This window comes from Symphodus melops (genome assembly GCF_947650265.1).
Source record: "Symphodus melops genome assembly, chromosome: 6".
Classification (NCBI taxonomy): Eukaryota; Metazoa; Chordata; class Actinopteri; order Labriformes; family Labridae; genus Symphodus; species Symphodus melops.
In genome coordinates, this window is record NC_136696.1 from 22,751,634 (window position 1) to 22,823,722 (window position 72,089).

General features: G+C 40.6%; 4 protein-coding genes and 1 long non-coding RNA gene across 7 annotated transcripts in view; 1 reads left to right on the forward strand and 4 right to left on the reverse strand.

Annotated features, from left to right (window-relative positions):
• Positions 1 to 955, forward strand: part of kcnq1.2 (potassium voltage-gated channel, KQT-like subfamily, member 1.2) — a 164,543-nt gene extending 163,588 nt beyond the window's left edge. Inside the window, exon 19 of the mRNA XM_079346805.1 lies at positions 1 to 955. This exon is cut by the window's left edge and continues 1,004 nt beyond it. The gene's annotated coding sequence lies outside the window, so the exon portion shown is untranslated.
• Positions 956 to 9,611: 8,656 nt separating this feature from the next.
• On the reverse strand, positions 9,612 to 13,869 carry cdkn1bb (cyclin dependent kinase inhibitor 1Bb). The gene is made up of 3 exons (XM_079345480.1): positions 12,918 to 13,869; positions 12,576 to 12,678; positions 9,612 to 11,203 (listed from the first exon to the last, which is right to left on the reverse strand). The coding sequence occupies exons 1-2, from the start codon at positions 13,366 to 13,368 to the stop codon at positions 12,587 to 12,589; spliced, it is 543 nt and encodes a 180-aa protein (XP_079201606.1). The 5' UTR covers positions 13,369 to 13,869; the 3' UTR covers positions 9,612 to 11,203; positions 12,576 to 12,586.
• A 1,061-nt stretch (positions 13,870 to 14,930) lies between these two features.
• On the reverse strand, positions 14,931 to 18,996 carry yars2 (tyrosyl-tRNA synthetase 2, mitochondrial). 2 transcript variants are annotated; one of them, XR_013779206.1, is made up of 6 exons: positions 18,120 to 18,996; positions 17,415 to 17,582; positions 17,156 to 17,311; positions 16,794 to 16,964; positions 15,479 to 15,688; positions 14,931 to 15,241 (listed from the first exon to the last, which is right to left on the reverse strand). XR_013779206.1 is itself a non-coding variant. In XM_079345479.1 (5 exons), the coding sequence occupies exons 1-5, from the start codon at positions 18,905 to 18,907 to the stop codon at positions 15,529 to 15,531; spliced, it is 1,443 nt and encodes a 480-aa protein (XP_079201605.1). In that variant the 5' UTR covers positions 18,908 to 18,996; the 3' UTR covers positions 15,294 to 15,528. The 2 variants fall into 2 exon arrangements, 1 of the variants encoding a protein (XP_079201605.1); XM_079345479.1 differs by lacking the exon at positions 14,931 to 15,241 and having other exon boundaries at positions 15,294 to 15,688.
• A 4,496-nt stretch (positions 18,997 to 23,492) lies between these two features.
• Positions 23,493 to 55,344, reverse strand: pparab (peroxisome proliferator-activated receptor alpha b). The gene is made up of 7 exons (XM_079345793.1): positions 55,004 to 55,344; positions 38,695 to 38,946; positions 36,284 to 36,444; positions 33,099 to 33,237; positions 27,713 to 27,912; positions 24,232 to 24,685; positions 23,493 to 23,857 (listed from the first exon to the last, which is right to left on the reverse strand). The coding sequence occupies exons 2-7, from the start codon at positions 38,900 to 38,902 to the stop codon at positions 23,613 to 23,615; spliced, it is 1,407 nt and encodes a 468-aa protein (XP_079201919.1). The 5' UTR covers positions 38,903 to 38,946; positions 55,004 to 55,344; the 3' UTR covers positions 23,493 to 23,612.
• A 7,214-nt stretch (positions 55,345 to 62,558) lies between these two features.
• Positions 62,559 to 72,089, reverse strand: part of LOC306826041 — a 39,859-nt gene continuing 30,328 nt past the window's right edge. For both annotated transcript variants that reach the window (XR_013779346.1, XR_013779347.1), the window contains exon 4: positions 62,559 to 64,057. This is a non-coding gene — a long non-coding RNA (uncharacterized lncRNA). The remainder of the gene's footprint in view (positions 64,058 to 72,089) is intronic.

The following is a 72,089-nucleotide window of genomic DNA, read 5'->3' on the forward strand; positions in this document are numbered from 1 at the left end:
CTAATAATAATAGCAAAACTACTTTGACAAGGCTGCTACAGTATGTTACATGAGCATAGGCCTAAGTTATGGCATGGTCTCGGAGCTGGCCCCAAGATTTCATGCATTAAACATTTATTTATTTTTTTGCACCACCAGCAGGACTCTGCTTAAGATCTCCCGTTCCCCTCTTCAGTGGAGCTCTCACTTCTGTGTGCAATTTGAAATAATTTTGCCCCATTAAAAGTCTGATTATTTTCTCTCTCCTAAGCACATTAAGTGCTGAATTCCTGGTAAGGGGGAATTACTCACGGTGCATGACTAATGAAATGAAACACTGGAAAATGTGCAGAATTTCAACAAAGAGGGGCAGTGGCAGTAATTCTGTGTGAGAGGTTCTGTTAGCATCTGGGCTACCGTTGAGAGCGCACGTTCGAAATCAACAAAAAGACAATGCTCTGACTTTGTTCCCATTCAGACAGGACGCTCAGGCACGTAGGATGTAGAAAATAGAAAATAACTCTGCTGTGTAGCAACTGTATGAAAGGTTTCCCATAATTATGGCATGCACATTCCTGAAAAGACGGATGCACACACAAACGAGGGGTGAAAAAGGGAAGGGGGGAAGAGGAGAGGCTTTCTCTCGGCACTGTGTTTCCATATTTTTGCTGTGGTTTAAAAATAGCTTGTATTTATCTTAAGTTAAATAAAGTGGTTGTCTTTTCTTTGAAATGCACTTGATATATGTATCTGCCTGTACGTTCTCCTGTACAGTTTTATAAGAGTTGTAAATAGAAACATTGCCTTATTGAACTGTACTTCTTTTTCATGTGGAAAGATCAACCTGGGACATGCCGGATTGTTGGAGTGAGGGGAGGCTCCTGTTGGACAGATGGATGGAAATGATTGTAAATGATATTCATGCACAACCTCTGCACTGTAGCTCTGCTGTAAATAATAAAACTCCATTTCATTACACCATGGCCTGTTCTCCTGGTTTGGGAGGAATCGGATTACAAGGTCATCTATTCCATAATTTGCTTTTGTTGGACTGTGGAACCATTTTTTTTTTTTCCCAGGACCTTTTTATTCATAACTCCACAGCCGAGCTGGGTCAAGGTAAGCCCCTCCAAGGCCGGAGTTTCCATTGAGATCAAATCTTCTCAACTCCACATTTCACTCAGAGCTTTTCAGGTTGCAATCACCATCAATGGTGGGGGGGTGGCGGGGGGAGAGGAAGATGAAATAACATGTTCATGGCAACTACTTTGGATGACAAAAATTCACAACCAGCTGTACGAGGCGAGCAGAGGAAAAGGAGATTATGCCTCATATTACCACACGATTATGTTTGCCTTCAAAGGCCAAAAAATACTGGGGATGTCCCAAGATCAGCATGGTCCAGAGAGAGAGCGAGAGAGAGAGAGAGAGAGAGAGAGAATTGAGATAGGAGGGAGGGACATCCCGTAGGAGGGGAGAGGGAGGGGAGTCAGAAAGAGCACAGCAGGAGTATAAGTGAAGAGAGCAAAGCCATTTTCAATTAGCCAGAGAGACAACATGGGCAAGAGGTGCACAGTGCTCCGCTGCCTTTTGTCCTCCTCTGGTTTCTATCACTGCTTGGGGATTTTGGCAGAGAGAGAGAGAGAGAGATGGAAGAAAGAGAGAGAAAAAAAGAAAGAAGAGTGGGAGGAGAGAGAGAGACCCCATGGCTACCTCCGTCTGTAGAGGCCGCTCTGTGTCACCCCCGTGCTCCTCTTTCATCTCAAGACGAGACGGAGAGAAGAGAGAGGGAGACTCGCACTTCAAAAGACAGTTTGATCTCAGAAGTACACAGGAGCACAACTTTAAAGGAGGATCAGAGGAAGCAGTTAAAAAGAGAATATAAGAGACACTCTGTCACACATGCAGGACAGTGAAAAATTGCCAATCCCAGAGTCTGTGTAAGGGACACACACTCCTGCTATAAGGTCATGAGACGTTACACTCTCTAAAATGTCGTCAAAAGATTGTATTCTGCCATCAATGAAAACGCTTACATTCTGCTGCTAAAGCTTCTTTTTTTAAACAAATGTCTCTGTCCTTAGCTGTCTCTCTTGAGCTAGTTTATGTGAAGTGTAATGATGAAGGTCCAAAGTTGAATCTGGTTTGACTTATTGTTGCTTTAGTTTGTTAAGCAAAGCTTCCCATTTATTACCTGTTTATCTTGATGAGCCTACAGTATTGGCATTAATATAAAAGCAGCGGATGTCTTTTAAATACATATATTTTTTTAATTTAAATTAAACATCACGAGAACAAAGTCAACCATGTGATAAGAGGTGCAGGATGGTGTTCCTCACAGGAGCTTTCATACATGTTTAAATATCAGCGAGCCAAGGATAGTCTTTTTTTTTTTTTACCATTAGGAACGTTTTTAATACAAGCAAATGTGAAGACTAGAAATCCAGCTGAACCTGCCTGTAGATCTTCTGGGCTATCAAACATTCAAGTTTTATTTCTTTAAGATAATCCTGAAAGAGAAACCGATTAGCAGCAGCGCCAAGAAAAACTTACAGAATTACGATGACTGTGATCGTTTTTAGCGCCATAAAACTTACTTAAATAGGATGGAAATCCTGAACAATCCCTTTATATTTACTCTTCAGAAATTGTTACAGTTTAAATGAAACACTTCTTTCTTTTTTTGGGGAATCAATAAAGTATTTTTTATCTTATTTACATTACATAATAGTCTTTAATTATATGTTTATATTTTTTAATTAATTTAGTTTAATGTTTACATTTTAGAGCACAGCCTACCAAACTTAAATTCCTTGTGTGTTAAACATACCTGGCCAGTAAAACTGATTCTGATTTTGTTCAGTCAGTCTATTTGTCTCAAATTATGTACTGTATCATGATGGCCTGATGGGTAAATTGTTTTGCTCCCCACAAAAAAAAAGAAAAAAAAAAGAAGTCACATTTAAAAATAAAAACAGACAAACGGGTTCAGCTGGTGAGCGGGTGGTGGTCGTCCGGCTGTGCCTGCCCACCGTAGTGTAGCCTGGAGGCCACCTGTCTGCAGGGGCCCCACTATGCAGAGGCCCAGCAGTGCTATATGAAAGCAGATATGAGTCAACAGGTGTGTGTGCATATGCGTGTGTATGTGTGTTTGTACTGTGTCAAGCAAGGTTGTGACAAACAATGTGAGCAGCAGCTGATGCCAGCCTCTCTTTCAGGAGTCATCCCTAAATAGCCGAGGCCAGCAGTTGCCTGAAGAACAGTTGTTTGTGCTCCTTGCCCTCTCCCAGCATGCACCTCTTTACCATTAGAATATTTGACATTCCCATTTTTGGTCTTCAAGAATAAAATACATTGGCCCAGTTTATTCTGATTGGCTTACTCTGGCTCAAACCCATCATAAAACACTCAATAAACACACACCTGTGATCCCATTAGAGTTGAGCAATAACATGCTTCAAAAAGCAGAAATACAGCTCGAAAAAATGAACTTTAAGGGAGTTTCTTGGAATAAAAACAGTGAGTTTGTGTTGTAGAGTTATTATTGGCTTTTGAAAAAAGGATTTAAGTCCTTTTTACGGTCATGGTGAGTAGACAGTTTGGTATGAAAGCAGGTCTACCAAGGTTAAGCTAAGACATAGCTATTCAGGTTACACCTAGCAGCACTAAGATGTCCAAATCACTGTTAAGCCCTCTTATTACTTTAATATTGACTTGGTTTCCATGTAGGAAAAGCAGCAGTTTTAAAGTTCCCCACTTCATTCTGCTCTTTGGTGCTTGTGTCACCTCTTCTCAGAAAATACGTTTTTTTAATGGCTTTACAATTGCAACAGATACAGTATGCCCTTTGACTCCTTCTCTGTTCAGTCTTAGCGGGGCAAGATCACCCCATGGGATTATAAAGCAACCAAAGGCCAGGAGATTAGACTGACCCCTGGTGACATTTGCCCTTACGATATTCCCCTTAGCCATATGTCTGTGGCTCACCCTGCTTCCCTCCACCCTCCCTCCTCAGTACTAGAGGAGGAAAGCTCACCGGCCAAAAACAACAGCCCAAACCGGGACTGTTCAGATCCACGAATCTGTCTGAGCCACTCAGTTTCACATCCTGGGTCCAGACCAGAGCAGGCTACGTTAAGTGGGACTGCTGATAATGTGTTGTTACGGCTGCTGTGGATTTGATCATCGGGGTACTGTGCTTTGAGGTGGGTCCAGTGCAGGAGGGGCAAGAGGAAAGCTGGCTATATAGGTCATATTATTGGGGACTTTTCCCCCCAGACAGAGAGAGAATTCCAGGCCAGAAACTGGAAGGACTTCAGTGGTGCGCTGGGGTTTGGCCCGCCGAGGCAGAATGTCAGGCATGGTGGACAGCTGCAGCAAGGAGCTACTGTAAGGGAGGAAGGCGAGGGGGCAGCTGTAATGTTAAACAACACAGAAGTGATATGCTGGGCAAGCTTTGAACGTCACTGTTATGTTTATAGCTGCAAAAAGTATTTTTAATGAGAAAAGGGAAGTAAGAAAAGAGCGAGAATAGAAAGCCTTGGGGTTACTTGGAAAAAAAAAATGTGGTTTCACTGTTGCACACTTTTACAAAGAATAGACATTCTTATAAATGACATGTTCAGAATGAGTTTGGGTTTATGATGATAAGATAGTGCTGACGCACCTTTCTATTCAAACATGAACCACTGTCAAAGTGTAACTACACCTCTCCCCAGTCTTCTGTAGAAAACTGGAGTTACTGGTGCTATGTTTGAGGAAAATCACATCTATATGTTTCTACCTGCCTCCTCTCTCTTACATTTTACACAGCAAAGTGACTCCAAATCCCCAAAACATCACCTCCTTATTCTGCAGAGAGCGACAATTGAAAACCAAGTGAAAAATTGAATATTAGGAAAGCCAATGAACCGCATTCAGGGCTTTCCAAAAAGCAGAGGTAGGTTTCATAATGCTCGGAGAGTCTGCTTTTCTCATCAAACCCTGTGTTGGAGAACATGTTCACTCATTCTTATGGCAGGAATCTTTTCAACACCAGAATCGAGAACTGTGCACCGAGCGGAGGCCCCACGAGTCTCCTGATGAGGGCAGCAGACGCAGGACTGAAAAAAGAGAGATATATATATAAATATAAAAAGAGGTATATTCATATGAAATGTGGGCTGCTTCATTGCTCATGAAAAGTGGAAAGTTGATGCATTTCTGGTACCGATTCAAAACAACCCCGAAGACAATTTTTCCATCTCGTGTCATTTTAAGTGGCAGTGTTCCCCCCCCCCCCCTGTCATTGGTTTGGACATAGAGCGCAGGCCGGCTCACTGGATGGGATGTTGTATACTGTGGTCAGAGTTGTAAGATGTATTTTGACTGACTGGAATTATTGCAACATTCACTTCTGCAAAGGTTTAGAAAGTTGCATCATTTACATCACGTCGAAAATTCACGTCACATCCTCACACACCCAGACTGTCATCATGTCGTGTGTTGTAAGCTGCTAATTACATCACACACACACACACACACACACACACACACACACACACACACACACACACACACACACACTACTGCTGGCCACAGAGAGGATTTGGATCCACTTCTCCTACAATTTTCTATTGGAGCCTGGCCCAAGTAGGTCCAATCATCCAGACTGTGTAATTACTAATTATGAATACATTTTTTTTTAAATGTAGACAGTTCACAAAAAAAAAAGCAGGAAAAATGTGTATTGAGAATGTCTTCATTCTTGATTAAACTGATGGAAACTGATATTAGCAACAACAGACACACAGTCTTTACAAGTAGTGCTCAATGGTTCTGCAAAATGTTTTTAATAATCAAAAGTCTCGAGACGTTTTTTAAATTATTTTGTACGTTTTTTAACTCTACAAATGTATCTAGTTACATATCAAGTTAAAATGTACTTTGGCCTAACACGACATTGACTGCATTGAGTTGTCACCAAAGTGCAGGGATGTGTGGGAGTTTCTTACAGAATAGCTTTACAGATAATAGTGACCAGGGAAACTCGACTGAATATAATGATTTATTCTTATAATCACAGTGACATTAACAACCTTCTACAGGGGAAAAAAGGAATTTGTGTATCTTCTCTGCACAGATGTTGTAGTTGAAAGTACTGCCCTGTTTTCTCGGCCAAATGCATTTGAACGCATCTTTGGACATTCCTGATGGGATTACTGGGCCAGGTACCATCCACTGGTTAGAAGAGAAAGAGAGAGAGAGAGAGAGACAGAGAGAGAGAGAGAGAGAGAGTGAGTCAGAGTGAGCGTGCAGATCAGCCGGCCTGCTTTCACGTCTCACACTGCGTGCTTGAGCAGATTTGCTTGATAAAAGATAAAGGCTCTTTGATAGGCTGCAGGTGCGCTGCTTTAATGAGCATTACCACCGCCCAACCCCCCCCTCCACTTTTCTTCCCTGCAAAAACACACCACATACGCACATCTGCACATCTGTCATTCGATGCGCTGCAGCATCTCCCTAACATGCCCCCCCCCCCCCCCCCTGTCTGCCAGTCACTCATCTCCAGACTCTCACGCTTTTCACTCGTACTGCAGTGTTTGAGGAACCTAAAGTGACATCATAGCTTTTCAATGAAATAGTGTTTCCTGTATTGATTCCTGGCACACTGGATTCATTTGAAAAAAACAAAAAAAACAAAAACAACAACATCCAAACGCCACCCACATTTCAGGCAGACTAAAGCATTAAGGGAAAGAGGAAAAAAAGATACAGTAATTCAGATGAAGTTTGTTCCGTTCGCAGTCTGTATGAGGGATGCTGGACAAAAAAAAAGAGGGATAAGAGAAAGAGAGAGAGGTTAGGTGTTTGTTTGTGGGCACTTGCTTTCCTCTCATTCTGAGCCCGAGGTGCCAGGGGAATAGCTCGATGACGTGGGTTGTGGTCTGGGCAGGAAACACGGGGAGGAACTTGTGACTTTATATTAAGTGGCGGGCGGTTAACAGGAAAAGATAACCTGTTTCTGTTGATATAGCGAGGAAGTGTGAATTCTTGGCACATGCGAGACGTTGCAGGCAGCCGAGGCCTTCCACGTCTCTGATTGAGCGGCTCACTGGAATTTCCTCGAGTTTCTCCGTGGTTTTGTTTGGGTGGCTGTGATGGAGTGTGGCAGGAATGCTCTCAGGGACATTCCTGCAGTAAGCGAAAAGGTGTTTGTCACAGAAGTAACAGATACTGTTGCGTCACATTGGCCAATACAGAGTTGTCTCATCAGTGACCTCTTGAAACTCTAAAGTTGTAGCTGTGGTAATTTTTTGTTTTTTCAAATGAACAGTTTAATTCAGACATGACTTTAACCCCCCCCCCCACCCCCCCAAAAAAACTAAAAAAACCCCAACTGTGTTAAGAGATGTTCAGCAGTTATTCAGAGCTGATGTGCTACTCACACTTTATATTATAAAAGAATAACATGCAATTATCAGGTTATTCTCATGTGACATATAACAAAAAAAAGAAGAGAAAATGCACAACAGACAAGCCAGTAAAAGCTAAAAATAATACAATGGGATTCATGAAGAAATGTGTGTGCCTTTTACTCCCCACTTCACATCTTTGTCACTGTGTGTAATTATTTCACCAGTGTGGTGTGATTAAAACTCCCACTGCATGGAGAGAAATTAAAATGTCCATGATGCAACTGGTAATAACAGGCTGTTATGTTACACCATTCACTCGACAGTCGAGTGCTTATTTGTGACGAAAAATAATCCCGAAAACATCAGAGTATACTGCAGTGATTTCAACAAACGCGCGCACACACACACATACACACACACATACACTGGCATCAACATTTGCAGCTGGAATTATTTGTGCCGAGTTTTAATTAAATATGTTTTAGTTTATACAGTGTAAATACATTTCAGTTTTTTTTATTTCTTAAAAAAATCCTAGATGCATATTTAATTGTTAAAAAATATAAATGTGATATTTATAATTATGCAAAAAAAAAAGTCAGATGTGTAAGAAAGTCTCCAGCGCCTGCTTTTATAAAAATTGTCAAATTAAGGAGTAGTGAAGACTTTTTTCTTTTTTTTCAGCATCGAGTTTTGCTGATTAGCTGTAATGCACACTTTCTGTTTCTCTCCATCCAATTAATAAGTCAAGTCACCCAGTCAGTGAGACAGCGAGCCACCAAGTCAGTCGGTCAGTCAGTCAGTCAGTCAGTCAGTGTTTTGTTTGGACTGGGTGGAGGCTTGTAGACAGGCTCTTTGTCTAAGCAGAGAAGCCCCAGACACAACAGTGACCGGCCCTGGCCCCTCACAATGGCCCTCCACACAAAGGCCCACACACTGGGACAATGGGCCGAGCTCAGAGTGGGGGTGTACGGCTGAGCTGAGGTTACCCACCTGCAAACCCCCCCCCCCACCCATCTTTCTCACTCTCTCTCTCTCACTCTCACACAGACAGCCACTACATCCAGCTGTAGAGAGCTGTCGCAGGTGTCTTCCTGTGTCTGTGGCACTGTAGATGGAAACAGAGATGCTGCAGTGGAATCTTAAATGTGTGTTTTACTGCAGAAGAAGTTCCATGACAGAGACTGAGACACATGTGTAGTAAAGTTACCACAGGTCAAAAGGGCGTCTGGCCTCCGATTAGGGTGTTGCTGCTGGCGCACATCACTCACAGTGACATGACGTTTTTATGTGACATATATTATTATAATTTTTTACAAGTTCAATAAGAGCATACTTGTATCTGTTGTATGCAATTAATTTTTCAGATTGTTTTTTTTTTTCTTCCTTTGCATTATATTTTTTTACTGCATCTCATCGCCACATTAATAAAACTGAATTTATTTTAAATATGAGATAAATAAGTAGAAATTAAAATCTAAAACTGATAAAACATTTCAGTCTAACTCTTAGAAAAAAAGTATATTGAACGTCAGATTCAAAACCACCATGACAAGAAGAAAAAATTACATTTCCACCAAAAAATAGAATAAATGTAAAAAAAGAAATTGTAGCTGGAATAATTCAAGATTTGAAAAAAAAAAAAAAATGTTTTTAAACACACAACACAATACTGGCAAGTCAAACACACCCTCTCATGCTCTCACTCACTTACACACAAACTCATATTTACACACACTCTCAATACATGCATGCTGCAGAAGCCAGTGAAAGAGTAAAGACTTACTCATGTTGCAGTGATTTCGTTTGATCCTGCAGTTGTGGATCGTATCCTGAGCTCACAGCTCGGACATTTTTTCCTCAGTGAGAGTCATGATGAGTTACTGAATGTTACTGGCTGCAACAAGTGGTCTGCTTTCCCCATCCTTCTTTTCATTGGATGACCCAAGTGTCAATCATCAGCCCGCTCAAAATGCTGAAGGATTCATAATGGGAGTGTCACTATATTGTACCAGGATGCCTTCATGCAGCAAAAGGCTACAGACAAGGCTGCTGCACAGCTCTCTGCAGGTCCACAAATGTGGTCAATAAATATAAATTCTTATTCTAATTTTTTTCCTGCATTTTTCCTTTTAAAAGGAATCGCTTGGAAAATGTGAAGTTTAAAAACACAGCAAAGACGAATGTATGATTGTGAACTTACACTCGGGTGTAAAAAGTAACAAGTCAGTCAGATTTCAATTTTTCTCTTTTAATTGATTGCAACACATTTCATAACCACACATTACAAAATGCACAACAAATATTTTTTCAGGCTCAGTTTGCAGCCTCATTCGAAAGAGAAAAAAAAAAAAAAAAAAAAAACTAACAAAAAATATGCTTTTACAAAATAAGACAATTATAATAAAGTAAATGCCACTTTGGATAACCGTAATCAAAAACCCATTTTTTTATTCTACATAAAAAAAAGCTTGCCATAAATAAGTTAGTATAATTTCTCAGTGTTTTTACAAAATTATGTACATAGGTACATTGCAAAGATATACACAAATACACAGGCATGGTGACTGCATTTTCTGAGACAAGCTGTTTTTTCTTTTCCTCCTTTCTGTCCAGGTGTACACTGGTCTCTTTGAAAACAACCCACATTCTAGGCAAATAAAGGGACGCTTTTGGATGCTCACATTTGCATCCTCAGCAGGCTCACAACATAAAGTGAAAAAAAAAAATAAAAAAAAAATAGGTCGAGGTTATCACAAAGTAACACGATGTGAAGTCAATTAAAGGTGAACAGGCGGTGCTGCTGGCACTGAAGCAACCATGTATTTGGTATTGTAGGACATTCAACCCTTTTAACCCTGGAATATAGGTGTAAAGAGTTTACAAAACAGCCTGTGCAGTTTGTAATGTCTTTGTCCTTCGATTACTAAGTACCTCAAAACTCCAGAGGAAAGAAAACACACCATGACAATGTGGCTGAGGTGTGCAGGAGGAAAAAAAAAAAAAAAAAAAAAAAAACAGGTCATATTCCAGGATTCAAAGGATGCTAAAAGCACCTATCACAAAATAAATACCAGGAAATTTAAAATAAGTCCCAACCGAAGTCTAACTTTTTCACCCTTGTTGATTTCTCTGGGAAATTGATCCTTAAGGAGAACCTTCACTTTGTGACACAGAGGAAGGGGGGGAAAAAACAACAAAAAAACAACAACAGATGAGCTACATTTGTACCGTTCTTCACTGCACAGTTTGGAAGATGACATCGTGAAGACACACTGTTAAGAAACTGTAAGAAGCCATGATATTTGTTTTAAATGTAACAATTAGGGACTGAATTAGAGTCACACTGCCTTTCAGGGAAGAGAAAAAAAAAACGGAACAGCATTTTGGAAACATGTAATCAAACTACACTGCAATTCTTCAAGTCAAATAAAAAAAAAATTCACACTTTTTTTACATAAAAGATTTGTGTTCAAATCATAATGCTTTTTTATGTGCTCGTTTGGAGAGAAATATAATATTATAATATGTATATTTATTTACACACAGGTAGTAAAAAAGGAGCAAAAAAGGAAATCCAACCTAATTGCACACTGCTACATAGACTGCTTTTAGAGGCAGTAACTTTTTTTTTTAATTGAGTGCCACAACTTTAGTGTTTCTATTCAGTGCTTCAACAGCGTCCTCCCCCGTCTTCAGGAGAGTTGATATGTTTCTGATGCTGTGTAGTTCTTCTTCCAAGCAAAAAAAAAACAAAAAAAAAACCAAACAAACAACGGCCAACACTGAGGTTTCCCCACGTTGAAAAGAGGAATACATCTTCAGCTCTGTGGGACAAATCAGAGGAGAGAAACATTTATTAAAAAGGCTGTGAGGTTAATGTTAAGATACAATACTGGGTTTCCTGCAACTTGTAGAACACCGATGCAAATATTTGAAACTTCAAGTAAAAGGATTGGTTTTGTTTCGCCACATGCCCTCTTGCACTTTGACAAAAGAGGTAGAAGGGTTTACTTTGCAAGTGTTGGAAAAAATGATGTGCACATGAGACATGTGAATTATGCAGAAAGTGTTGTTTCTTTACAGTGTCAGCCTGGGAACTAGCTGCAGGAAGTGTTTGCTCTCATAAATGTGACAGTACAAAACTATTAGATGAGCATTTTTTTTTTTTGCAGAAGCTTTAAAGAAATTGCTCTGCTGTGACAATGATGCAAATAATCCAACTATGTTATATATATATATCAAATAAGGAACACAGAAACGTGCATGCATGTAAACTTTCCTAGGGACCAAATATTTTTTTCCTACTCATCAAATACACCCATGTTTTAATATCTTCCAGTTTGCATAATACTTTTAGTCCTACTTAAAAAACACTGTTTCTCCCATTGTAACCCCCCCCCCCCCCAAAAAAAAACCATCAATTAAAAAGAAGAAAATGAGTTTCTCTATTTATCTGACTGACAGCTCCCAACCTGCTGCTACAAAGCACATTTCATGCTCGTTTCTCTCCACCGTGGCCCACAAGCACACTTGATCTCAGACTTGCGAGACTCTTTCGCACACTCTGTCCCGATGCAGACAGATGTGTGTGTGTGTGTGTGTGTGTGTAGCACTCACGTACACACACACACACACACACACACACACACACACACACACACACACAGTTACACAGACCATCCCCTTCCCGTCCCTGCTCTGCCGTGCTGAGGGCAGTGGCTGCTGACGTGTTACTACTACACTGTTGTTCTGCACTTGTTGTTTACAGTTCAGTCGGAAACTCGAGCTCTGCGTGGCGTAGAGTTTAAAAAAGGTGCACAATGAGCAGCCACTTCTTTCTGCTCCGACTCGTAAAGAGTGTGCAAGAGAAACCGGTTTGAGAGCCAAAACACGACTGAAACGTTACGTAAACTCACAGCTTTTACTCCTACTACAACTACTGCTACTATTATATGAATGACAGACACCACAGAGAATTAGACCGTCAAAGCTGCAAATTAAAAAAAAACAAAAAAACATGACTTCGACAAAACTGCAGAGGGAATTTTAAGTACGTCAACTTTAAACAAAATACATATTTTTTTAAACAGAGTTTTATGAACTAATTGCTGCATTAACTTTAGTTAGACGAAAAAGACCATTTGAAAAAAAGGCATTACTTTTTTAAAAAGTGCACTAAATTCAAATCCTCCTTACCGTCTTGGTCCTCACGTTTGCCTCTTGGGACTGATCTTTCTGGGTGTGTGTTCTGCAGAATGGCTCAAGCTTTGAAAGCTAACCTCGTCGGACACTGAGGGGTCTGCAAAGCCAAAGATTACAGTCAGTAAAAAAAATAAAAAAATAAAAAAAAACTACCACATAAAATGTAGTACCTTTCAGCCATTAACACTGTAGTGCTGCCCGTCTCACCCACCCTCTTAAACTACTACATTTGTCATAATGTTCCAACTTTAAAGTGTTTTTGAAGTCAGTCTATTGTTATGTGATGCAACAAGCTCCCGTTTTAAATGAGGTGATTATATAGTGCAAACGTAGTACCTTGACATGCAGGTCGTTTCCTCCGCCCGGTGCACTGCTCCGTGCACTCCATCTGCGCTTCGGACCTGTCGCTGTCTTCACCCGGAGCTCCCACAACACAGCTATGATTCCCGTTTAGATCCACATTGTTATTCCCAGCAGAGCAGACGCCCTTCTCCCTGCGCTGCTGCTGCTGCCTGTAGTAAAAACTCGGCACGTCTTTACAATCCACTAATTCCCACTCGAACCTGCCCGTGTTGGCCAGCGGAGTGTGATTGGCGAAGTCGAAGCCCCACCTGGCGGAGTCACCATCTTCCATCTCCCGCAAATGTCTCTTTAAATCCCTCTTTAACTCTTGGTGATCCACGGGGCCGAACAGGCTTCTGCACAGCGACGGTTGTGGGGGATCCGACACCCGGGGCTCCGTCCGCTCCAGCGTCGGGCTCCCGTTAGATAGTCGAACATCTGACATTTTTCACCCCGAAGACAGGCGACTTTTTCTCAAAACAGCCGGGAGCGTCCAGTTTCAACAAGAAAAAACACACAATTGGAAAAACAACGGGTATGTCCTTGTCGCTGAGCGGTATCCAAAACAAGCGTAAACCCACTTATGCCATGCAGACGTCGAGCGGCGAACGGTGACGGCCGCGTTGTTTTGAAGCCGATAAGCCTCTCCGTAGACCATCAAAACAAAGTGCACAAGACCCGGAGCCGCTCTGTCAAGACGTCCGTAGTGAGAGACACGGCACACAAACCTTCTCAGGACCCAATATGGCGATTGAGAGATGTACTAGGGATTGAGCGGACCTTGACTGGGGAGGGGGGGAGGTTAAAAAAAATTGCTGAAACACAGAGCTATTTAAATGCGAAACAGCACGCTGATTGGCTCAGAGCTGTAAGCCCCGCCTTTTAAGGTGGATCACGTAGTTCGAGCAATCTCGAAAAATCGAGCACGATTGAAGTACGCCTCAAAAATTAAAGGGTTTCTTCAAACTTCAAGCTTCCTTGGCAACTAAAATAACACTTTTAATAAAAACTACAATTGTTAGCATACGTTAGCATATATACACATTAAACAGAAAATAACTTAATTTTGTTTGGCAAAGCATCCTTTAAATTCAAAATATGAATTTTTTAATACATCAAGAGTTTATTTTTTATTTACCAATATGAAAACATGATTTTTAAAGTCATCAAAGCTGCTTAAATTTGTGTCTAAAGAGTTCGTCTGATGGCATAGTAAAATCTGTATTTCATACACGAATGCCAGAAATGTATATGTCGATATATATAAAGTTTGAGATATTACTGTGCTTAGTTTAAAATTGTAATTGTCCGACTTCTTATCTTTTATCTGGGGGCCTGTTCAATTTTGTGTGATGATCAAATTTTAGAAATTCATGCACTCAAACTATACATCTGTCTAAGCTATTAAAATTCAACAACTGCAAAACCAGCAAGATTAGCAAAAATAAAAAGTTAAAAGTGTTTTCCACACTTGAAACTGAAATAGTATGATAGTAAAATTCCACCTTAAAAGAGACATTAACATTGACATTTCTGAAACTAAATAGGCTAAAAGCTTCAAGGTGTCGACCCCTCTGTATATACTTTACAGTATCAAAATGATGAACTTCCAATAAGAACATTTAAATAATTGGCTAATTGGACAAATGTGTATCTGTATGAAACGCTATATCCACCAATTCCCTGGAGCTGAGAGGGGTAAGTCAAGGTTAGCACGAGACCCTGTCCTTATAGCCAGTGGCCCCAGGAGAGAGAAAAAAGAGCAGATGTACAAGGGGTTGAAAGCCATATGTGTTCAGTCAAAAGTCTGTAGATACACGTAAATAAAATCCAAGCAAAAAAAAAACAAAAAAAAACTGAATGAAAGCTGAAGGCCCGCACACTGGTTAGAAAATGAAGTGAATATTTACACCACAGTGCAAAGTTAGCATTGAAGGGTCAAAATAATGCCAATCCTGGAAAAATGAATACTACAAGTGAAAGTATTAAATTCATGGAATCTATAAATGATTTAAAAGCATGATATCTTTATTATGAAATATAACTAAAACCTTTTTTCTTTTTGTCTGCACTAGATCTCACCTTCCACCTCTCAGACAGAGAGAAGCAGCAACATTAGGGCATCTGTTAGCCTCATGCTCGTGTCAAATTGAATGAAAAACTACATTCTTAAAATAGAACCATAACCTGTTTGTGAGAAATGATGCAATTTAGATTGACTATATGAGTAATTATTTACCTACAGGGTCACAGCAGGGTACGTGATGCAGCTGTAGAAGCGTACTGCACCACAGTGATGTGTTGAATAATGCTGCCCCCTAGTGTTCATACAACAAGAGTAATAGAAATAAGAGTCAGCAGACAAAGATCTTCAAATCACATTATTTTCAATAAAATAACTTTTGATATATTTCACATCTGTACATATAAATATTTATTTGACAACTACAGGAAATCCTAGAGGGCGAAGGCTATGCCAAAAACCCAGCAGTTTCCAAAGTTAGTCCATCACTGCCTCCTTACTGACCCTGCAAAGGTGTAGTCCCCTCCCTTACCTGTAAGTCCATCAAAGGCTAAATTGGTCCATGACAAAAGGTAGACAGCCTCATAGACTGAGCCACTTGATGATGTAGAAGTTCTTCTTGCCCACTCGGAGCAAAGTGAGTCCATTTGACAGGATGTGGAGTTTTGGGATCAGTATCTGCTCTGGTTTGTCTGCCCGTTGGTGGTTGATCCATACTGCTCCTTCTAAAACCATTCGATACCTGCACACAAACATTTCAACAGACAGTAAGGTCAGAGTGCATCAAACGTCAGATGGATCAGGTAAACAACGATTTCCACTCCAATCACTAAACTAAGCTTACATATCATTAAATAAAGCGACAATCTGTGTTTAAAAGGGTAATAGTTGAAAAAATTATTAATACATTTCCTTAAATTCCTTAAATTGTGTGATAAATTGATTTTCAGGAGATTAACTGGCAGCAGTTAGCAACTTAAATCATTGAAATTATAAATCACATGTAAGAGAAAAAGAGATTTTAAAATAGATGTCCGTTTCAAGAGTAGAGCTCTGACATCGGAAATAGAAAGTCAGGATTTAAACACATTTGATTGTCATTTTAGTCGAAACATTCGGCTCAGAATGACTCAACTCGTGTCTTCCATTTTAATCCCGAAACTTGAAAAAGTTGAACTGACAGATGAGACGTGTAAAAACGGGGGACTTAGGGTGCCCTCTGCTGGATGACAGGCAAAACACCTCAGCCATAGAGCTGCACTTACACTGTAGTTTGAAGGGTGAAACTAATAACTGTTTAAATAAATACGATTAAACACTATTTCAATGTTAAAATTAAGATTACGTTTATGAGCCATATATACATGTTTTGAACCAATTCCCTGAAGTATGCAGATGACATGTGGTCAACCTTTTCTGTCTATCTCTGAGTTAACAGCCACAGTTTGTGCGTGTGGTTTAGAGGTGAAGGAGAAAATAATTATGCTTTTACTTTTTAGGATGACTGAGCCCTAAATGTTCATTAGGGCATTGAAGTGTATTTATTATGCACTTTTATTTCAATACTTTCTTTCACGATATACTCTACATTGCTTCATAGGGAAACAGGATTTCCTAAGAATGTATTGATCAGAAAGGCTTCAAGACATTCAACACTTTGTTTAATGACCTTTCGTGTTTTATTGAAGAATATGTATGTGATGAGCTTGTGCTGACTTTTCACAATTTCTTTATTGATTTGAAGCATGAACAAAAATCTAATTGAACACATTAACAATATACAACAAACATAAACAACCCAGCTTGTGCTGCCTTACAGAATAGAAAGAGCAGATTTGGGTACTCACCCTTTGGGTCCGGCTGGGATGGCGTTGACTCCGCGGCAGGCGTCTATCACCGTGGTGCCTGGCTCCAACAGCAGCTCGTGGAAGGGAGCTTCTCTGAAGAGCTCGTGCAGCTCCTCATCACTCATTTCCTCCAAAGCCTCCACACTGCTGTTGTACAGGGCTTTTGTACACCTGCAAGGTTGATGAAATGAATTATTTTCTTCCTATTTGGGTCATTTGAACTGAGGGGAGTGAAGGATTTTATGTCTTCCTCGGTCACACAAATATATTACCCAACACTATTGATCTCCGCTGCCTTTAATAACATTTCTTAAACTGTGAGAACCCATGCTGAAGACATTATTATGGCAGTATTTTCTGACCTCTTTGCGCTCTCAAGGCCTTCCTTTCCATGCACCAGTTTGGTCACCTCTGCAGCCAGGCGTTTATGTGCCAGGCGTTTCCCTGGATCCGCTCGCTGCTGCTCCATCAGCCTCTCGATCTCCGCCAGCGGCAGGAAGGTGAACAGCTTTAAGTACCTGCAAAAAAGAACAAACGATAATCCCCAGCCTCCTTTCACAGGTAACATGAACACCCGCAGTTATCCCTCTTTCAAACATTTTAGGCTCCATCCTCACCCACCTTTCCACGCTGGCATCGGGCTGCCGGAGGAAGAACTGGTAAAGCTCAAAAGGAGACGTCTTGTCTCTATTGAGCCACACTGCGTTTCCCGCCGTTTTGCCCAACTTGTCCCCTGCAGAGCTGGTCACCAGCGGGATGGTCAGGCCATACACCTCCTCACCGCTCACTCTGCAAAGAAACACAGACACAACACAGTTTTAAACATCAGTATAAATATGGAATCGTCAATTTTGTGGACACTTGCTCAAACATTATTCATAGACGGGGCTTTTTCTGGAGCTTTAACTAATAGATGGACGCCAAATTGCCCGTCTAGTCACTGAACCGAACTGAACTGCTGGGTGGAAACGGGGTTATGTCACTACTCTTGTAGCTCTATATTTGCTTTTGGTGGGGTGTCATAATCCAATCCACCAGGGCCCAAGGTAGCTTGAATTTGTCAGATGTCACCAAACAAGAATTTGAAGTGAAATCAGAAGTGAAATATGTTTAGATTATTAAAATTGAAAATACTTTATTTGTCCCCGTTGGGCAATTCAAAGGTAAATGAAGGACAGTGCAGCTATACAGTGCATGCACTTTTTTTCTAATGTGTATAAAGCTGCCAAAAATCACGTGTATTAAATCAACAGAGAATTGAAACATAAAACAGCTGCAGCTGCTGTCATCTGTGCCCTTTGTTTTGTTTTCTGGATGAACTTTTACTTGTGAATGAAGTCATGGCCAGACATCAAATTGCCCAACTGGTCGGTGCCGCCCAGCTGGATCCTGCAGCCGTAGACTTGGTTCAGGTGGTGAAAGTCATAAGCTTGGAACACCTGGTAGGTGAACTCGGTCAGGCTCATGCCGTCCGCGCTCTTCAGCCTGGACTGCACGCTGTGCCGGCTCAGCATGGTGCCCATCCTGAAATGCTTCCCGTTCTCCGACAGAAAGCCCACCGCGTTCCAGTCCTTGTACCAGCTCAGGTTATTCAGAACAGCATACGTCCCTAGCTGCTTGGAGCTGTCGTGAAAGAGCGCTTCGTGGTTGGCGAAAATCCTCTGCAGGCTGTCCCGGATGCCGCGGGTGTTCGCCTCCACCGCGTCCGGGGAAAGCGGCTCCCTCTCGCTCGTCTTCCCGCTCGGGTCTCCGATCTGAGCCGTGGCCCCTCCGAGCAGCGCGAGGACGTTGTGCCCGGCGTTACGGAAGTGCAGAAGGGCGATTATAGCGAGCAAGTTACCCACATGAAGGCTGTCGGCAGTGGGGTCAAAGCCACAGTATACAGTCTGAGCAGCTGCCTGGAGCAAGCGGGGGAGCTCGTCCTGCGCTGCCTTGTTTGGGAAGGACTCCTTCAGAATACCGCGTTTATTTAGAGATAAGAGCAGACTGCTGTATGCAGAAGAGGAGCAGTGAAACTCAGACCTGGGCGTGATGCGAAGACTCGTTAACCGAGACATAAAGCAAGGTCCATGCCTCCAAACAGAACGGCAGGTCCGTGCTATGGAGGCCGCCATGTTGGACAATGTGACGACAAGAAGGAGGAGGCGGAGATTGAGAGCTTCATAGAGAGTGTGTTAGGAGCAGAGCGCCCCCTGCTGGACGGCTCCAAATAATGTTAACGTTAATGGAGTATGCAAAACAAATAAACAAACAAACGATGAAATCATGATTAAAGAAGCCAACACACTACCTAACGTGTTTTTTTTATGCAGTATTTATTTATTATTGTGAGCTTAACAAATGTGATTACATCAAAACTCCCAAAACATTGAACACATTGAAAAAACTCAAACAACTCCATACCTGCTGTATTAAGTATAATTGTTGCAGTTGCATTTATTCAATACACAATAATCAAGTGAGGACAAAATTGAATAAAGAATGTTCTGTTAAGTCAAGTAGGGTGTAATTAGGGAATGTTTCAGATGTTATTACATTTTGGGAAATAATTTAGAACCCATGCTAAAGAGAATCAACCTTGACCATCTGCAAACATTTTTATTATAGCTACCAAAATGTGAACTTACAGTTCTCATCAATTCCCACATTTGAATTGTAATTTGCGGTTAACCTTTTGTTTCTTAATCATGTGATGTTTATTATGACGTGTGCTGCTGCCTTCTCAGCTAAATGAAAGAAATCTTGATCTCAAATGGTTAATTACATTTATATGTAAAAAGCCGTTGTGTCTTCTATAAATACCTTCAAATGTTCATCGAAAATGGATTTAAATCCAGAGTGCACTCATTAATTTCTGCAATTGCACATAAGCAATACACTTTTTTTTTTTACAGGCCTGACTTTAGAACAAAAGATGGCCAACTTCCAAAGAGTATCAATCTTAAGATAATAATTCTTTAATGTCTGGAGGTATTTTGTTTGCAGACTTTAATACTATGGCAAACAAACCTGAAGTAGGAGCTGAAAAAACCCCGCAAATGTCATCAAAAATACAAATGAGCAATGTGAACTCCAGCATTGTCTTTTTTTTATTTCAACAAACAAATGAGAAAGGTGGAGGATTTCAAAATACTTTTATTTCAAATCCATTCAATGTCAACTGGTTCCATTGTTTAAATGTCTAGATATACATTCATCAAACATTTACAGTATTGTTACCACGCCACAGTACACTTAAACACATCCGAAGACACACTCTGATGTCTCTTCACACGTCACGACAGCCACAAAAACAAACTCCATTAAATTCAAGAAGGAAAAAAAAAAAGAAGTAATACCTAAATTCTATGACTGCTGCCCTCTGTTTAAAATTTTCGGCCAGTTTTGGGAAATAAAAAAATTACTAATGAAATAATATGTATTTCTGTTGGTGTTTGTGTGCAGTAAGGCAGGGCCCTATAAACTCATTCAAGAGAGACAAAAAAAGACAGAGTGAGAGCGTGAGAGAGGAACAACATATTTCTATGTCCTGAGCTAGTTCAACAAAGGAAGACTACATTTCCCTGATACAAGTTCAAAAGTCCCTTGTTAACACAAAACAGATACTCCTAGGGGAAAACAGACATCACACATTTACAAGGTTTCTCCTCGAGGGCCTGGCACTAATTGTGTTTCATCCTTTATGTGTTTGTCAGTCCTTTATCTAAAAAAATCCTTCATAGCTTCAGTTATGTACAGCAAACAAAGGCTTCAATAACAAGCCAATGTCTTGCTGTACATAGTATAGTTTCCGAAATCATCATCACAGCATGGCCCTGTTCTGTCACCAACATCTACTTCCAGCTGACGACACCATCAGTTCAACATTTCTAAAAGTGTGTGTGCACACAAGTCAAGTATTATTTTTTTTTAACTGAATCTCTAGAGTTTTATGGCATGGGCACACACTAAGGCACAGATTGTTTTGCGGTTCATCTCCGTAAGGGAAACTGAGCTGCGCTGAATCAATTCTGCATGTGGGATTGACATTCTGTAAGAAGATATAATATGTAAATAGAGGCAGCTTGAAAGTCAGTAATCTACTTATGGCATACCATAAATGTTTGGTGAGTCAGTACAACATAGCAGCGAGTGAGGAGAGACAAAATGCATGACCAAAAAAAAAAAAAACCAACAGGATTATAAAACAGTACATACTGCATATTCATTACTGCATCATTTTACTGTGAAAAGCGTAGCATGTCATTGAAAATTATGAGTGCATTCAGTTTCTCAATATAATCAGCAACAGAGATGTGATGTGTGAAGATAAGAAAGAAGAAAGAGGTTGGTTTGTTAAAGAAGAGGCAACCACGGAGGACTTCTCGAAGTCTATGAATTCTGTGCATATATTACCGATGTGTTTGTCTTTTTACTGTGCAACCTGAGAACAGAGTATTACATGATCAGTGCTGGGCTGTTGTTTGACCTTCCAAATGATTAAAGTTGTTTTGACCATGTTGAAAGGTCAAAAAGGTCAAAAAAAAAATTTCAACTTCCCAAAGTTGTGAGCGAGTCCAGCCATGCACAGCTCACAAATGCTTTCTGTTACTATGATAAGAGCTCAACTTGACAAATAGAAGCAGATGAAATGAACTGAATGCATACTACAGATGCAGACGGAGGATTTCTATCTAAATATAGCTTTTACCAAAAGGAATGTCCCCGACGGGATTCAGATTGACGGGTATCCAAATAACCAGTTTGTTGCCCTGTTACCCTTACGCCTATGTACACTGCACTCTTCATAGTGCCATTTCAAATACACACTTCTCTGATTTAGTCTCACATATATATTTTTAGTATAAAAATATGATCAAATTCAATTTAAACACAATTATGTGGCATTTTAAGCATAAAGAACATACAGTATATATAACTACAATAAGTGTAAAATGTCAAACATTTCAAAGTATTAACTGAACAGAGGAATACAAAAGTTGATCATTAGTACCTTGTATGCCTCTCAAGTTAAAAGTTGGAGCAAGCAATCATTTCAGCTATGTACAGTGCACTCTCTTTCTACAATGTGATGTCACTATAAACACAAGGTCCACGTCTTGTGGTTGGATAAAATAACTTCTTGATTATTTGGGATTTTGGTTGCATTAGCGGATTGAAGGAAAGATTTACATATATTTCATGCTCTCAGTGTTTACTCATTATCCTTTCCTTACTGTAAGTCTTCTGTGTAGCCTGTCAATTCGTTCTGTAAAAGGCTGTGCGACCACAAAGTACAGGAGTGACCTCTTCTCGTGCATGATCATCATAAAAAAGGACTAAATGATCAAAACCATTCAGTTCTCTAAAAACGTGCCAGAAAGTCTCTGGTCATGTCCGACTCACTTCCTGGAATGAAAAAAAGTGCAGGTGGCCACAGACTTGTAACTGCTTTTTGCCTTTTCATTTTTAAATTGTCCCCAAACTTGACATGGAATTTCAGGGGAGAGAGAGAAAAGAGGCAAACGAAACACGTTTCACACATATGGACAACTTTCTGATGGAGAAAATCGTCTCACTTTCAAAGTCTTATCTTAATCAAAAAGTCCCATGACATCATGGTTTTCCTTTATTAAGGAAAAATAGTTCTGCTTTTCTTTTGCCATCATATTAAAATGTAAATGTAAGAACCCTGAATCTTCTGCACAAAGCACAAAATGGAAGGCATAATGAAAAAACTGAGATCAATTTGGAGGAAAAAGGCTCGACTGAGTAAGAAATTCGGAAGCAGGTGAATTCATTTCTAGTTAAGCCGCTCTAAATCTGCTAGGAAGGTGGGAATGCACTTTATCTGTGGGTTAGCTCTTGTAAAGCAAAAGCAAAACAGGATGGAGTGCCAAACATCTGAGTTTGTATTTTGTGATAAAGGCATTTAACAGAGGTCCAGGTATAAAAAAGAGTGACACGTTATGATATCGCAGGCGTGTTTGTGCTTCAGAATTGCATTGCGGTGCATGGACGCAGTGAACAGGTGGCTGTGATCATTTCAGTCTTGGAAAACTTCACAAAGTTTCGATCTTGCTACCTTTATCTGAAGTGTAAAAATACTTTTCCCCACAGAGTCTGTGGTATTACATGCTGATAACCCAAATCAAGGCTTGAATTTGAAGACGGTTATTTCCAGTATTATCACAAACTAAGGATGCCTTAGAAAACTCACAGTACAGTACAAAGAAATGATTATGTTCAGGGTTATTATGGTTATAAAAAAGGTGAATTGCTGGTGCATGAGCACCCTTCACCAGCCCTTCTTGACAGCCAATCCGACAGGAGCTGCCTTGCTTGAAAACTGCATTGTTACTGTTGTATTGCTGCCATGGAAGTTATTTGGGTGTTTATAGCTGTGAAGATATATGGCTCTTCTCTCGTTGACATCAGTTAAAAAAATCGATCAAATAAATTGCTGGAGTGGTGACCTTCAAGTTTACTGTCTTTTTTGAGGGTTGTAAAGAAGTCAGGAGGGAGATAGCCTCAGCGATCACTTTGAATATTTCAATTAGCATTCATCCAAGAGTTTGGTCAGAGATTGTACATACTGGTATCTAGATAGGGTCTTAATTAAGAAACTGTACATAGCATTGTTGCATACATGTAGTCCACACAATGGAGTGGAAACAAAAGCTAACTCTTGCTGCATTGGGTGGGGGGGTGGGGGGGGGGGGGGGGGGGGGGTGTGTTAGTGGTTCAACCTAGCTTATGACTTATGGACTCTTTTATTCTGTCCCTGAAAAAAAGGTTTTAAGTTATTGGGTTCCCTTCCTGGTTATTCATCCACAATCCTCAGTACATGTCTCTGTAGATCTCCTGGAGGAGCGGGTGCAGTGAGGTGTCCTCTGTCTTTTTGATCTCCTGCACCAGCTGTGCATGCTCAGTGACCAGCTGCCGGAGGTCGGCAAGTTTCTGCAGCAGCTTGGGAAAAAGGAAAGTGTCGTCCGGGTGATTGGCCAACAGGTGGAGCTGTAGCACCTGCACAATGCTCTCCTGCATGCGCTCGATGTGTGCCACATTCACCAGGCCTGGTCGGTCTAAGGACAGACAAAATAAAGGAAGAAGAAGGTGCCTGAGTTAAAACCAAAAAAATTGATGTTTGAATATGTAACAGAAAGACAGTAGTAGAATAGCTCCACTATTTACTTTATTTTTCTGTCACATGTAAGAATATATTTTGTGATAGAGAGCAAGTGCTTTAGGAACAAAAAGAACAATCAATCAATGAATTACTTTTTCTTTGTAATGGGCCCAATCATAACAAAAGTTATGTTGATACTCTACAAGCACATATAGGACCTTACTCTTTGTTTAACTATTTACAAAGACCCAATAATAAGATATTGTATTCCATAAGGTAAAATAACAGATTAAAACATAAATAAAGATTACATTTTCCATTCAGTCTCACCTCCACAACAGATGATAGCAGCCACAAACAAGGCCAGGTCACTGTCATCTAGCTCTAGCCCGTTAAACTTCATCGCAAACTGGAACTTGGGCTCCATCATGTCGCTGAATGGCCGCCGCAGGCTCTTGAGGAATTCTCGGGTAATGAAGCCTGAGCCGTACGCCACAAGTAGCCCATCCTTGTTCATACTTGAGGCAAGCATGGCGAAGAGGGCCTCATACACGCCATATTTCAAAAGAGTCACCTGATCATTGAGGTCCAGGCTTGAGAACCCAGGGACAGACTTAGCAAACTCTGTGAGCTCGGTGACCGTTTCCACCGATGTGCACTGGCAGCAGTGGAAAATTCGAACTTCTGCCTCCCTGTCCTTCAGTGCTCCCGCTGAGCCCACCATCTTTGCCACTAAGGTCTGCTCCGCCAGCTGGAGGGTGTCCATGTCATGGATGACAAAAGGCTGTGGACAGTAAAGAATGACATACAGTTACGAGCTTTATATTTCTTCTTTTCTAAACATAACCCCAACCCCGTTGGCTTCAATTCACTGGCTACCTTTAAAAGATAGAACAGAATTTAAGAAGAAGAAGAAAAAGAAGATATTATAAAAAAAGAAGATATTATGCTAAATTAATCCAGCGAGGGGAAATTTAATTTTACACTCTGTTATTAAAAATGCTACACACACAGGCTGAAATACGCACACATGCACAGAATCCTACAGACATGCACTAATGGAGAGGTGTCAGAAAGAGGGGGCCGCCTACAGCGAGTGCTCCTGAGCGAGAGAAGGGAGTTCGGTGGCTTGTTCAGGGGCACCTCAGCAGTGCTCAGGAACTCAACTGGCACATCTGCCAGACCAATTTACAGATTACAGAACCAGGGACCAGCAACAGACTGAGCCATGCCAGCCAAAGAGCCATACTTTGATAAATTCTCACCAAAAAAGCCTTTAATTGTTATTTGTTGTTATAAAAAACAACAACTGATAGTTGAAGTTTTTTGGATTTGCTGTTGTAACACAACACAGTCACTACAGTCCGCTTTTTAATATTTGACACACAAACTGAACTACATACGGAAAAAGATGAATCAGCTAACGTCCCTACATGAAACACTGTAGTGACTGTTGTTTACCTATAATATTTAACTGAACAGGAGTCTAGGCCTGGAGCCCTTATTGACACGGCATATTTCCACAAAGACATACTAAGCCTACGGCTACACAAATACGAATGTAACTGTCAAAAACAGACAATGAGCTCCTGAAATCTTCTTATACTATTTATGTGATATATGATATAGCTACTAAATTTTGTCAATAAAATGTAACCCAGTGTCAGATGGTTTTAAACAACCGCAGAGACATATTGCACTACTACATTAAATGTAAACAGCAGATAGGCCTGCAGTTTGTTTTCAAAGTAAAAGGTGGCCAAATGCTAACGTCAGCTAACCACAGAGGAGTTAGACCTACTTACATGAGGTAGATAAAGTCACAAAGCCCACAGCCATTGTTTCCTAAGATTCCCACAACCACATTATCTTCTCTAAACCCCTCAGCTTCACCCTTATAGGTGCTCAAAGTGGCTTAGAAGTCATTTAGTTCAAGAAATAATACTGCTGTACTCAAACGTAGCAAAGGGCTATGCTAACAGCACCAACAGTGGGCTTATTATGATGCCTTGTGTGCTTAAAAGCTTTTTGACGGAAACAGCAAGATAGACTAAAAAAACATTGGCTATTGAAGGAGGCTATAGGAACAGCCTTGCCAGCTGCTCTGTGAAGTTGTGCTCCACTAATACTTTCAGCTAAGTGCTCATGTCAGCACATAGCAAGAATACTGTTTACAGTGTTAACTCTATTAAAATTTAGCATGCTAACATTTTAACTGGCCAAGAGGGCATCAGTTAGCTAACAAGCGTGTGTACAGCAGTGCTAGCTGCTCTGTAATGATGGGCTGCAATAGTATCTTGAGCTAAGTGTTCACATCTGAAATCAGCGAGAATTATGTTAACTGCTCACTCTCTGTTATATGCTCTAGCCATGCTTAAATCGAAAAAACGTCTACTTTATTAGGTACAACACATAAAACTAACATTATGATCTGCTGGAAAAGAAAACTTTGACATCTCTTCATTAATGCATCGTCCGTGTGTGATTCAGGCCTGTGTGTGTGAGAAGCATGTCTCTACAGTAACAGAAACAGAGTGTGAACCCAAATTTCCCCCTCATGGATTATTAAAGTGCGTGTGTGTGTGTGTATATATATGTATAGAATATAAACTCAATTTTTAGCTACAGTCCCTGATTAAGTACTTATAATGTCTAGAAATCAATCCAACACTTTTGTTACAAAATCTTGAGCACACTGGAGCTCAGAGCAATTGCAACAACTTAACATTTATTAAGCTGCTTGTTTTCTGAAATACCTAAAAGCAAAACACAACCAGTCAAGTCAGATTATAAAACTGGCATGTAATTAACACTGTTATGGCTTAGTATCTACCCAGACATTGAGACTGATGAGTCATATCTGACGAGGATCTTACGACTCTATCCAAATCAGTTGAGGACCTTTTTATTGGTGTGATCTATTGTAACTGAAATATATTAGACTAGATTAGATATTAGAATTTAGCATTACAAAAATTATCTTTAATAACCAATATTCTTCTAATTCTAATAACCAGATCAAAGGTAAGCAACATGTGAGCGTTCAAACAGAGTAGAGTCTGGGCTTCAAAGTCAACTTCTGTATTGCATAAAAGTCATATGCCACCTTGAAAAGATGATCAAACATGCATTTCTTGCTGCCTTCTTGTCAATGGCTACAGATCCCACAGACTCCCCGTGTAGTATAAAAGCACACTCATCCATCTGAAGCTTTGAAGTCTATAAGCAGCGGGGGGAATGTCTGTATTTGAACATGAATGTCCACCCAAACCGACCTGTTGACCTATTTCACACATACACAAATCCACCCCTGGAATTCACAACAACTCGAGGCTGCATTCTTTTACTCCTAACTTTTATCTGGTGAAGGGAAAATTAAAGACATAACGGGCTGCAAGGTATTATTTTTGGCGAATTTGGGAATTAAAGAGTTTAGGCATGGAAGGAAAAAGGCAGCAAAGAGAGAGGTGATGTGTTCAAACACTAGCTCCTTTTACTATTTCGCTGCAATCAGATGTCTCCTTGTCGAACTTGCGAGTTGGCTCGCAATACTGATTGAGAAAGTTATTTATCTCATTGGCTGGCAGCACATACTCTCTGAGGTACTGGCTACCAGGTCATATTGAGACATTAGCTTGATTGCAAACTTTGAATGTGCTAAGAATAAGATGAAATTACTCCAAAGGGGAAAGCATAAATTAAAAGTTGCAAGACATCATGACCTTGACCTGTGAGGAAATTCTGAACAACCTCAAACACAGCATCCATTAACAAACAATATCTCACTGACCCCCTGCTCTAATGAACTTACAGGAGTGCTGGTTTTGCCAGTGAGGATGGTTCGAGCCTTGGCCTTGTTCATGTTGAAGTTCTTGAGGTAGGCCTCATAAATCTGCCGAGCCAGCGTCTTCTGGTCGGCTAGCTGAGGGTCTTCCACCTCCCTGTCCCCCGTCACCATCTCCGCTTTCAGCTTGAGCTTTTCTGACTGGGGCATCCGACCAAAACGGATGGCTGTAGGGGAAAAACAGACAGAAAGTTGGACAAAGATTACAGAATGATCTTAATCCTTCAAGTTAGGGATTAAATAAAGACATCCGCGCACATCTTGAGGGATTGTTTTTCAATATTGCTACACAGACACCTCACAGAGAACAATGAATCCAAGTAGACACACAATCAGAACATTTAATGCATCCAAAAAATATAACAATCTTTCAAAGTTAAACTCTGGGAACAGTAGCAATGAAACACAAAGCGCCAGTGATATTAGGTAAGCAGTGCTCAGGCTGTTCAACGTTTTTCTGTACCTTCGGTTTTCCTGACATCTGGTGCCAAAGCCTTATTTCTCCCAACATACGGGTCTACAGGCCGTATTCTTTCTGTTGTATTCAAAACAAGAACATCTCACATACTGTATTTCATTGAATCACACAACTTTGTAATCAGTAGGAATCTAACAGGGCTTGATCAAATACTCCTTGCTCATCAGTTATCCTATCTGAGTTTCTCATTTCTGATGTGTTTTTAAATAAATTTCAATTATCGATGAACCCAAGTGCAGCCCAAGGCCTCGATTCAGTCAAAGGTAAAACAGTTACATGTTATTTATATTTTTGTGTCTTTTTAGAGAAACATGCGGTAGAAACCGTCTCATCAAATAACATCCCTATGCCAGTACTAGAAGCACATTTTAAATCTAATGAAAATATCCTTCCAGAGAGAGGCCAGGAGGTCAGGAAAACACTAACCACTTTAACCATAGAAGGAAAGAAAAACTGATCCTCAATGTCTATTTAAGCTTTGTGATTCAGGCTGTCTCATAGTGAATGTTATAAATTTGTTCTGACAAGGACGTTCTATGAGCAATAACAGAAACAGAGTGGTGTTGAGGGATGGCCATGTCAGAATGTCCTAAATTGCACTATGATTATCACAGTGTAGTAGCTAGGTTGCTGTTAATCATAATCTGCTTTGAATGCATGAACACTGGTGTTTACATGTTGTTGTTGAGTGCAATTTGCTGAATTCGTGGAAGAAAACAACTGGCAGTCAGTTCAGCCCCAACATGACTTTACGACTACTGTTAAAATCTGTGCAAGTTATTTTTGCTCAGAGCAGTAATGTCATGTAAAGTGAGTGTTATCTCAAGACCCTTTACAAAAAGCAGGTAGAAAGACCACACTCTTTGTTACGTTTACAAAAAGCAGGTATATTACAAACACTCGGCTTAATCCATCTTGAGCACTTTCGCAAGGCAGCAAAAGTTACATTGTTGAGAAAAAAAAAACTTCCTTTTAAGAGGCAGAAATCCTCAGCCGTCTCCCAAGCTCATGACCAAACAGCCTTCACAGGCAGAGACAGCGCCGGGCTTGGAAAGGGAAAGGGGGAGATGGGATATGATGCAGAAAGAGAGATAGGGTGTGAAGTAGATGGGTGCATGAACAGCGGAGCTACAGTACAATCTGTTAGATGATAAATCATCAAAGGAACGTTACTCAATAACAGAATAGATTCAGTTACATGCTACACAACAATGCAGCTATTAGTACTGTGACTGATCTAAAAAGTGTATAACCATGTGTTAAAATGGTATTTTCCCTCGTATTACTTGCACCTATTCTCAATACATACATTTTTTTTTTTTTTTTAAAGGTTTATTTTTGGCCTTTTTGCCTTTATTGATAGGACAGTGGATAGAGTCGGAAACAGGGAGAGAGTGGGGAGAGACATGCGGGAAAGTGGCCACAGGCCGGACGCGAACCCGGGCCGCCCGCGCGAGGAGCAAAGCCTCGCAACATGGTGCGCGCGCTGCCGCTGCGCTATCGGCGCCACCCCCAATACATACATTTTGCTCTAAATGTATTTTAATCTGTAATCACAAATTATTTAAACCAACAAGAATGAAAACAGAATGGATGTCTTTTTTAATTAAAAAGGTGTACAAATCATTTGGTTTTTATACATTACATTTATAGAAATGATTATGAGAGTTGCATTTGAAGTGAGCTTCAAGACAACATTAGTTGTTTTTCTACGAGAGAATGCTGGCTTCTCTCAGACAGCCTGATCCCATTTGACTAATGAGATTAGAGGTGAACTGTTTTTAACCCCTGCTCGCCAATTTAAATGGGCATAAGCTGAAGCACACTCTCATAAACACACACACAAACACACTCACACAGTGCTCCCTGAGAAGCCGACTTCCAGCTGCATCGACCGCCTGCATTTTACAAGACTATAAACACAAAAAAGGAGATCTGATTTCCCCGTTCTCTAGCAAGCCACACATCGCTGAAACGCATCCACGCCAGCCGAGCAGGAATGAGCAGGGATGCCGAGAGATGAGGGTCCATTAGATAACTGCTCACAAAGTGGATGCAGCGTCTGAAGCCGCCAAAGCTCGACGGTGGACTCCTGGGCAGGAGCCAAGTCTAATTAAGATGAGAGGAAGTGAGCGATCTTAAGCTGACCATAAGTCCTAAGAAGCATTGTGAGGGGATGAATCTGTGAGAGAAGGGGGAGGGAGGCTAAAGGTGGGAGGGGGGCAGTCTGTCAATCCGTGAAGTCATCTGTTTTAACGGCTAATAGGTGGAAGATTATTCCAGCCTTCAAAGACCTCCTTTACTACACCTTATGTTGCATGAAGCCTTTAACATGATGCGTCTTTCACACTGCATCAGGTAAGTAGATGTTGTGTGTTTTGGTGTTTTGTTAAATTGCTGGATTAACTTGTGTCACGTGGTAATCAAAGTACATTAAAATAACTCTTGCATTCTATAACTGAGACAAGAAAAAACAGGTATGTTTTTCCCTTTATAGCATAGGGAAGTAAGTTTTTATTTTATGTTGCACACTTTATTCATCCCTGAGGGAAATTCTGGTTTACACCCTGTTATTGAGAGACATCCCACAAATAGGCCTGTAATACACACATTCACTAACAGGATCTGTGGACATGCATTAGTGGAGAGATGTTAGAGTGGGGCTACTACACACTGCAACGCAGGCAGCGCGACAGAGCTGCTGGGGGTTCAGTGCCTTGCTCAAGGGAACCTCAGCAGTACTTTTGAAGTGGTAGTCTCCAGCTACCAGAACAACTTCTATATTTTGGTCCGCACCGGGGCTTGAGCTGGCGCCACGCTGGTTCCCAACGCAAGTTCCTACCGACTTAGATAATGCAACCCCAAATAGTCCCCAAACAGTACTGAACACACAGAAATCTCTAACACTAAAACTTGTACATAAATCATTTTTAGGTTGTTAATTTATTTATTTAATGGTTAACTCATCCACAACCATTTTTACCATTATTATCACTTAAATGTTGCCTGCATGATTCGGATTTTACCCCATAGAGTGATACAGTTAATTGCTTTCTTATGATTTACATTTTAGCCAATAATTGTCCCTGATCATTAGAATTTTAGATGGATAACATTGATTTTTCTTTAAATTAATCAGAACAATCTGTTACAATTAAAAACATTTTTTGAAAGAGAATTAAAAGTCAGTGTGCTTTTTGCTGATCAATGTTGTTTCCAAGTGTAAATTTCATCTCTGCATAGAAGCTCGTCCTGTGATGTGAGGATACATCTTATTTAATAAGAAGCTGAACTTCATGATGAAGGTGCAGTATCTTCAGATTCCGCTGTCAAATCAATCGTCAATCAATAAAAATAGAGGGAAAAAGCTCTAAACTTAGCCGTTCTGCTGTCCTGTAGGCCTCCAAAGATCTGGTTTCAGAGGTCTCAAATCTCCTTCCTCCCTATCTAAGGTTACATTCAGGCAGATGAAACTCAATACAAATATACTGTAAGACGAAGTACAGCTGACAGGGATACGACTCCTGAGCTTTAAGGAAGTACTGTATCATGAAAGATCTTGCCTGCTTCTTAAGGTAACCTCTTCAGTCAGTAACATCATGGGAAACAATGAAGCTGCCTAGTCCAGCATCTGGATCAGAAGAAGATGTACTTTAATCATCCCTCGAGGGGAAATTCACTTTTACAGACTGAGGTTGAAAATGCTACACAAATATAGGTTGAATTACAGCTATTTCCAGATTTTTTGTTCACAGCAGGACTTGAACCAACGACCCTCCGATTCCCTCCCCAAGTCCCATCAGACTGAGCTACTTCCACCAGTATGGAATATCTGCAAAGTGTGCTCAGTCTATGTGTAAAGGCTCAGATTGCATTGATCTGTTTGACCTTTTTCGACTTTAAATACACTGGCGGACCAGGAAAAAAACAGCTCGCCCTCACAGATGGAGCTTTCCTCTTTTGTTTGTTTTTTACCACAATCAGTACATTGACCTTGACCAGAGGTCAGAATGCCATGTTGTATGTTTACATAGGGTAAACAGTATCCAACAGAATCTTTTACTTTGAGCTCAATATTCCTTCACAAAGATAAGAAGAGGAGAAAAAACCCAAGTCAGGCAACAAGAAGGACAAGGTTGTTTTTTAGGAGTTCAAAGATGTTGCATGTGCACGTGTTCCTGCTTGTACTTGTGCTGCAGATAAGGTGCTTTGATTGACAATCACAAGACAAAAAAAGTCAAGAACTTTTTTTTTTAACAACATAAATGTTGGTATAATAAAGGTATCCCTAAATTCAGACTTTTCCTCACTATTTACTTTTTCAATAGTTTTACATTTGACAACTATCTTTTGTTCTTTCATCATAAATGCACACTGTAAAACCAGGGCCAGAATCAATGACTGTTGTTAAACACTGTGCATGAAGTGATTTGCAATAATTACTTATATTTGACATATTGGATCCTTTAACATGTGCTTTCTTGCACTTCGAAAGCTGCAGCATGCAAACACAGATGAAGTGTATTCTGTGCATGAGTGCATACTGAAGGATTCTTTTTCTTATATAAAAATAATGGAAAACGCAGATTGACAAAATAATTATAAGCCTAAAATTTGAGGATCTCTCAGATGGCTTGTGTTCGTATTCAGTTAGGGACTTGCCTTAACAAGCAATTCCAAACAACACCCAACTGTGGTGTTAAATTACTTATGTGTGCTAATTATGTGTGTACGTGCCTGCTCGATCTTACTTGGCATCTACAAAAGTGTGCTAGTAGTGTATGTTTAGAAGTAACAAGAATCGTGTGTGTGTGTGTGTGTGTGTGTGCTGGGTTTGAAACAGTGCCCAGACCTGCCCCGCCCGTCAGGACTCACCGTTGTGGGACATGCCCACTGACAGGCACTTCTGGAAGCGGCAGTATTGGCACTTGTTGCGGTTCTTCTTTTGGATCTTGCAGCGGCGCTCGCACTTGTCGTACTCCAACTTGAGACGGATCGTTCGTCTGAAAAAACCCTGCAGGACGGAGCGCGGGAAACTAGTTAAGATGTGAATATAGCTCACATGAAGAAAACATATCTGCTGGTCGTGGAAGATATTCTCATTCACATGAAGGAGACATGAACAGTGTAGAGCAGTTTATTCAGACAATAAGCTGAGGGGGAAATCTACTGGCCTATAAAATCTCAAATACAACAGAGAATAGTTGAGAACTGCTGTTATGAAACCAAAATCATCAACATTATTGACTCTTTCTCCTCATAAAGAAAGAATCCATCAGAAATGCAGCTATTCATTCCTTTTTGGAAGCTGCCTGACAATATCACAAACATTATTTCACCATTATTCTTGCACTTGCACAACCTTGACAAAAAGACACTGTTAACTTTGGCAGAGACGGACAAAGTGGCATATTTGTGTTTGGATAGAATGGAGAAACTTACCAGGAGACTTGCTTGATACAACATTAAGCCATACTTACTTGCAATTTCAAGTTTCATCCAAAAACTGTCACTTAATGTGCCAAAATACATAAAATCACCCGGCAGTATCACAGACAAACACATCGACACACAATACAAGATAACACAGGCATGCCGCAGGCACGCGAGTAAATGTTCACTAACAATCTGATGCACAGCACGCTAACTTTAAACTGACACGCCAACACATCAATTAATAGCGCATAAATACAACCATTATATACGGGGAAGTTTATGCCCGGTCAGAACATGCTGACTCTGCTTGTGTCTACTGTCGTAAACGGATCAGTTCATGGTCATTACGGAGGTCAGACTTCTCATATTTCAATTCCATGAGGTGATAACAGGAGGAAAATGATAACAACGAGAGGCAGTATTTGTGTAAAAGACTTTTTGTTTGTCGAACCAAAAAATACATTTCATCCTTGCAAATAATTGCATAGAGTTATGTTGGACACTTGAAGTCGGAAATGTACACATTTAATTGGTTTGAAGCGCTGATTTGAGTATTGACACACTTAGTCTTTGAAGTCTGTTATACAATCATATAAACCTATACTTCCTGTTACTTTCCATGCTATAATCAAAGTCTTTCATATTGTAGTGGGAAGCAACTTAGTCATACTTTGAAGGGGAACGTTTTATGAATATTCAATTATTACTCTACACACAAACACCTGCTAAGATTTACAATCTTGAGTCTCAGATCATCTACCCATAGAAACATTAAGTACATCTACAGGCACACAGCACAATATGAATTACTAAAAGGTGGCGAGGACCAGTGGTGTCGTGGTGCCTGAAGAAGTGGGCATGCTCTTAATTTTGCCCCAAGTGTCCCATCCAGCGGAGGATAAACAACCTCTTCTAACAGTTTCATTTTTAAAAACCCATTTATTTTCCTTGGCTTCTACCTCTAGTTGAGTTTGTTATTCAAACAGCAGTGTCCACTAGAACGTTTTACGATTGTTTAGCGTTTTAACTTATTTCAAATTTACTTTTACGTTTCTTTATGAGGTTTGGATGAAATGTATTTTGCTAAACTTAATGTACAGCACTTTGGGCCACCTTGGCTGTTATGTGCTATATAAATAAAGTTGACTTGACTAACAGTGACATGAGAATCCTCTTGCATATCAACTTAACGTGTACTAGCCAATTAGAGACAGAGTAGGGAGGGTCATCCCTTCACCATCAAAGGAATTGCAGCATGATACTGAATATCAAACAGTAGTGTAATCAGAGAAGTGTCTCTATGGAGAATAAAAAATAAGTAGTTAAACTATACATATGAGTGTACAGCCTGCACCACACCACTGGATAGGACACAACCCACCCAAGTGTCTGCAAAGTGTTGGCAAACACAGCTTCGTGTATGTTAACATGCATACCATTACCAAGAACCTTTGTTGTGTTTCTGTCTTCCTCTTATTTCCTCTCAACCCTTTATTGTCAATCTTGAAATAAAAGGTGGCTCGAAATCAGGTCTAAATTCAGAGCAGCCTGTTTGGATGTATTTTTGTCACGTTATGAAAGACCTGATGGAGAAACGCTAGCTTCAGCTGATCCAGCTCATGTTGCAACTGGCATGGACTTCTCCATTATCTCCCTTTTGGCTCTTCATAGCTCACTTCTGATAGATGTTCTTTTAATGACCCTCTCCTAGAGGCAGAAGTTAGGCTGAACAAATTCACCTTGGCTTCTGTGATAATCGCTTGTTGTTCAGTTTTACAGCATTACAACTTCACCCTGCAAAGGTCACAGAGCTTGGACTCTGCCCTGTTGACCGACTCAGGACTTTGTCCAGAGCAGATACTTCTTTTTTTTTACACTGATGCATTCACAGTCCCACACGGTGTATTAACTATAGCACTAACGCTGAAAAATAATAAACTTCTACATGGATTGACATGTCTGTGAGCTGCTTCTGCTGTTGGTATGTGAATGGAACAGCATGTTGACATGATTTGCTTCCTGACATTGAAACTCCCACTGCTGTGCCACTGGATTTACAGAGAGGAGGCGAAGAACAAGGCTTTAGATTCTGCAAAGCTTTCCTTCCAAATGTATAAAAGAATACAAACTACAACAACAGTGGTTAAATAACATTTCACACACCTCCGGTTAGACTTTCTTTCCCCTTCAGTGACTCCTGAAAAAGAGCCATGGGTTGTTCTTCAACATGGTAAACACTAAACTAAAGAATTATTAACTAACACGTGACGACAAAGCATGGTATTTATGATGCATTCAGATTGGTCACAAAAAACAAGGCCTCTCGTTTTCTATCCCACTTTCTTTAGAGTAGCTTTTGAAAAAGGGGATATTGAGATTCACAATCCTAAAATTAGTTATGTTAAGAAAGTAGACTGTTTGTGGATCCAGGCTTGTTCAAACTTGAGTTATTGACAACAAATATTGACAGAGAATGAGAGAGCAGAAGTAGCAGCAGTAAAAATAAAACAAAAAAAACTGTGTAAGGTGAGAAGTAGAAAGACACCCGTTATCTGTGTGATAAGTCTTCCACACGTTCAGTTGTGTATCTGCATAGTAACGTGTGTGTGTAATCTTGGGCTCACCTTGCAGCCCTCGCAGGCGTGGACTCCATAGTGGTACCCCGAGGCACGGTCAGCACAGACTCGACACTCCAGATTGAGCGAGGAAGAAGATGAGAAGTCCTCCTGGCCCGCTGCCAACCCGTAAACAACTGACGACGGACTGGATGCTGGTGTCAGGGCATCTACAAAACAAAGGCACACAGACGATCAAACTACTGACTACACAAACATGCTGAGGCAAGGTCAGCATTGATAAGCTAATTAAAAGACATGTTTGAACAGGTTTTATGTTGTGTAGTATTCAACAAGTTTTCCAAAAATAGACCGTAACCAGCCCTACAAATTGCAATATTTCTATACTTTTGCAAGAAATCCACACACAAAATATCTGCCATGCACAATGCTGATCCTGTCCTGTATGGTGCTCTTGACCACCATAGTGTTGGTCTTTGTGCACTGAATTTCGAAAAGGAGCCTTCTCTGTTTAACATATCTTGACTTCCAATCATACGACACAGTGGCTTTTATTGCCCTGCACGTGCAGCATTATCATAACTTATTGGAAGTGGAAACACACAAAGTTTCTACGCTTGTATTTTTCCCCATTGTTGCTGTAAAGCTGCATTATTCCTCATAACCAAGTGGAGAATGTGCCCGCTTAAATAAGAACCCAATAGTTCATTATATCAAGATTGATTATGAAAATAGTTTGACAAAAAATAAAGAAGGAGTAAGTTATGAACAAAAATATTATTACAAAAAAAGTATTTGCATTGGAAAACTGCATGGGCTGCTGTGAAATTCCTCTACACTTGAGTATTTTGCAAGTTACACAGCTTGGGTCTTTTATCAAAAGCCCAAGACACACTTTCTTTATGACTGTGTGGCGCATACTGTAAACAGATGACTGGAAACTGTAGATTAATGTCACTGGGATGCTTAAAGAAGCGGTTGTAAAGTTAAAACTTCTGGAAATTCATTTCCATAGCTCCCAGATATCAGTGATGTTCCAGTACGTTGACTTGAGAAGGTATACAGGAACCAGAACTTGTTTCTCTTCAGCTGCATTTTTCTGCTCATACAAAAAAATATCTCTCTCTATTTGCATCAAACACCCCACATTGCAGCTCACAATCATTATTTTACTGATCATTTTGGTCAAGGGTCTCTCGATTAATATCCAGAAAGACTTTAACGCCAGTATTACCAATACATTTTTCGTACATTTCAATTAGAACATCTTCTGCCTCCATTAACACATTGGTATGTTCTCTTCTCCCTCTGGGAAAGAAATAGTGGAATAGTTTCATCACAACAACTCTTAATTCAGAGGTATCAACATGCCGCCTGTGGTGTGCATCCTGTCACTATCATAACAGCGTTGGAGTAGTATTACTGCTCTTCCTCCTGGACGACTGGTCATAGGACTGGACAAAGATTGCCAAAAAGTTTTAATGTCACCTTGGGGTAACATGGTTTATAGAGCAGGCTCGGTACACAAATAGCAAAGATGAAATGGTACAACACTTCGGCTCTAAGTCAAGGCACATGAGTTGGTTGAGAGATGCCAGAAAAGGGATAAGCAGCATTTGGCAGCCAACCTGGTGTTCCTGCCTGGTGTTAGAAACATGTATCAGGAAAAACACATCTGTTGATCTTCTGTGCCTGCTTGTCACTGGTAACACCCCCATACAAAATAAATCCTAAACAACCCCTTACTGCATTTTCCATGACATCATCAAATGTTTCTTTAATGCCTCTTCCCCACACTTCCTACTCTTTTCCTCTTTCCTACCTTGCTTCTCACTTGGATAATCTATTCTTTCATTATATCTCAATCTTTCTACACTTTTCCAGTATCTTCACTTGTTGCATATTTGGAAGTAATCATATATTTTCCCAAATGTCCATGTGACTTTGATTCAAGAGGAAACACAACAGCAAAATAAATGTTTCCTGAGCGGTGGTGCATGGTGGCTAAGGAATGTGTGAATTCCTCAATGGATATGGGGCGAAGAGAGGGGCTGTACAAGGAGGTGAAATGAGGCAGTGCAGAAAATGAGAGGAAGGAGGACTAAATTAAGTGGAATTATGAAAGAAATTGGCATGAAATGGGTGGACAATTTATCAAGACAATGTACATTTGAGGAACAAGGGATGAAAAAGTGGAACAATGTGTGTAAAAAAGATGCATCAAAGAATTGAAGAACATCTTTGTTGTAGATCTACTGTAAAGTGTGTGTACTCTCGAAACAGTAAAATAAAACACATTAGAGATTAAGGGGTTAAACTGAGGGACTACAACAAGAATGGCAAGAGACATAGTTTACAGGGACTCTTTGAATCAGAAAATGACTGATTCCTTACATATATAATAATATATAATACATGTTCTAAAAGGAAATCCTTATGAGTCAAGTGATAATGTTCACCTAGTACAGTGGAACCTTCAGAACCATTGCTGGACGACTGGTATTCGGGGACATCGTAGGAACTGAGGCCGTCGTTGTCTATGGACTGCGAGATGTCCTGGAACTCCTCAATGCCACCCATGAATTCGTCACCGACGCACAGGGGGCTGTCCAGCACCGAGTCCTCCAGGGGCGAGGGGGGATGGTAGTGGCTCTCCATGTCGACCATTGTGGTGGCAGAGGAGCGGGCTGCCGGCACTCTCACACATCAGACTGGAGATAGAGGACATAGGGAGGGTCGAAGGGGGAAAAAGACAATGAGGTCAGAGATGTAACATGGGAGTACATACACAATGACAGAGAGGAAAACAGGATTTATAACTCAGTCTTAATGGCTAGAAGCTAAGAGATAGCATTTATGCTCACGGTGCTGTGAGATACAGATACAGCACTGATGTATGCTGTATACTTAAAGAAGCTTGCTAGCCCAGCTGAACGCTGACTTTGTTCCTCATCCTAGTTCTTTATCCTTTTAACATTTTCCACCAAGAGATACAGGTGTGTACGCTATTAACATTGGAGTATCTTTATAAACTATCTTTAAAACACTTGCCCAATGAGAAACTTGAAACTCAGGTTCAAGTGTTCACAATTTTAATTCTGAAAAATTGTAATGCATCTAAAAGTTTTTACCACATGCCATTTTGTCTACTCGGTCATCGGGATGCACCTTCTTGGAACCAAGAATATTTGGTTTAATCAGTTTTACTGGCCATATCATGTAGTACATGTTCAGATATTCTAAAAGACAAAAACAATCGTCAGGCAGCACATTTTTGGACAATCCAACCAATTCAGACATTTCAGTATGGGGCAAAACTGTATTCCAAACAATAAACCAACATTGGCATCATAAACCAATGTATTTAATCATTTAATTAACTTTTTGTCAAAGCCATGAAATAGATGTGGATATATTTTACAAGTTTGTCGGTCAACACTTGGAGAAGAAGCTTCATCTCTGAGTGCCAATCCAACCAGTAGGTCTTCAAATTATACCATGAACATTAAACTAACATTTACATCAATAAAGCCACGTTGCTAGCATGGGGAAGATAACATCATAACATCAACACGACCGGGTAATAAGTCATAATCTTTCAGAGCACATGATTCAACAAAGCACCGGCCAGAACATTTAGGCCTATTGAGTAGTGCTGCTGAAACATTTAGCCATCAGCCAACAGGTGCTATGGTGGATTAGCAGCCAGCAAAGTTGGAAGTATCTTGTGACACAACAGAAGCCCCTCTGCACTAGTCTCTTCAAATACAGCAACGTTATCCTCACAAAACCTCACAGTGGTCCCGAAAGAGCAGAACCGAAGACATGAAGAAGAAAAGCGAGGCCCATAGACATGCGTACGGTTATATGTAGGTCACCAGACTGGTTTATGTAATGAATGGAGGTCTGGAAGAGACATGAACGAGGGTTTAGAACAGAGATTTTGTTGAATTTCACAGGGGGGACTGGGAGCCATGAGGTATCCATGAGAGTACACCAAGAAGTAGTCTTGTTGGCTTGGGCCTTATATTACATATTAGAACATCATGCATGATTATGTAAACTAGGTCAATCTCCAGTAAGCCCTTTCCCATCAGGCCCCACTAAGAACATCTAACGAGGGGGAGGTCATTGGGGGGCAGTGGGCGGTGGGGGCCTGTTGGACAACAAGACAGCAGCTGCCCCTTGTTTCACAGCTATTCCATCCATTTATTTACAGCCACCTGAAGTTTAACCTTAAGCCCCAAACTGTGTAATGTACTGTGGGCTGTGTAGTAAGACACATTGACTGCATGCTCACACAAGTTATGCTCCCTGTGCTCCTTTTCAGTCTATTTAAAAGACTGATGGAAATGAATGGCATTCCTCCACCACAGCCAAAGCATAGATCACCTGCATACAATTTCACCTTGAGTGCAATCAAAATGAATATGATTCCATTTGTAAAAGTGACAAAATAGCTCCTTTATTGAAGATCTGTGGGAAAGTCCAGTGTACTGTGATAATCAACATGACCAAAAGCAGATTATTAGTGATACTAAAACATAAAATTGCAACAATAGTAAGATCTTGGTCAAAGTCTACCTATGTGGTATAACGTGTATTAGCAATAAGTTCTCCTTTAAATTTGCAGAGCACATTGTCAAAGCTCTGTTCTTGAACTGTCTTTCAAAGACAGGTAACAGAACCAGGAATGCACAAACTGCCTACAAAGCAGTTTGTGAGTGTGCTAGTCTTATCCTATTTAATACTATTGTTTATAAGTTTACAGAAATGAACTCATCTTTATTGGTCCAAAACAGAGGCCTGCACAGGGATTATCACTTTTCTACCAACATGATTTTATTAAGCTATTGTAGACATGCTTTATGTTGGGTAATGTTTGTGTGTTGTGATAAACTATGTGACGATGTAAATCGTGTTGTCACATTGTAAACTGCGGACCCTAGGAAGAATAGCCTCTAAGAAGCTAACGGGGATCGAGATGAACAAACAAACAATTGTTTCATGTCAGTAACAATGAACTTGTTGCAGCTATTTCCCCTTTGAAAACAGACAACCCAGCAACAACAGGAGTATTTTGCCTTCAAAGAATGTCAAATTATTCAGAGCAAGAACAATATCAGAATCTTACAATGGCAAATCCAAACAGTGAAATTAACTGAGATGTGTGCAAGCTGTTATTATTATTTTCCAGGGGCACAATTAGTTTAACCATACAGAGTTAGTTGTAAAGGGCAAGTTAAACTATAAATGAAGGTTGTTTATAATTTGTCCATTATTTTTGATGGTTTTGGGCAAAATAAAAACTTCAGATTTTCTTTGCATTTCCATTATTCATTGTTTTTTTTTTGTCTGTTTAGCACACATTATTGCTTACTTAAAGGGATACTTCACCCATTTAGATGAAGCTGTGTATCATTAGAAACATGGTAGTAGTGTTGAATTGTCGTGAATCCAACCCTCATTTTTGTTTTTCTTTGCTTGAAAGTTTTCTTCATGTGATGCAAAAAGCGTCATATTGCATCACATAAAGAAACTTCACGACCATTCAACACTACCACCATGTTTCTAGTGATATAAAGCTTCATGAAAATGGGTGAAGTATCCCTTTAAGCTTTGAAAATCCATGACTTGTTTTGCACATCATGGCACATGTAGGTTATAAATAGGACAGTTGAAAGTTCAAAGCCAATGTGTAAGAAACTTTTTGAGTGCAATCAAACAATCAATTAAGTGAAATTTCTACAACAGTTTTCTGGTTAAATACAATTCAAGTCACTAATTCATCATCAAAACTTAACTGAATCTATAACTAATTTCCTTCAAGATTCCCACCCATTAAACACTCTGCCCCACATGAAAGAACCCTGCCATGTGAGGGGGCTGAATTACTGAGCTACTTACTCTACGATATACTTGTAATTCTGAATGGAGGCAGTGTTAGCTCTACGAGGATAAAACAAACCTCTTTAGCATTCAGCAGCTAGCTCCTGACCCTCAGGTCTTCCTTTAGAGGACATCCTGTTTCATACACTCACTTCACTCAGCACCGTCTCATTATAATACTGCTTCAGGCGGGGAAATAAAGAAGACTCTGGGCTACAGCTTGACTAACATATTTACTGTCTATTCAAATAAAACCCATTGACCTGGGAAAGTTATTGTCTAATGGTAAGATAAGAAAAAAATCTGGTTTTATAGATTATAAAAATATGTTTTCCAATGACATCAGTTGCACTTCCTTACTTGTACTCAAATACACAGTCCAGATAAATGACAATGTAAAGTGGACGAAATATATCAGAGTTGTCTCAACACACATGACAGATGTCCCATTCCACACATGACTTTCTATTTAAAATAAACATACATGACACACGTCCTCTTCTGCACTCATGACCCCCAACACCCAGAACAGCATGGAGTGATGGCCCAAGCTAACCTCTGTTGCCACCAACATACAGCATGAGAATATAAACACACAGAGCCGCTTAGCTGCAGACGTCTTGTGGATTGAGACAGAGAAAAAGAGAGACACGAGGGGGTGGAAAGGAATGTCAGCTAAGCTACATTACAGAGTCTTTATCAGCGGAGTGTGAGACAAAGTTAGCAAGTGGGGCAAAGAGAGAGAAAGAAAACAGGGGTTCCTACGGCAACAGCAAGCTTTTGTCCCGTAGGTCAAGACCCCTCATGTGCTCACTCAACCAAGCCTGCTGAGGGCACCGCACACCGAGAGGGATGATGAGCAAGGTCATATGTGTTTGTGTGGATGAGGGTTGGGGTCTAAATAGGGAGGAGGGAGGGAAGGGGTGATGTTTCAAAAGCCGGTTCACTTAGACCCCACTGAGGTCGCCATGACGATGCCATGGCAATGCCGACACAAGGATCACACACACTTTGAAATTCACATAGGAAGGCGGGCATGAGAAGAATTCCGAATTTTATCAAAATCAATGAATCTCATCATAGGTTCAAGTTTCAGTCCGATTCAATGAAAACAGGGCCGGATGCAGAAACATAAATAATCCATACAGTCCAATGGATTGCTGCACAGTCACTCAGCATGCTCACCCAGCCCCCCATGTAATGCTCATCCATCGAAGTCAAGACCCACATTAAACAGACAGGCCATGAAGCAGCTCATAAGCCTGAACCAAGGCAGATGAACACACTCTGAACGTGACCCAGGCGTGAAGATGGCCTCATGCTCTCACAACAGGAAAGCAGACGTGAAGTTAGTTCACTCCGTCCAAGATCCTCAGGAGTATTGCCCACAAATCATCTGCACTGTTGAACAGACAGTCTTGGCGAGAAAATCTACCACTCAGGAAATAGTGACGCCTTACCTGATCTTGTGGTATCGCTACATCCAGACATAAGTACAAAGTCTTAGGGCTCTAATCACAGTCAATGGCAATTCTAGAGACTGGTGGGGCCCTAGGCGTAAATCAAATGGGGAGCCTTCAAGCCAGCGTTCATCACAACTTTGTCTGACAGTATCCCGATGCTTGCTCTTTTTTTTTTTTTCCTTTCTATTTCTCTTCATGTTTCTTTGCGTACTTTCATTGACACACCTGGGTTATCGCAGCAATAATGCATGCAACGCTTAGCTGGGCAACAAGAGTGAGTGCTGTTAGGTGGGGCCCCCTTAAGGAGGTTTCCCACTGTCATTGCAAAATTTGCATATTTTGAACCACTCTTTTGGTTTAAGCTAACTTGGCCGATACAGAGAACTCCTCCCATCCTAATGGGACTCAAAGAGTATGAAAATTATTTGAAATGTGTTATGGTCTTATGATAATGACCCGAAAACCAGTAAATTTTTGTGGGCTGAATAAATTATGGTATGTGCATCAGTAAAAGGACAACTCTTCCATTACTATTTCAATGCCATGATGTTTAATAAATGAAAAATATTAACTTTCCACTTGTCGGATCAATGGCCTATAGCAGCGACAGGTGGCTTGTAGTAAAATAGAAAACTGTCAACAAATTGGCAACATTTTGCAATGCATAATCCCATGAAAATAGACGTATGTATGGATGCAGGCATTCAGATGGTTACCACTGGTGTTGACATACATAGTTGGTAGTATAGGCTAATGACTTAAATGAAATATATTTATTCTGTTAAAACACTTGCACAATTAATTAAACACTACAACTAATTCAAAAAGCGTTTCAATATATTATGGTTGAAGTGAACAAACTGCAAAGCGTGTGTGAAAACCCAGATAAAGCTGGCATCAGACCAGGACATTAGAGGTGTGTATGGGCTTGTCTCACCAAGGTGTGGAAATAAAAGACTGTAGTAATTCCGAGTAATGTCCAGGACATATGACTGGCGATAACATGAAACATAAGGCAATGATCTGTTCACATACTTTTAGGTGTTCTGTAAGAATACATCAAACACCAGTACTCAAAGACTGCTTAAACATATGAGTTACTGATTATCAAAAAATCTACACAAAACTCCCTACCTTCCTCATCCAACGACTTGAAGGCTTCTTAGCAACTTTGGACATGAGATACAGCTCTCTCCGAGAGTTTGCATGGACATTCAGTGTGTGTGTGTGTGTGTGTGTGTGTGTGTGTGTGTGAGATAGTGTAAAAGACAGACTACAGGTTAATGTTTAATCCACTCAACCTGTGGTCTGAGTGCTGACAGACCTGTAAGATGAAGGGCCCCCAGAGGCATAACGGTGGTCTTATAATATGGGCCGATGGGGCTGTCCCGCCAGCTCAGCCTGTCCATTTGTCTGAAGAGTTCACTCTAAGCTCAGGCTGGACCGTGCCCGCAGTGTAAACACTTGAGTGAATCCTTATCACACAGGGTTGATATGGTGGCCGGCGCCCTCTTATCGTTATGGAGATTGAGCAAAGTTCAGGCCGGGGAAGTGATTGACGTTGGACTTTAGCTCTTGTCTGCGACAGACGAGCCATACGACAGCCAACAGTTCAATCATTCTGTTATCAAGTCACTTACCTGTAATTTAAAGGTCAATGACACCGCAATGTACCGCACATAAGACATTTTTTATGAAAATAATCTCTTCCCGAGCTACTGCAAAATTTGATCTCTATTAATTAAGTATCTTATTAGGTTTTTCCAATGGACATACAGTTCAATGCACCTCGTAATCCTTTATTTGGTACTGACCGAAACAATGAAGATTTGATGTAATCGTTAAAACAATGGGGGAAATATCTACTTACACCAATGAGAAAACTTTGAAGATTTGAGGTTCTGCAACACGGCATAAGGGAACAAGCTCCATCACATTAATATCATGAGATCTTCATCAAAAGTTTGCTCATGGAATTTCTATTTTAGGGATATTGGGGGAATTGTTTAATTCATTCTTACTGGCTTAGTTTGTTGCTGCCGTGATGTTGCTTTTTTTCAGCACTAGGCGTTGTGCAGTGTCTTTAGCGATACACTGATTGCCACGGCATTGTTGTTTAGAAAATAATAAAATAAAAAGTCACTATTGGCTATAGGTGAGACCTTGAATTGGATTTGTTTCCTCATTTCACATGGATCTTTTAGGAGCAGATTTTACCATTGCATCATCAAAAAAATTAACTGCTTCTCCTTTTTAAGGTGCTGGTTACGCATACATCCAGTATATCCTCTGTAAATGTCTTCCTGAGTCATGACTGTCTACAATGCGTGAGAAGCAGGAGTCACGTCAACTGTACGTAATGTTGTCGGAGCTGTGTTTACATAACCGACACAACGGCCTTGTGTATAAAGCTGTTAAGTCAAGGACTACAGAAAAGAATAAGTCTACTCTGCTTATCTGAATGTCACGCAAGAGTCTTTAGATCACGGTCATTCTGTGTCATCTTTTGTGCAATGTGACGCTATGAGTGTGCTAACATCAGCTAACTAACTTTCAGCCACAACACAACAATGCAGACCACAGGGAATTATAGCTCAAGCAAAGGACGATTTTGTCCGCGGCTTGCACTTAATGCTTCATTATGGTGCGTTCTTCATTACTCCATAACTTTATGACTGAGGGATTGGAGGTGTCCTACTGGAGGAAAATGGCTGGAGAATAGTGTAGAAGTCATGAAACGGTTATTTTGTTTTTGTTTAAAGTTGGTGCTCAAGGGCGACACCTACTAGCTCAGAAGCTCGCACATTCTTCCTATAACCTAACACAGCCTCCAATCATTCATTCATTCAATGTTATCTGCATTTTCTGGATCAAAACTCTGCCAGATGCCATCCGTAAACTCTGCTCATTTACATCCTGGTAGTAGAGCTCTATGGCAGTTAAGTAGAAACCATTAACCAGAAGCACTTCCTGAGCTAGTGTCAGACAGCTGTTTTATACTGTAGCTGACAGACAACATTTAAATGGCACTTCAGGACTAAATTAATACTGGATGCTGACTAATATTGTTGGGTAAATCTTTAATATGACAAAACAGCTCATTGTCAGGAAAGAAAAAAGTTATTTTGAACCACCATTTTTTTTTACTCAAGTCAGCCCCTTTCACAACATTCGATTTTTCGCTTCATCTGGTCCAAGCATGAAGGCAACTTTCTGGTTTCTCAATTATTTCAAAATATACAAAAAGGCTTTGACTGAAGATGAGCTCTTGCTTTTGGCTGTCTGCATATAAAGTAAATCCAACCATTGCTGCATTGAGCTGAGAAATAAAACAGTAACTTACATAAATCCCAGTGGACTCTGACCTCGGCTTTGACAGCGTGTTCACTGTCAAAATAATAATTAAATGTTCAAACACACTCACAAGACAAAGCCAATGCAATGTGACCATAAAACAGAGCAAAGGTGCAATGTGACAGAGTATCACGTTACCTCAGAGGTCTGTGGTGACCTGGCCATTTACTTTGCTCATTTACAACACCTTGTTACACTGTGGACAGTGTGCATAATTCATGTGTGTTTGTGTGTAGTTTGGAGCCAAAACAAGCATGCAAAAGTTACAATGACACACTAAAGCTTGATTACAGATAGATACATTGACTTGAGAGTTTTGATGTCATGCTATAAATTCCCCGTTTACTTTTAGTTTGTTGATCTTGATAAAGATTTAAACATGCTGGCATTATCTTTTCAGAAATCTATACCCTTTAGTCTGTTTAGTGCAACCAGCTTTAAATATCTCCAAATGTTCTCCTACACAGCTGAAAGTCATGAGATTATATTTCTCATCTTTACAAGGCTTATACATGAAACATCTTGTAGCATGAGTAGTGGATAAATGTTAAATTCTATTAACCTGACAATTACTAAGGGGGGTAAAATGTTTCCATGTGGAACTATTGAGTAATTGCATCTGATTGCATGGGGTATCTTTTTTGGCACAGCAGAATGAATAAAAAGGAAAAACTGTGCACAGACCAAGTGAAGATGATTTATCCTTCTTGTAGTTACAGATAACACGAGAGCCTAGATTTCAGCATGAGCTGGAGAGCATCACATCATGAGAAACCAAACAGCTGCTGAGTAGCCTCGCTCTGCAGTTCAACAATATCTTAGCTACTAGCGATGAGGACTGTTAATCTTCGTGGATTTGGAGGAGAATTGAGATGAATAGATGTACTGATCAGAAATTAAATGATACTTAAGAATTGGATTAGAAAAATGTTGGCATGAGTATAATGTTAATGATGTATTAGAAGTAAATTAGAGCTTGTATCAGGAAGTTTAACAGGTCTTATTGTTATATTGACTTCATGTTGCTCCACCAGTCAACTGTATTGACTCAAGTTTCTCGTCAAATCCTACATTTTCTTAGAAAAAAAAGGTTAAATTGAGTGCTGCACTGGGACAAAAAGAAAAGTGGAGGAATCAGGTGCTCTTCAAGAACAAGAGATAAAGTCAAACAGCTTTAAAAAAAAACGTCTGTCCTCATTACAAACAAAGTTCATTATGAGGAAAAGCAGTCTTAAGTGAACATCCGAGGCATTTTCAAGCGATTTAAAAATCTTTTATTAAACAGGGATGTTTCTATGCTTCTTGAGAGATTCTTCGTCACGACCTACAGTTTCTTTTTCTTGACAATACATTTAAACAAATCGTGCTCACGTTTTATTAAATAGTCATTTTACGGACACGACCTTGAACACATCATAATGTAACCTTCCATCACCTCGTTGAATCAGCTGTCTCGTTTTCATCCTGCTGATTTCAATACAGAGTTCAACCTATTTGAACTTTTTTCTTTAATTCACAGAACGGCCACAAAGTTTATACGCTCTTTGTCCCATAGAGCAGATTTAGGTTTGAACATTGTGTCCATACGTGCTAGACACATTCATATTTAGGAAGCAGCCACTGTTCACATTTTAAATCTCAACGTCAGCACAATGTAGGCCAGGCAAGTGCCAAAGAGAAGGGAATGTACAAGTGACTCAATGCTGCTCCACCAGTTGTTCTGTCCCCTGAGCTTCTGCCAAGACATCATACCTTTACCCCCCCGTCCCCACCACATGGACTCCAGGACAGCAGACAACTTTGTGCCTCTCCCCCAGTGAACTTTGACGAACCACCTTGAGCGCAGTGCTGCCAAGAAATGTAGACCCTGCGGCCTGATTTAGGAGGATGGTACATGCGCTCCAACAAAGATGATCATGCTATTAGTCTTGTGCCAGGTTATGTAGGAAGCAATCTGGAAGAAATAAAATATCCCAGGCTGAAATGAAAAGTTTAATCAATGATCATCAATTGCGAAGCAAGGATGCAAGACTTTTTAAAGTAATATTTTAAATGTAATATCTTTGGGTTTTGAACACAGTGATCTTGAAAAAAAAAAAAGGTGTTTTATGAAGAAGTGATATTTAAACTACACTTTATTGATCCTGAGGGAAACACTCATTTCTGTTATTCTAAAGTACACAATCTAAACAATAAGCAACCAATAATCAGTGGTGAAAAAAAATCTTTAGTTGCTTTATATATAAAGCAACTAAAGATTTTTTTTCAGTATATATACTGTATATAAAGAAACATCAGGAAGGGAAGTGTTCATAATACTGCTGACGGTTACCACAGTCTTTGGCCCAAACTATATTTGCAATGAGGCGTGCGTAATATATTTCCAATAGCTGTTGTCCGGGGGGTTTCTGCATTTTCAAAACACAATAGAGTGAGCTGTGCCAGACTACAGAAATCACCCCCAAAAAACCTGGGATGAGGACAACATGAAGCTGGGAGCATTTCTCTCTGCTCAGACAGCTGTGTATATCTTGTTACAATTTCCAACTTGACACTGGTGTCCTGAGTTCCCCCTTTCTGGCTGCCAAACCAGCATACATGTTTGTGGGGAGGCACACTGCATACAGACCTGCAGACAGAGCAAAGCTAATTTGCTACTATAGAGGGGTCGCTGAGCATGACAGAAAAAACAAACAGATGTACTTCTGGTTTTCATATAAGCACGAAGCAAGCAGGAGCGGCAGTCAGTCTTAACGTAATGGTATTGCTTTCTGAAGACTGACTCATTCATTTCATATGCACAGACGCTGGACCATCACCTCATAAAATAGAACCAATATCAAAAACACCCAGCTACATGGCTGGCACACATGCCTGTGGTTATATTCTAAATATAGTTCCTGAAGAGCACTGTCAGATGGATCTTTTAAAACTCTTTGCCCTGCTTCAACCTTTAGCACTGACATTTGTAGAGCTGTACCCCAAAAGTCAAAGATCTGAATCATTAACAGAGAAGACCCCCTCCTAAATCAGAGGTTTCAGGAGTCTTGATAAATCGTCTGTACATGCACCACTGTACACTGAGAAATATCAAGCATACAGCACAGCAGGCCTGTGAAGTTTACAAATGCATTTAGGTGCAGAAATATTCCCTCGAGTTCTGATCCTCTCCAAAACTAAACAGACCTTGTGATTTAAACAGGTAAAGAACATACAAAAATGAGCTTAGATGAGCTGTCGCCAACATCCTCGTCTGTCTTTTTGAGCTCAGGACAACCTTCAGTGATGCATCATTTACAAAGTTTTCTCAAGAGCTGAATCATCCGCAAAAGGTGTCCTCTCCAAAACCAACGGACTAAAAAAAAAAAAATAGGGACGTCATGATTGAAGCAGACGCTCCTTCAAAACCTGTGACCGTGTGATGCTCTTCAGTGGAGCTACAGCACTTGGCGGAAGCTAATAACTTTAGCTGAATTGAATTATTCAGTTAAAAAGGTGTGTCCTATGAGTAAAACATGAGGCACACGAGTGCTGAAATAGGGGTTAAATAGTAATGAATTGCAAGAACAGCTTCCTATGGAGCGGCCAAATTGGAAAAGGTTGACGAGCTGGGTCCAGCCATGTCTTTGGTTTAGTTGATATTGTTGTCAGTTTCCAATAGAGTTACATTGCTCAGTTACAAAAATAAGCACTGGATGAAATCATGTATAGAGCTTGATTGTTGTGCTGCTACGTAATAAAGTTGTATAATGAAGTTAATCCGATGACGATTTTCTGTCTGAGCTGGTGAGTGGAGCTGAAAGAGAGTGGGCTTCGTCACTAATGGAATTACAGTGTGATAGTATCAGACCAGGACTAGGTCACTGATGAGGATTTCTACAGGCGTTGGCTCATGTGGATGTGCATCAGACCTAATGAACAAACAGGGATTTAAGGTTGTTTTTTTACTTATTTAAGATGAACAGATCAATAACATTAGGAGAGATGAAGAGGTTTGAAAAGGAGGAAAGTCGTTTTTCTCCACGACGTCGGTCAAGTCGTCCCATCAAGTCCCCTCGCGGTTTAACACACAGGCTCCGCTTATACTGCATCCCTCCTCGATCATTAGCATAGACAATCTCCTCACCAGAGCTGCTTACGGTAAGTCTGGCTGGAGCGCCTCAATCCTATTCAACCCAGAAGGACTTTACCGTACGAAAGGCTCTGACGGGAACTGACTCAAGGACAAACCTGGTCGACAAAGGACACACTTTACACAACAAGCAGACAAACACAACCGACGCAAAGAGGGAGAACGACCACGCTTAGAATGAGAACAGCACTGTGTGGGTGTGTCTGTACAGGTGAGCAACAAGGCTGTGAAATCTGATCTGGGAAGTCTATTTTAGACAACATATCTAATAGGCAGAGAGCTTATCAATATTATTTAAAAAAAACACGGGCGCAGTTAGTGCACACGGCCCATGTACGGAGGCTAGTCCTCCAGAACGGGAGGCCCCGGGTTCGAATCAGACCAGCGGCTCCACACTCTCTCTTTCCATGATTTCTGACTCTATACACTGTCCCGTCTCTACAATAAAGGCAAAAAAGCCAAAAAATGTGTCTTTATAAAACAACATGAATACACAGTTTGTTAGTCGTGTATGAAGGTTGTTTTTAAACTGTGGAAAGTTACAACTCGGTCGTTTTATCTTCCCTCATCATGACTTCAGGTAAGTATGTCTTTGACAACTCTACCTGCTGTCATTGCAGCATAAGTTAAGCCAAGTACAACTCTTCCGCTGGAGCCATCCAAGGAGCCCCGCAGTGCCAATTAAATCGCCTCAACATTGTGAATGGGGAGTTGGTGTCATGTGAACACTATTCTGATCTGAATGCCGCCTAAAAGCTTCCACTGAGTTAAAGCAAGTCTCAAACCCTGTAGTCACACCTTTCTGATGACTGCATTTTTGTCACTTTCCTGTTATTAATAAGTACAACACCCAGTTTCTTCAAGGAGAGACAGCCTCCAGGCCAATCCACTTATTCCTAATTAAAGTGTCTTAACGCTTTCCTTGCTGAATTGTAAAAAAAAAAAAAAAAAAAAAAAAAGCCATCTGAAATGACTATAAACACCTTTACTGTTAAAGATGAGCTTGGTGTGTATTAGTTTATTTCAAGCACTGTAGCTTAAAGTCTTCAGCATGAGATCCACTTCGTGTTTCTTTTGGGGTTGACCTGACAGATGAGACATTCCAGAGGTGCCCTTGACCCTGAAGAGTCGATAACAGCATGATACCACTAAAGCCTGCCAGTGACTCTTCTGAAACATATTTCCCAGACACAACTTTAGTTTGTGGATGTTTGGATGAAATGAAGGGATCTGCCTCGCACAAGCACTTCAAACTGCACATTTTCTTCATGCGCCGTCGTCAACGATGCAGCAACCTGAGAAATAGGTCAGTGGCTCCATGTACAGTACGATTCACCCCCTAACCGCTCCAGACGCCGACAAAACGATCGCATCTCAAGACTGAGCAGAACCTGAAAGTCCTGTTTGAGAAGCAGAGTGGGGAAAACTCTGCCTTTCACTCTGTTCTTGCCTCAGCCTACGTCTGTCTGTCACTCAAACTCTGAATGCAGCCTGGCACTCACTGATTACTGGTCTCAGGTTCCTGCAGAAAACAAAACAAAACTGTCATGAGCGCAGCAGCACAGTTGGACAGAAACTACCTCAAGGGGGAAAAAACAACGGCGGTGCGAGTTCCTTTAAGGCGAATTTAAAAAAGCACAAACATTTCGGTTCAGACGGTTTGTTTCGGGAGACATTTTTCATGCTTGGTGCATGACAGATAAGGGTATCTTAAAAACAGTGTGTCCCTGTGATTACAAGAGTGACGGTTCAAAGCACTGACAGACAAACCACACCTTTATATTACATACCATCTGCTGTTTTAACATACAAAATATGCATGGAGTTTGTGTTTGCATGGAATTAAAAAAAAAAAAAATCAGTGGAGAAGTAATGGAGTAAAAGACTTCTTGGAAATCCACAAGCAAAGTTTTAAATGTGCTTGTTTACATCTTTAAGTAATTTTAGCAATGAACCCCACCCACTTGGAACGCAACACTAAGTTAAGCGAAGTGATTTGTGATTATTATTTGCTCAGGGTTAGTTGTATAGACTTTCATAGTAACTCTTGGCACAGTTTTGGTCTATGCAGAGTTTTATTTTTCAGACTTCAGTCAAATAAAAAGACACTGCCACTTCGAGGCTGCATCAAACATCATTGGAATATTAACGGCCGCAGAAAAGAACATCTTTATTCGGATCACCTTCATTCAAAGTGTCAATTTGAGGGAAATTATCAACAAAGAGCAAAACCTCCTGAGTCACCTTGTCAATCATAACTAATTCTCAGCGTGCAAATAAATATGTGAGAAAAACTGTCAATCACCACATAACAGACAGAAGTCATCGAGCCGTCTTGTCTCTTCTGATATGCTTTGCACACTCTGTTCTTCTTATTGGCAGAGCCCTCTGAGAAAAGCTTTTGGGAGCTTTGCCTAACACACTCTGCAAAAGCATCACACTGTTCTTGCTTGTTATTTATATACAGATTTTTCGGGCTAATGATTTATGGCAACCGATGCCTTGGGAAACATGCCAATAACTGAGATTTCATTTTACACAGTGGCTGATGCCGATACTGATGCTGGACTCTTGAACATTCCACTAATGACATTAAAATATACATACTTTTGAATTAGGCTAAGTAAATCGATGTTTGAGGATTTTTTTGAGTTACAACAAAAGTTAACATTTACGAGTCACCATTAAGAAGTTCAACTTAAGAAACCCTTTGAGTATCAGAGTGCTGAGGATCATTGAACAAATGAGCATGGGACAGTTGTAGTGAACAACATTAAGAAAGAGAGAGGCTACATTCCAATGCTATATTGTTTCGCCATATGAAACTGGTACAGCAGGATTGGGGTCAAATTTCAGCTTCATAGAGCAAGAAATGAGTGCTGCAAGGTGGCTTTAAGTCTGAAGAATCTGTGGTTAAGCTGCAGAATGTCATATTTAAGTAACCACATGTTTACCTTGATGAACTCAACCCCATGTCAACCGGATACCAGTACTCAGGTCAAATCTGAAGCTCAGTCATAGATCACAAGAACAATACAATTTTAAAAAGTTGAGAAGCATAAACAGATGAATAATATTTACATGGCAGAGCTTTTAAGACTAATGTCAGCAATAAACGCACAAGGACAGAAGAAGAAGAAGTGAGATGCCTCAGGGTTATTTCAGCACTTACTTCACGGCACCTGCAGCTGCACATTGACCACAGCTTGAACCAGTCACGTAGTCCATCGAAACACTTCACACAAAACATGTCTGCTGCAGCAAAGAGATGACAAGAAGATCTTGAACTTCTTACTATAGCCTACATACAGCTCCTTTGTGAATGCTATACACAATCAGTAGGCCCAAATGCAGATGTTGTGCAGGTGGTTCTAGCAAAAGCAGCATTGTTTCGTTCATCAAAATCTGATTGAAACAATTTGCATGGACTGTTGACGTTTGTTGTCCTCACTTCATCACACAGCGTTGGCTGTGTTATTGTCCTTCATCGATGCATGGCACAGGCCGTCATAACAAACACTAGCCTAATAAATCAAACTACACCTTATTAATGAGATCTATTAGAGAACTTGATCGTACAGGCTTGTCTATAAATAACATTTGAGTAATAGGGTGTACCATGAATAGCCTATTTGTTGCAGATTGAGGAGAAATCTCCACTTCAACTGCGCAGGCGTGCGAAGTGAAATCAAACGAGCCTGCCTAGATAACAATGGTTGTATAAGTACAAAAAGAATAATGATAATAAACTGAGCAGGTTGCATGTTAAAGAAACAAAAAAAAAGAGACTACTTCTAACACTTGAGATCATGCGCTGTTTGTAGGCTGCAGCCGTCTCATGCAGCAAACAACATTCCCACACAGAGGATCTCGAAGCTGCAGCAGTAGGGTCTCTTTCTGAAATAAAAGGCACAAATGGAAGATATCTACCTTGGAATAGACAGCTCAGTCCGGTGCCTCCATATCCTCGGAAATCACGCTGAGTTGAGAGAAGCCCAGTGAAAGACCTAGATATGAACGAGGAGGGGGAAAAAAAAAAAACAGTCCCCGACCCCCGACCACGTCCCTGTTTGTTTCCTAACAGCGCTGCCGCTGTCAAAAATCCCCCACCATGTCCATACAAAGCAGAGCCGTGGAGCGCACACCCGCAGGAAGTGACGTCATGACGGACAGCTGACGGAGGGAAAGTGCACACCCCCCCCCTGACACACCTATAGTTTCGGCGAATAGGAAGAGTGCAGCCGTTGTTTCCTTGAGGAGGACGCCCCCTAACAACCGTGGTGACAGCGAAGTCCACGCGCGCTCAAACACGAAACAGAGAGCTGCAGACGTACTGAGCAAACAGAGAAACAAACGCTGTCGAAATGATACGTGATGTCAATGTGATAATCAGTTACAAGGATGCCGAACTGAAGGAATACAAGCTGTGCATACCCTGCTGTCTCTGTCCTCACACGACCCTCCTCCGCTCATCCGAGTGCTTCCCTCTCTCTTCCCTCTTAATTCAATGCAATCTTATTCCATCCAATGGAGCTTTGAGAGGACAAAGTACAACATCTTCCCAATGCAACCCCCCCCCCTGAAATACATTTGTTAATGAATGTAGCAGGTTAACTTCTTGTAAATTTCGTAAACTGCTGCAAATCAGAAAATAAAGGACAATTCTTAAAAAAATAAGAGTGGCATATATTAAGTATGACTACAGAATCCAAACTTTCATTCACGTTCATGTAGGTTTTCTTCCACTATATTTAACCCATAAGTGAATCTGTGAGAGTTTGTCTTTAGGAAGAAGTAGAAGAAGGAAGATGTATTTTGGGTAAACATTAATTTGTAGCTAGTTAATATTTTTCCTAGAAATCAATCTCGTGTGCATAACAAATCAAAAAGAATAAAAAGAAGACATATGTCATTAATGCCAGAGGGGAAATACAGTTTTTCAACTGTTTTCAAATATGCTAACACATAAGGCAGGATAACTCACACACAACACACACACACACTCACACACACACACACACACACACACACACACACACACACATGGTCAAGCTGTTTGGTTCCATAAAGAAAGATTCTTCTCTTTATTAAAACCCATCAAGAGCTAATTGATATTGTTATCACCTCTTACTTTTATCCATCTCATTAATAACAAATTACAATTTCAGACCATTGCAAAGTTTAAATTATCAGTGATACATAAGATATATCCCACGGCTCTGACAGGCCCATTTCTAATATAAGCTCAACCATGGCTTATCCGTACTGGTAGTGATGTCACAACGTCATGTTAGTACATTTTAAACTAAGATCTAAGGAACCTGGAAAGACTTCCCCTTCAGGAAAGGAATAAAATGCAAATAGACTTGTTATGTCAGTTTCGGCACAAAAATCATATTGTACTGTAGAGCACAAAATCTGCAAATGAAGAAACAAGCGAAACATGTTTGAACACTTAAGAGCTGCGGCAGTCTGTAAAAAATCTTTTTCTAAATCACAAACTTTCCCCCAAATCTCAATAAAGTGAAAAGTGCAGATACTTTACGTTAATCAGATGTTGACTGATGTATGGTCATTTAATTGTGCACAAAAAAAACCCTTTTAACACTTTTCAGTATGAGACACCATTCTGTTTCTGTCGGACACCAGGCCAAGATGTGAAGGCTTCCAGACTGTTGCAATAAAGTGCACATTAATGAAGCAGTTCTGTTTTCTCTGCTCCAGCCAGATGCTGAGTGTGCGATTGCATCTCTCCGCTCTCGTGTTTCCTCATCCTGTTCCCCGTCCCTGCTCCACATCACATGCTGTCCACGTCTCTGGCAGAGCAGGGGTCTGTGGGCGTCACTCCACTGCTTGGCTCGGGGCCTGGAAGCAGATACTGGCTGTTCTGTGTGAGCCCTGGGACCACAGTGGACCCCTCATGACCTCACTGCACACTCAGCACTTACATTTATAGCGTTGGAAGAAGTTTTCACTTCAATACAAGTAGCATAAATACAATCAATTTAAGAAAATAAAGAAAATGTATCTTTTTACATTATTTAAACCTCATGATGTAAGCAGTGCAGGCTGTGCTTTTTGGGCCTGTATTTGAGAAAGAGGAGAGTGGACAGAGCCAGAAATTCTCAAAAAGAGAGAGAGAGAGTGGGATATGACACAGCCTCTGTACATGGGGTTTGTGCACCAACCACTACAGGCGCCCTCGCCTTGCCATTTTAAATTATCTTTTTATTACTGTTATTATTATTTTTTTATTATTATTTTATCATTTTTAATATAAAATCCAGTCATAGTACTTACCGACAAACACAAACGATATGCTGCTTGAGTATGCATATTGACCTCACACACAACATATGTAATCTGCAATTGTTCAACAAATGCCTATTAAACGATCAGTGCAGATTTTCAAATATAAAGGATGTGGTGTAATTTATGCAACTTAAAACTCATTTTAGTTATTGTGTCCCCATTTTAAGTGCTTTAAAACATCACAGCTACAACCAGCTGTAGCTGTAATTAGAAATCATGGTCATTATCCTTTCATGTATCGCACCATACTTCATATATTCAGTTCTCCGGGCCCTTAAAAAAAGGATAAAGATTTACAGAAGAGTGGTGGAAGTATATGCTTATATACTGTATACAGAAAATAAGCAAACATACTGTTGCCACTATGCACAGTGATATTATGATAGGACTGGTCATGATACTAATGCACAAAGTAGAATCAGCTGGAATTCACAGGAGAGGTGCACATTGTGAAAACACTCCTGGGTCGAGTTTTTAGCTTTCTCTGGCCCTCACAATTCAACTTTGTATTTATCTTTCATTCCACAGCTGTTAAACAAAATAATGAAATTTAAGACAAAAGGCAAACTTTTGTTGCTCAACAAAGGTCTGGCAAGTATTTCCTGGGGTTGGTTTATCAGGCTGATATACTATTGAGTTGTAATTCCTTTAAAAATGGATCCCAGGCTGATCATATGTTTTAGTACATCAAACTAGAACGGACAGTACGGTCCAGTGAGATAAGTACAATTATCTTAAGACTAGACTTGGATCTAGCTTTTGAGCAACGTATCTCAGTTATACTTAAACCACCGCAGCAGAAAACGTATTACATGCCATGAGAGGATCGGAGAGAGAGTCCTTTACAAAAACAATCAATGCAAAGTGTAGTTCAAACAGATGACTTTCAAACATACATCCACACAGATGTCAGCTGCAGAGCAGAGCTTCTCACTGCCTGTGCTGATTCCTCCCCTTGAGGAGCACATGGAGACACTTTAGACGGAGCTATACGGCTCGTTGCAACACGACAGTAGAACAATAATGGGCTTCGGTCAAGACTTTCTGTCTGGACAACAGCTGCTTTCCCAATAAAGAGGAGACTAGACAGCTTTCCACATCCAGATAATATCCTGACAAATGACCCATTTGCTTACAGCATGTCTATCACTGAACTGAACCAAGATGCGATTAAAAAAAAAACACCACCATGAATAAGCTGAAAAAGTAAATGAAAGGAACCATTAGAATCTGAGTTTGGAAGAAGACTTTCAGCTTTACTGTTTATGCCTTTATCTGTGATTCAAATGGTCCATTTTCACTGATTCATATTTTATCATAGATGTCTTTAGAATTAAATGAAAACCTTTTAAAAATGTTTGTCAGAGTGTATTGGATGCTTAAACTACATGGTTTTGACCATTTTTTAAAACAACATTGTTCTTAATCTTTCCACTTACAAATAAATGTGCTTCATTTTATAGATTAAGCTTCAAGAACTTGGGACAAGTGTATACCTTGTCAGTGGAGGGTTAATACGATGACCCACTAAGGCTCAGGATGTGGGTCAATATTGACGCCCAACAGCAGCTAGAGCTCTGCTGCCCCCTGGTGTTGAGATACTGTAGATGGAGGCTCCTTCACCTGCAGTCTCGCACTTCAGCATGTTGCCATCTGATTTCATCATTCAGGAAGCAGTCAAACAATGCTGTAAAATTCCTACAGGGAGGATTAATCCTTGATCAGGTCATTCAACTTTAATTTCTTCAACCATGTTGTAAAAAATACACGGAATAACACATAAATGGTCTTTAGCCCCCAAGGAAACAAGGGGAATCGTAAAAAACAATACATTTTGCAGATCTAGATTGATATGTTAATCAATAAATCTGATTCAGCAGAAAATTAATCTCCAGCAATGACTTTTGCTTGTTGCTATTTAAATCTTTCAAGTGCATCTGAAAAAATAAGAATTTTCCACTTCCCCTTGTCTTATCAATATCAATAAATGCTTTATTTTGATTGTTTGGTATTTATTAAAAACGGCTTTTGATCACCATGGTTTTTAGGTAATTGTAAAGGAATTTCTTCCTTTTTTTATGGTGTTTTATAGACAACACAAATAAAACCATAACTCAAAAACACACACAACTGATTGTCTATGTAAACTGTTGTTGGTTGATGAACTTAGAATAGGACGAAATAACCTCAACCCTAACCCTAACCCTATTTTTTTAACCGTGTAAGGCTCAGGCTGTATATGAATACATTTGAGTGAGCATTCACTAGGTGGCGCTTGTGTTAAATGAATGGCGATGTTGGGCCTTGCTGCTGCTTTTGAAGGTATATCACTGAAGACTTGAGATGAAAACCATTTCTTTCTGTATGCACCACATCTCAATGTGAAGATGGAGAGAATGCACTTGCTGCAGGAGCGACTCATTTCAATTCTGTGCCCTACATATAAGGCTGAATATAAAATGTCTTAATCAGCGTGGCAAATATTAATGCAGCTGAATCTATTTAGACACAGGCTTAGCTTTGCTTCATTTCAGCAAATGCACTCTACTCAGTGGTTTATTTGAGGGACCTGCCCACACAGAGCCCTCAATCCTATCCACTTACATCCAATCAATAACACTATTCCATTTATGCAACCATGACATCATACGAAGGCTTTGAAAAGCAGCGCTGTGAGGGTTATTCTTGTCAAATTCCTGGCAACTTTGAATAACACAACATCATAATATTGAATTCTGACTCATATGTTGCTGAGTGAGTCTCAGAAGCTTTTCATTAGTTCCTTATTGCATGGGAACAAAATATCCCAGCGTGCATGTCGAAGCTTTTTGCAACGATTTTGGTGCGGCAGGAGAAGATGAAGGATGGCCTTTAGAGATGCAACCCCAGAGACATGATGCACACTGAGCCATTGTCTCATCAGGCTTAGTATTCAGCTGAGTTTGCTCTATCACAAGGGCCAAGGCTCAAATCAATTGAATATGGTGGCTGGAGGGGGACAGCCATATGCAGTGGGTGCAGCCTAATATAAACATCCACTGACCACCGGACATTGGGATACAGTAGGAAGGTAGTGTTTTTTCCCCATGTCCCAGGGTCATTGTTATTATGTTTAAAAAGTTAAGCACGTTTGGCGTGATGGATATGTGAAACCGTGATGTGAAAAGGTAAGCACAAGATATGTGCAAACTAAGGTGGTTTACATGTGAACAGCAGAGTTTAAATATGTTTGTACAGGTTGATACCAAGAAGCCCTTTGACACTAGTGGGATAAATCATTTCCATTACTGGTGGAAAAGCAGTTTTTATCGAAATGTTGCTAGCTTGACGGCTAGCAGCACATTGTTGACACAAGATAATCTACCTTAAGCCATTTGAGTTTTTGGTGGGCTAATAAATCAATATAGTAGATAAGTGAATTTTCTAGCGGACACCCAAAACACTGTTATGGCAGTGTCTGAGTGAGATACAGATACTGGTGTTGGAACATCTGTAAAAGAAACAAAAAGTGAACTTATGGTTTCAAGTTGAATTTTGGTCATGTGGTTGCTTAGCGGGTGTAATCGAGGACTCTCCCTGTGATTGACAGCCCCCAACTCTGACCTTGATATGAGATACCGGACTGCGGTCTCAGACAGTAAAGCATTTCTGACGCCCATGCTGGCCTGATATCCGTTGGCACTCATCTCTGCATGTAGCTACATTTGTGTGTGTGTATTTATATGCACTGTTGCCCTGAGAGAGAGAGAGAGAGAGAGAGAGAGAGAGAGAGAGCGAGAGAGAGAGACACTCTCACACTTTAACCATCAGTATAAATCACTGCTGTGGCTCAGGAGGTGAGACCGTGCCATAGCTTTCCACCTTTTCATCTGGGGTTCTGAAGCTGTCAGTGCCGCAGGACTGATCCAAGCGGAGGATGAAAGAAGTTACATTAGGGGGTTTCTCAGACATGTTTCCACACATTTCTCCAACATTCAATAGACAAAGAGATGTTTGCTTTGGGTAAGGAGACTGGATGAACTGTTAAATACCAGCTGAAGATTTACTGGAATTTGGATGCTTCCGGTTGTCTGTGTACATGCAGTCACTCAGTTGCAAAAACAGAAACACTGTAATTGACAGCAGCATTAAACTCAGGAGCATGAATAAAATGCCAGACACAAACTGATGGATCATTATACTTTCTTTATTAAGTTTAAAGCAAAAGAGTCAACTCAACAACACTTGTGATACTGAACAGACGTTACCTGCTCGTCCTCTGCTCTTTACATATCAGTTGGTGGGGCGCCTGTTGGCCAAGTGGTTCGATTGCACGCCACATACAGAGGTTGTTGTCCTTGAAGCAGGGGGCCCAGGTTCAACTCTGACCCTTAGCTGCTTTCCAACATGATCTATCTCCCCCTTTTCACTGTCCTATCAAAATAAAAGCATAGAAGCACCCCAATCTTGATACATTTCTAGAGGCATAAAGCAGCTCAGGGTCCTGGAAGTTGACCTGGTTTGTTGACTATGAGAGTTTTTCTATGAATGACACTGCTTCCTGTTGGCTTTAAGTTGATGTATTGCTGCCCTTCAGGGAAGGCAGTAGGTTGTATAGTTATCTCCTGATTGGGCAAAAATCACTACCCTGAAACCACACAACCTACTACCTCACCCCGTTCGAACATCAGAAAGGTCCCATAGGTCAACACGCTTTGGTCGAAGCTGTGTTAGAGAGCATTCTGGTTGAGCTACGAACACTTTAACATTTTTCTTTTTCTACATAAACATGTCGTCATGCATTTTTACACTTTCAAAAACCAACACTATTAATTAATATTCACTTCCAATTCCAGGACTAGGACTTTACAGTCAGAACATAATCAACTGAGAATAAGAGCAACAAGGCTCCCTCGGAAAAAAACAAAACGAAAACAACAACAACATGTGACAGCAATAAAAAAAAAAACACGCAATCAAACTCTCCACACTCTCAAACATGCAAAATACATTCATTGGCAAGAATCAGCTTTCTGAGAGATTAAACATACCTTTAAACAGATTTGTCAAAAAGCTGTTTAAAAATTATTTCTTGGACCTGATGTGATGATGTTGATTGGTTACAGGCTTGTAGCCACTTCCTGTTAAAGGACAAGCTGTTTATCTGATGAAGGTCTAGTATCAAAACTTATCAAAATACCAGAATTTTAGACTTTGATGCAATACTAGAAAAAAAAAGAAAAAGAAAAAAAAAGAAGCTATTTAGATACCCATTTTGTTACCATGGTGAAAAAAATAGAAGCACTCTATACTTGGTTATGTCGGCTCTATACTGGGTAAAAACTGCAAGCAAACTGCACTCTAAGAACTCTAGCTCTATAACACTCGAGCACTTTGGCAACACTTCAGTACTGGAATTGCATGTAGTATTTGCACAACTTAGACGTTGCTCTCTCTCTCTCTCTCTCTGGGTTAAAAATGTGACTAGTGATATTTACAGTTTTTTTAAAGCTTCGGCACCTTTTGATACTAATGACAATATCAAGAACAGAGATCGTGTTATTTAACGACACTTGGTATCCGTGTCGAAAATGTCCACAACCTTACAATTCATTTTGGCAAACTAGAGCGTGAACTAGGAGTTTCTGGTGAATTCCTTTCTCTTAGACGGACCTTTCTTTGAAAGAGATGAATAAAACATTTACAAACATTTGAGATGAGCTAACAAAAGGGAAAAAAAGATGAACCTATTGATCCTATAGTCTTTATTGCAATGACTCACCTTTGTTGATCCACATCCAAAAGCTTTAACAACGGCGTCTGAAGACATTACAGTCACTTCAGGAAAGACAGTAAGTTGTATAGTTATCTGACAGGAAGGGTATGACCCTAAAACTATACAACCTACTACCTCACCCCAAAGGACAGTCTTAAAAAACAAAGTCGTCACAGGTCCTCGTTCAGGCAGGTAATCCGCTTTGACACAACCCAGTGAACACAAAACAGCGGTTATGATTCACAGAAACCAAAATACACACGCCACTCTCCTCTGGGACACCGGTGTGACAGGACATGTTGTGCTCTGAACACAATGAGACAGCCAGGTCAGCCGGTTCATGGCTGAGTCTGAGGAGGGAGGATTCAAATGTGGAGGTGGATACGTCCCAAACAAATATCACAGCCATAATATTTTCATATTCAAATGTGACCTGCACATAACATGAAGGGTACTGTGACATCCGAACAGGAATCTGAGAGCTATTAAAATTCAAAGTTTTGTTAGATATACTGTTTCAAATAGGCTCTGTTGATTATTATGATCAGTTTAATTAATTTAATGAGTTATCAAAGATATTTGCCAGTAATTTTGTCTCTTTTAACCTCTGAAAATGTTCGAAGGCTTCCAATCTGCTCTCCTGTATTTTTCTGTACCGTTTTGCGTGGGTTGGAGAGGAGAGTGTTGACATTAGTGACCTGTGTTGACAGAGAGTGAACTAAAGCTAGCTCATATCCTGGTGCACATGTGCGGAGCAGAGGTACTGCAGCTGCTGCTGATGTTAATGTTTCTCACCTGCTCTGACACACAGCAAAGGAAGGGGGGGGGGACACATACATCATTTTCCTTCCATTCCTCCATTAGAAGCCCGTCAGTAGCCTTGCCTGGAAATCTCCAAGAAGGAAAATCTATCATTTCTGCAAAATACAAAGAGAAAAAAAAAACTACATGTAAGATCAATAGTGAACACTCTGGCGGATGTTGAAAAAAAGAGTTTTGTATTCTTAGATGAAAAACATATAACCCAGGTTGGTTTACGATCAATGCATATAGTTATGTCTATTATCAGTACACTTTTAAGAAGTCCTGTTCGGCTTCTTCTATGAGAAACCCACACCATCCTGCATGTTTCTCAGTCTGCAGCACAACGTCATATCTGGGTAATCTTTGGCAGCACGCAGCTCTACAGTAATACTATGCCATCTGTGAGGACACAAATGTACAGCACAGCACAGAATGGTATGTCTTGAGCAGAGAGGCCCCATTGTGTCTACTCAGCGGTGAGTCTGAGGCTCTTTGCATTATTCAACACTGCTGTACTTACACAACAGCAGTGCATGAGTGGATTGTAAGTATGCACAAGCACACGCACCCTTACTGGTAAATAGTCACACAGGAAGAGATACAGACGTTGCAGACATAGACAAAAGGTATAAGGCAACCTGCAGAGAGTATACACATAGGTAGAGAGAAAGAAAGACTGAGCACCATACGCTGAGAAACTGTTCAGGGACTCGATTACTTTTTAATAGCTTTCATCTAACGCTTATCAGTGCTAAGAGCAGACTTGCTATTGACATTTTCAAATGAGAAATAGGATTTTTGGATAACCTGTTTTTTCTCATCCTGACTTTGCCTGGTCTTTTTTTCTGCCGGCCTTCGAGTGAAATGACCATGTGACGCCTGGCTGAGCTGCTGTGTGAACCCAGCAGGAACTATTTAGGAAGCTTCACACTATGTTTTACAAGCCATTATGTTATTTTCCACTCTTTGGTTGATTTTGTGGAAACTTCCAATTATATATGTTGATATAAAGGCAATAGCTGCCATAGCGTCAGTCTCTGCTTTTCCTGCCATCTTGAATACCTTATAAACAGCCCTCTCTGTCCGACAGGGAAAACTTAACACCGTAAGGGACAAGTATGAATAACAACTTGGAAATTATCAGGGACAAGCTGTCCAGAAATGTTCAGCAGTACATGTGCGAAAAGAGCTCATGTCTTGATTTTAATTGCTGGTGTACAGTAACTTCATAGGACACGACTTTCGGCGCTGCACAGTCCATATCCCAGTCTCTATTCCCGCTGTGCAGCCCTGCACAAGAGCTCAGCAATGTGGGTTCCAGACTTCATAAGGTAAGGTCAGGCACGGTGTCCTCTCAAGCTGCTGACTGGACATACTTCAATCTAATATAGTAGATGGCTCTGGGGTCCTGACCAGCAGAGTGCATGGCCAGGACAGATATTGCTTTCAAGTGAAGCCAACTGCTATCATCCAGTGACAGGGAAGTATTCACACTCACACCCACACACACACATACAGAAGAGAGGCAGTATGCAACGCAAGCAAACACATCCACGAACTCTTGTGCACATTTGTTAAGGGCTCTTCACGCAGTTATGCAATTCCATTTTAAACCCTCATTTACTAACAACCTATCCACCTAGAAAAATCCAGCCGCCTTAAAATTGCGCAGACTCAGCAAACACTTGAAAGCACAGCGTCTGTAACTGATACACTGCTCAGCCTTGCACCTCCATTAGCCGTTTAGAAGGGTTGAGGTGCAAAGTCCTTCTCTCTGCACGTCATCATCTCATGTCACACTCACACAGTAAAGGACATGCACGGACAAAAACGTGCATACACAACAGCACAACACACACAAGCGTATGTGTCTATGGCATGGCCACGTGCACACACATTTACACACAAACATGGACGAAAGATCCTTCACGGGGAGAAAAGCAAAACATGAAATTCATTTGCCACATCACTTTTTCACACAGCGTTCTCACTGAAGGCACACACTGCTTAAAGAGCCACTTTAATTCAATCACACTTCAGCCTAAGTGCTACAGAGGCATCAATCAATACTGAAGCTGACTTTCACTGATAGTAAGATGGAGTGGAGTGCTGTAACCTTGTAACAGGATCTTTAGGGTTGTGGTTGTCTGTGGTCACACGGAGCAGCGGCAAATTCAGAAGAAAAAAAAAGAAACAATATGCTCCCCCAATCTCTTTGGTTGGAAGTTTTACTTTGAATATGGGGGGGGAAAAGTACAAACAAGCAGACTGACAAACTAATGCTAAATAAAATGTCAAACTATAAATGAACTCCATTCACACATCAAAAAGAAGTGTGAGGAGGTACAAACATACCAAACTTAAGCACATTTCTATCACACCCTTATATTTGGTGTATTTACAAATGTAATATTTATCTTAATCAACATGTTTTAAAAAAGCTCGATGAGAACAACAATGGACATAAAGCTCATTATTCCCGACTAAAGTAGTTATGCACATCCACTGACTGTCTGGTCAAATACAGTCTTACACATCCAATATGTAAGACTTCGTATTAACACTGCAAAACTTAATAATCAGACATGTGACTGGAACAATAGATCAGGCTATTCAAAAAATTCAAGTACAGTAAGTTTGCATCAAATTCTCACTCATATTTTTATTGTGGTTCACTTATTCAGTTTCTGATTTGTTAAATTGGTCGTTCAGTTTTTACTAACTTACTAAAGGTTTTGTGAGGTTTCCTGTTCTTGTTTAATTTTATGGAACCACACATTGATATTCCCTAATAAACTGAAACCCTTGATCGGCACTGATGAGGATGAAGGAAGTGCCCACTTACGCTGACTCTTTATACAAGACCTTAACCTGGTGAGTTCATTGAGTCGAGGCCTGTTGATGCTATAGGAATAGTACTCATGCTTAGTAGGACGCAGTGTGTTCTCATCTATCCACCTTTTGGATCCCCTGGGTGGCTTATCATATTGTGAATGTAATTATAGACATAGACGGTTCCGTGTTATACTCTCTAGTCTCTATACCTCTACATATCTGCCAACAGTGTTGTCTGTGTGTCTGAGTGAAGACAGAAGGAATCCAGAGAGACATGGTGAAGCATTTATAAAGAGAAGCATGCCCCCCTGACAGCAGCACAGCAGGCATGACCCATCTATTTATACCAGGGCCAGGGGAGAGGCAGCAGCGAGAGACAGGGGGGGAGCGTACAGGAGCAGAGGGATGAGGGGGGGGGGGGGGTGCAGCATGGGCAGGTCCTGTTACACATGCCAGGGGGGACGGCTGGGGCAAGCCGCTGGGGGATTCTGCTCAAAGTCAGACAGGCTGACCTCGCCGTCACCTCTGCAGGAGGCAAATACTGAGCTCCCAGACCTCGTGCAGAAGAGTGTCAGACCGTGTTTGAATGTAAGTACAGAATATACCTATATGGGTCAAAGCATGCATTATCCATTTGTGTGTGTGTATAAAGTGATCTATGCATGATGGAGTGTGTATGTGCTATCGCCTACGTTCATAAATTGTGCGTCTGCCTGTCTGCTTGTGAGATGAACAGGCCCCGCTGACCCCCCCAACCACCATTCATCCCCCTGCAGAACCATAAACATGCCAGGTGAAGCCGGCCAGATTAGGCAGAGTGAGCCGAGCCTGGTGCAGCCCCCCAACGCCCCCCCCGCGCCCCCATCCTTAGAGGTAAAAAAAAAAATTCACCCCAATCATTGTAATGACAGGGAATGCAGCAGGGGTCACCCAGACCACTCAGGCCAACCTTACCAGCTGCTTCTCATCTCACACACACAGTATACAGTCACATGTACAGTACATAAGGAAAACACACACACACACACACTTGCATGGTAACAATGCGGGATGCACAGCAGGGTGCGGGCCTATCGAAAGTTTGACCCTGGAACTTCTTTTCACAAGAGACCTTTAAATATAATTCATCTTACAGTTCAGATCACTGTTTCTGTTAATGGCTGGAAATGCCCAAAAGACACTGAGAAAATCGGGCAATGTTTTTCACACAATAAAAATAACTTGGTTGTGAAAGAATTAAGTTAGAAAATCGTAGAATTTCATTTAAAACTGATGATTAAACTGAGGTCACCAAATGAACCACAGGGACTGTCAGACAGAGTTTTGTTTTTCTTTGCTTTGCACAATAACATAATTGAAAACTATACACTGAGGCCTTCTTCTTTATCAGGAGATCTTTGCACATGTCTGAATGGCATTTCTTATTTTAACTACAGGCAGGAAGAACTAATCTGTGTCTTGATCAGATGTATTTCGTGGAACCAGCCGACAGCCCATGGCTGCTGACTTGACTTTAGGGTTATAGGGTTCACAGCCTAAAAAAAAAAAAGAAAAGAAAAAGAAGAAGTGATCAAATAGATGTTTTGCATTCATTACGTAAAGGCCGCATTAGCAAACTCAAACTACTGAGTTGTAAAATAAGTTAATAGTTTTCTTGGAGAAAGAAGTTAGAATTTCTTTGTGTTCAGGAAATCTCTAATCTGTAAGTCTACACATTTAACTTTTTTTCGTCTGAGTGTGTTGAGGTATTTTCTCCCAATGCATTGTGAACATTGTTCACATGTAGAGATTTAGTTTTCTCATTCTTTGTGTCCTTTAGCTAATAGAAGCTGCTTATACGTGCATTGCCATGTGGCTGCTGGTGACCTGTAGGGCCCCATCTATTAAGAGAAGTCCATAGTCCTGACACGTCTGCATGCCCAGCTCTGCTACAGCCTGCCTGCAGGGCCCCTTTCAGCTTGGGCAGTGCCCCATCGAGCTGCATCTGTCGCTAGCTATATTTAGAGGGTGGGACAAATACCTTTCTGCCTGGATATGAACTTCAGCTGACAGACAGAGGACCAGAGCAGGCAGACAGGGATCTGTACAGTTTGTAACCTTGAAGAACTGGTTTCCCTCAGGCTACAGCTGCCTGTAGTCCGTCTCTCTACAGTGGTTAGCAGTTACAGCTGACAGCTAGGACTGTAAATACTGCAAAGTTAGCATTAGAGCAAAGTTAGCAGCGGTTATTACTGCCAGTGCTTATTGTTCCAGGCCTACAGCCAACATGAAGAATGTACAGAAATGTACTCTGGTAAAGACATTCAATGTGTCTCCTTTTTTATTTAAATTACTAGATTAATTATAATTCTGGATTCTAAATCCCCTTTTTAAAATCCCTACATTTCTGTCTATAAGTATGGATATGTGGCAGTGCCAGCCAGGCAGCCAGTGTGTGATATGTGACCATGTTGCAGCGCCATCTGCTCTATATAACCATAAACAAACGTAGGCAGGCCAGCCTCACAGTATCACTTCCAAGGGGTCTAAGGCGGGGAAATGTATTCATGCCTCGGTCTCTGGGTAGATGCTGAAGAGATCGCCCCAGAAACAAGTTACAGTTATGCAATAGCATTCATAATTCATTCCACAAACACAATATGGAGGCTGCTCTGCCCCGTGTGCAAACACATGGCCAGATTCAGGAGCAGGGAGCCAAAGGGGGGAGAGTGAATTCAAGACTGAAAGTGAAGCAGTTGACTGTCTATCTGCCTGTCTCAATGACAGTTTGACTGTGACAGGCCTAAATAGGCCAGGTCTGTCTGCTGGAAGGACCCCTGCTATATTTTACAGCTAGAATCTGAAACAGTCACATGCCAGTAAAGATGCACTCGTGGGCTGTTTTCCAACATCTCGGCCTCACACGAAGATATGCACTCGCTGTTTTCATCTCTATGATTAATCCGTTTGCATTAAGAAGGTACAAACGTGCAAATCCACACTCATTGGCCCATGGTTTGATGGCTGTGTGAGTCAATAAGTGCAGCATCATAAATAAGCTAATAAACTGTTAGAGTGTGTTTAATAAAGAAATGTAGGAGTGTTCAAATGTAAGGGGCAGACTGATTGTTTGCATTGAAATGGAACTGTTTGTCAAATGAAGTCAAATTAAAGTACAACTATTTAAAGGTCAGCTATTTTACCATTTGTGTTTGTTTTTCTTTCAATTATCTTTTTGCATTTTTTTAGGAGGTGTTCGCATACCCAACTATCTCATAACATAGGTGCGTAGGGCAACAAACTATTACTTGAAAAGAAAAAATCCTGCACACTAGTCTTTGCTAAGTATCACCAATCTATTCGAAAAATCACAGCTATTCAGTCCCTCTGAACGTCTTGTCAAGTGACACTTGAGCAGGATTTTTTCTTTTCAAGTGCAATATTTTTGCAACATGCTGTGACAATTTGCAGTTTGACAAAACACAAGTCAAGCATATCATTGTAACCTTGAAGATATATAATTATGAGCATATAATAAAATAAGTATATCATACACACTCCAGTGTTCAGTACTATTCTTAAAAGCCTTTTTCCATGAACTGGAAATGTGCTGGATGAAGGCAGAAGGTCACCATGCGGGGTGCCGGTAGTGTAGTGGTTAGTGCACCCACGCCCACCTAATGCACGGAGGCTTTAGTCCTCCAAGCGGGCGGTCCGGGTCCCCACTCTCTCTCTCTCTCTCCCTCCCTGATTATAGACTCTATCCACTGTCTAATTCTCAAATTTATTTCGAACATATACAAGTAGCAGAATAAAGTGAACTAAAAAAACAAACAAACAAACAAACAACATATTAACAAGAATAGTCAAATTAACAATACTAATAAGACCCAACATGTCCCAAAAGTAGTAGGATTAAGGATAAGCTTATTTAAACCTACCTCTTCTTCCCTACTTCATAACAACTGTCGTATATACATATTTACATATACAAAAAAAGAGAGTAAATAATGAAATATAAATAATTTATGAAAACACCCGATTGTTAAAGCCCTTCTTCCTCCCTGTCCTATCAAATAAAGTCATAAAACCTCAAAAAATAAAGCTTTAGGAAAAAAGAAAGTTACAATACTACAGATGTATATTGGTTTGTTAAACTCCAGAAGTTCCAATATATCCGTATCTTTAATGAGTGAATGATGTGAAGGCCACATTAACAACAAACAATAGTGCACTTTTCACTGATCCATTACAGCTTGTACGCCAAAATGCAGGGGGATTTTTTGGCAACTTTTTTTCTCCGATCAGTTAAGCAATAGGCTGATCAAGAGTAAGAAGCAGCAGAGGCAGGCACCTACTAGGAGCTAGATTTAATATCTGCGGTCTTGGGATCAGATGAGAGCAGGATTTTAATAACATCTGCACATGTAATCAAATGCCTGGCACATAGTGGATTCCAGAGCGGCAGCAGGCGGCTTGCTACAGTAGCTGGAGGTTGTAGGGTGGGGCCTGGGGTTACTAAGTGCATATGATTCACGCACAGTTGGGGCTCAGGCTACAGCTAACAGAGTGCTGTGGTTAGGGTGGAGACAGGTACATGAGCAGATGTTGAAGCTTTACCCGTGTTACTCTGGCTCTGGAGTGCTATAAGTGGGCAGGTTGGGTTGCAATGGGGGGGGGGGAATTGAGAGTGGTGTGGAGGAGAGCGAGGGAGGGTGGAAGGGGGTCATGCAGCTGTGGGCCCTGCAAGCACATTGGCCCCGATGAAAAAAAAAAAAAAAAAAAAAAAAAGAACCATTTATGGCGTCCACCCAGGGTTAGCCCCTCTGAGAAGAAGAGCTGGGAGAGATCCAGAGAGGAGGATGCAGCCAGTCTGCAACAAGTCTGAAATATTCATATTTTCTATCATCAGTATTGTGTGTCTTCATTTCCCTTTCATTTTCGCCAGCACCCAGTCGCTCCCTCTTCTCCTCTCCTCTCCCACTTTACTCTGTCCCTCTCATTTCGCTACCTGGCTACTTTGGCAGTGGTTCACAAAATGGCGGCGGGGAGCCTGGAGCAGGGAGGCAGAGAGTGGAAGCCATTTTCTAACAGATCCAGAGCCCGGCATGGAGAAGTCAAGACTCCCCCGGTGCGGTGGACAATCAAGATTTCACCCGTTTCTTCTCAAAAGATCCTTTTTGTTTTTGCGCCGCACTAACAAGCCATTGTGACCACTTGGCCTTTCAGATGGGATAAAGACACAATACTCAGCCTTCTGGTGCGATCCACTGCAGGCTCACATTGTACTCAGTGTCAGACAGAGGAAGAAATACATGGAGATGAGGCCGT

Bases quoted from the DNA above. Each gene is read 5' to 3' on its own strand.
- cdkn1bb (XM_079345480.1), bottom strand. From the start codon at position 13,368: ATGTCAGATGTTCGACTATCTAACGGGAGCCCGACGCTGGAGCGGACG. The intron at 12,679-12,917 runs GTACTACGTTTG...TTGGCTTTGCAG, and splicing joins GAAACGACCTGCATGTCAAG to ACCCCTCAGTGTCCGACGAG.
- pparab (XM_079345793.1), bottom strand. From the start codon at position 38,902: ATGGTCGACATGGAGAGCCACTACCATCCCCCCTCGCCCCTGGAGGAC. The intron at 33,238-36,283 runs GTGAGCCCAAGA...TCCGTCCTGCAG, and splicing joins ACGCCTGCGAGGGCTGCAAG to GGTTTTTTCAGACGAACGAT. The intron at 27,913-33,098 runs GTGAGTCCTGAC...TTTCCCCTACAG, and splicing joins AGTGGGCATGTCCCACAACG to CCATCCGTTTTGGTCGGATG.
- yars2 (XM_079345479.1), bottom strand. From the start codon at position 18,907: ATGGCGGCCTCCATAGCACGGACCTGCCGTTCTGTTTGGAGGCATGGA. The intron at 16,965-17,155 runs GTCAGAAAATAC...TCAACCTTGCAG, and splicing joins GGCCTTGAGAGCGCAAAGAG to GTGTACAAAAGCCCTGTACA. The intron at 15,689-16,793 runs GTGAGTACCCAA...GTTTGTGTGCAG, and splicing joins ATCCCAGCCGGACCCAAAGG to GTATCGAATGGTTTTAGAAG.